The following is a 57,440-nucleotide window of genomic DNA, read 5'->3' on the forward strand; positions in this document are numbered from 1 at the left end:
AAAAAAAAATTTGTAAACACTTAAGTGAACCAAGCCTTATCCCCACCTATGGGAGAAAGGTATCAGTATGATGTATTGCAGTGCAGTAGGTGTGGCTAAGGCCTCTTTTCCACAGGCAGCTGAAGGTGGTGTATCTACTGCCTGTCAGCTGTTCCCATTTACCTGCAGGGCACTTGCTAGCAGTCATCACAGGTGGTGGACAGGATTTCCCCCGCCCCACGCAGTTGCATCTGAGCACAGCAGTTGCCATCCTCAGGCACAACCACCAGGTAACACCACTACTGCGTATAATTGCAGCCAAATGGCGCTTTGGGCCAGGAGGCCAAACTGCCTGATAAATGAGCAGATCAGCTGTTTGTGATTTTCTGTTGCTGAGAAAGTTATATTTGTCACACAGACAGATTTTAATGCAACAGTTTCATGCAATCTTTTTGAAGAGAAGTAAAAATATATACATTTTTAATGTGTTTTTTTTTTTTTGTTTAATTTTTTTTTGTAAACAATTTATCAGTGGCTTATAGCTCTTTCACACTAGAGCCTGTTTCCTGTGTTTCAACGCAAAATCAAAACTTTGCGTTAACCAAGGTAAAATGAAAGTCCATAGACTGCGATTGCGTCGCACCCTGGCATCCCGATGACACACCACAGGCTATTCAATGCGTGCAGGAGAACGGCTCCTGCATGTGTTGTTAGATGTGAAAGAGCCCTAATCAGCTACTGAGTGAGGCTGATTTTCAAGTTGAATGCTATCTATACCTCATTGATTATCACTAGTGCTGAATAGCCAAGTCCAGTAGTTTGGGTCACACCCCTTCCAGAGAAGCACTGATTGGGCACCGTGCCATGAACACACAAACAGCATTTGATAATAGAAAGTCCGGGAAAGAGGCGGTTTTCCTTGATTTTTTTTTTTCTTCTTAACAGTTACCTCCATATCCCCATCACTAAAGATTTTCTTGAAGAAAGCAAGGCTTGGGAAATGATATAGAAAATAATTCTTGATCTAAATCACAAAATCAAGATAATCGTATGGGGGTCACACATGAACCCTCATTTTCTGCTGGATTTCTGTGCAAAAAGTGGTTCAATTTTTTTTTTTTTTAAACTTGCCTATAACTAGTGATAGGCTCATGAGTAATTACCTACTCGAATTCATGATTTAAATGAGGCTTAATTGCCTCAGCTGTGTGCATGAGAGACGGAGGGGGGGGGGGGGGGGTGTTACTTACCCAGAACTCCGTCAGCTTCTATGCGTCCCAAATGCCTTGCATGTGGCCTTTGGGATGCGTTGCAAGACTCGCTGCTGCGCACTTCCTCCTTCAAGCCGGAAGGAAGAAGTGCGCGGTAGTGAGTCTTGCAATGCATCCTATAGGACGCGTGGAAGACGTTTGGGACACATAGAAGCCAACGGAATTCTGGTTAAAGTGAATGTTTACCGTTTTAAAAAAGAAAAAGTCAGCTACTCACCTAAGGAGAGGAAAGGCTCGGTCCTAATGAGCCTACCCTCTCCCGGTGCCCGGTCCCGCGCAGGATCCCCCGTGGCAGTATTCGACCAGTTTGGTCAAATACTGCCACTTCCGCATGCCGAAGGGAGCTTTCGGAAGCCTTCAGGAGCACTCGGGCTCCCGAGGACGGGGCCGCTCCATAGTACGCATGCGCGAGCGCCCTCTGACGCACTCGCGCGTACGTAGTATGGAGCGGCCCGTCTTCGGAAGCCCGAGTGCTCCCGAAGACCTCCGAAGTCCCTGCGGCGGTGGACGCGAACGGGGGAGCCAGCGCAGCACCGAGGGCACCAGGAGAGAAGAGGGAAGGCTCATTGGGACCGAGCATTCCCTTTCCTTAGGTGAGTATCTGACTTTTTTTTTTTTTTTTTTTTTTACAGCGGTACCCATTGGCTTTAAGTAAGTAACTATCATACAGGAAAATCACCAAGGAAACAGGTTTGTGCTGTGAAACGTTCTCCAATTTCTGTTGCTCCTTCACTTGCATCTGATCAGGGCTGCTCAACTCCGGATGAGATCCGTATAGTTGTTATCCGGATTTTATCCGGTTAAATCAAATCTCGTGTGTGTGTGTGTGTGTGTGTGTGTGTGTGTGTGTGTTTAATCTTACCCATCTGATGTCTTCTTAGGTCCATCCCTCATTGCCGTCCACACGCGTCACGAGACTACAAACACTTCCTTCAACCTGGAAGGAGGAAGTGTTTGTAATCACGTGACCGCCGCTTGGACCGCATCGTGTGAGTCGCCGAGGGACAGACCTAAGAAGACGTCAGATGGGTAAGATTAACACCCCCCCCCCCCACAGGTGATTTGATTTAACCGGATGAAATCTGGATAACAACTATCCAGATTTCACCTGGAAGGAGGAAGTGTTTGTAATCACGTGACCGCCGCTTGGACCGCATCGTGTGAGTCGCCGAGGGACAGACCTAAGAAGACGTCAGATGGGTAAGATTAACACCCCCCCCCACAGGTGATTTGATTTAACCGGATGAAATCTGGATAACAACTATCCAGATTTCATCTGGTTCCGGAGTTGGGCAGCCCTGCATCTGATAGAGGAGATTTGATCATTAGTCTCCATCTGCCTGGATCTAGTCTTCTGTCTTTGTGGTGTTGCTGAACAGACAGGATTCTGGGTTTTCGTTGTCCACATCATTCCAGTAGGGTAAGATGAAGGGGAGAGTGCCCACCTTCTCCTCCAGGATTGGCCACAGTTTGGACTCCACGAACTGGTTACCTTCATCAGATAAATGAAGCCCGTCTGACAGGTACACTGTATAATCCTGTGAACACATCAATCACATTGGACAGTACTGATAAATACTTTATATACAGTACATTACAAGTAAACAGGGCCAGCCATAAGGTTCAACGTGCCCTGTGTCCAGTCTTAGCAAAGTGAGCCATTTAAACCATTCTGCATTTCCTTCCATAATACTATAACAAAAACATCAGTACGTGCAGTATTGGTGCACTGAAATCTTAGTTTAGGCTCATGTGTTTTAATGCACATTGTGTAGAATATAATTTGCAAGGCACGATGTGTTGTGTGTTGCACAAAGATCATTTTTGCACTGTTCATTTATTTACTACTTAACTTTCTGGGTTTGCAAAACTGAATTCCTGTGTGAATGTCACGTTACAAAACTTTGTACTTAATGCTTTTAGACATTGGTGGTAAAGGAATAAGGACCCATTTCCAGTCGGCATCTCACAAGACGGACGCCAAGACCTTGCAGTGATGTGAGAACGTATCCAAATCCCTCTCAACATATGCATTTGGAAACCGGATGCTTTTTTTTTTTAATGCACGCCTTCCAATCTTTCTGCTGCATGAAAATCGAATGGCAGTTTATAGATTTCAATAGGCTGCGTTTCCCTGTCCAATTTCAGACACAGGAAACCCAGCAAATCGGACATTATGGAAATGGGGGGCACAAAAACGTTTGCTGGCGGAAGTAGTTTTGCACTGAAAAGCCTTTAGAAGTATGGCTATGCAACAACCTATAGATATCTGTGGCAGTCTAAGGGTTAACCCCTTGGCAGTTATAAGGATTAAGGCTCAGGGTGGAAAAAACAAGCCAGGAGCAGTAACCCCCCAGCATGACTCTTGGTAGCCGCCGGCAGGACTGTGCAGAGCATAGTGCGCAGCGGGCGTTTTAACTCCCCAGGGATCCAGATGCCGGCAGCCATTCTCCTTCCTGTTCTCGGAGTCTCTGCATCCCTCCGGTGAGATTGCAATTTGTCGTCATGAGGACAGACAGTGGTCTCACTATAGGATTACAGCGTCACCCGGAGGACGGAGGGAGAACTGCAGAGCTGGATCCCAGGGAGGTAAGTGCAGGGCTGCTGCAGATCTCTCTGCGGTTTGATTTCCCCCCCCGTTTTTGGGTCTAAAAGCTTGCAAAAAAAATTGCACCGCATTTAGACCCTAAAATCGGGAAAGAATCAGACCACCCGGGGGGGGGGGGGGGGAGGGGCTGGTTAGGGTATTTGAGGATCAGGTGTGACATGGTATTTTCACTCTTTCCTACCACATGACAGAGGTGAAGGCATGTTATGAAAATACAGGGTTAGGCAGGGAGGTATGGATGATTTGAACGGGGCGCCACGCAAAGCTGGGATAACCTTGGTGGATAAAGAATGGGGATATCTGTCCATTTCAGTAACAATGGAGACGTGGTGGATAGAGCATCGTGTGTTTGTGTATAGCACCTTTATTGAAACGGGCCGTTCTGTCATTTAAACACAGAGACGTTTTCGGAATCATTTCACCTGTCACCTTGTGACTATTTCTTATGGGACTACCTCAAAGCACGAGTATACATAGACAAACCACGTACACTTGAAGCCCTGAGTGAGACAATAAAACGAGAAATTCGAGCAGTTCCACGTGAAATGCTTCAGAGGAGCATGGTCAACTTTTCAACACGTCTACAGGAGTGTATGGACAAAAATGGACGCCATTTAACAGATGTTATTTTTCGTACTTAATGTTTTAATTTTCTTCTTTTGATTTTCTTCAATTTGTCTAATGGCAACATCCAAGCAACACATTGATAAAATTACATTTTTTTTTTTTTTTTTTTTCCACAAAACTTAAGTGTGTGTAACTGTTCTTTCAAATCATCCATACCTCCCTGTCTAACCCTTTAGTTGTGGGCACAAAAACGTGCATGTTGGTTTGAGTTGTGGGTTTCAGATTCAGGCTGGAGTACATTGACCTCATGGACCCTATCAGTGTGCACCATCACCCCAAAAAGGTTACTTTCAGCAAAAAGGATTAGACTACTACTATTGTAAATGAATTAGGCCTTCTTTAAAAAAAAAACAAAAAAAAAAACCACTACAATATTTACTCTGCAAATGCTAACATCTGCCAGCAGATGGCGCTAGTAACTACAAGATCTACAGTACATACCTAGTTCAAGCAATAAGCTATCCAAATACTTAAATGAGAAGTTTGTGTTTAATTAAAAAAAATTGAGAGGGAAAATCTCCTTACCTGACTTCCTTCTTGCATTAGATTCCACAGATCCACAACATCTGCGCCGTACTCCTGAGCAACCTGAGTGCAGGCCTTGGCATATTCCCCAGTTATATTGTTGTGACGATTCAGTTTACACCCTGGATAATAACAGCATGGACATGTAGCCACTTACATCATATTACCTCAGGCTATTTTCTTACAAGGAGAAACAGCCAAGCCTTACAGAAAAATTGCACTAGAGACATACCTGACAACATTCTATTCTATTTTAGGAAACACAAAAGGTTATGAAGAGCCTCAGTAGAAAATATATGTGTACATGTACCTCTATCTCTCTCCCTCTCTCTCCCTCTCGCCTGAACACACCTAAGACTGCACTGAATAAACAGTGACTAACACCCCAAAGAAATCCCTACTTGTTTCACACCTAAAGGGGCTTCATCAGGGAAGACCCCAGTGAGTACTAAGTTGCATAATTATTATTATTATTTAGTATTTATATAGCGCCGACATATTACGCAGCGCTGTACAGTGTATGTATATATATATATATATATATATATATCTTGTCACTAACTGTCCCTCAAAGGAGCTCACAATCTAATCCCTACCATTGCCAAATGTCTATATTATGTAGTGTAAGTACTGTAGTCTAGGGCCAATTTTTAGAGGTAGCCAATTAACTTATCTGTATGTTTTGTGTTTTTTTGGAATGTGGGAGGAAACCGGAGTGCCCGGAGGAAACCCACGCAGACACGGAGAGAACATACAAACTCTTTGCAGATAGTGCCCTGGCTGGGATTCGAACCGGGGACCCAGCACTGCAAGGCGAGAGCGCTAACCATTACGCCACCGTGCTGCCCAAGGTGCATAAGGTGCTAAAGCTACAAGGTGCTAAGGCAACATAAAGTGCAATGCATAATATCAACAATCTATGCACAAAGCCAATTATGAACCAAGAGTCTGGCAAGCTCATAATGTCTTTTTTTCCACCTGCCAAGCAAGCAGTATCTCCCTCTGTGCATATAACTCTCAGTATTGAACATTCCATACAAATCACAGATGTCTCCACTAGTGATAAATTCTGTAAGTAATGGAGAGGAAAGATTTTACAATGGGGAAACACTGACTAAATCTATAAATGAATATTGTAAAAAATAAAAAAAAATTTTACATTATGTTATTTTTACTACTTCTCTTTAAAGTGGTTTCCCGAGCCAAAGCTTGGGTCAAAAGGAAATGCCTAAAAAGAGGCAATCCTCTGGATCCTGTAGAGTCATCTCACGCCACCCTTCACTCCCCCGTTGCTGCTCACAGACCCCCCAAAGATTTCTGATAAGGGCTTTTGTTGGAAATCTGATCAGGACCGCGGTCCTTTTCAAGCACAAGGGCGGCTACAGCTGCGCCTGGATAACACTGCTGCTGGAATCACTGTTGTCAGACTTCACCACCAGGAAGTCCAGGTGTAGCTGGAGCTAAAGGTGCCCATTAACAATACAATCACTTGAATGATCGACTGTACGATTCATCTGATCATTTACAGTTAATGATGCTGATTGACGACGAACGTGTTCTATACAAATTTCAGTTTGACTTTATTAGTCTGATCAGACTGCTTATCATTTTTCCCTATGTTGGTGGGTCTGAGTGATAGTTTCCGATCGATCACAACGTTCGAATGGTTGATTGCTTGGGAGATTGTAAAGTTAATGGGCGCCTTAAGGCCTCTTGCACACTGCAAGCAATTCAGATTCCGCTTTTTAATCTGTTTTTACTTCCGATTCAGATTTGCAGTTTGCTCCTTGCACACTGCAAATCTGAATCTGAATCGGAGGTAAAAACTGATTAAAAAGCGGAATCAGAATCTGAATTGCTTGCAGTGTGCAAGAGGCCTAACACAGGACCTATCTGGGCTCTCTGCTGATGATGATTTACTCATACCCTCAAACTGCTTTGTGCAATTTTTGTCCCACAATGTCCCATTAAACTTTCAAAGTACCTTTCAAAATGCACTGTTTCTCCCAGGATGCCTCGTGAAGCGGTGGTGGAGTAATGAGGATAATTTTATCGGGTGTGATGCCCACAGATTTCAGATAGTGGATCATAGTCTTCAGATTGTCTGTGTATTCCTCCAGGGGAACATGCTGCTGTGGATTCTCATCTGTGTGTGAAAGAAAAATAACAGTCATTACCTCTCATTGTGGAGCCATCATCCCTGCTGGGAGTCCAGTCCTAACTGTCATCATTAAGCTACATACACACGTCAGATTTTTTCAAACGACCCGTCGTTTGGACGTCAAATCGGGCGTGTGTACAGTCTGTCGTTCAGCTGATAAGACTGGACTTGAGTGATCTGCTGAGCGGATCATTCAGAAACAGCCTTATCAGTCCGCCTACAGTGCGTACACATGTGCTACTGTTGGCTGAACGTCCGCCCAGCAGGAGGGTCCGGCGGACCCGTCATTGCCGGCGGTAGTGTGTGTGTACGCACCTTAAAGGGACACCGAGCAGTGCAGAAACTATGGAAAGATGCATATCATTTTAAAGCTCTCTTTTTCCTCTTTCCAATGATATATAAACCGCCGCCCTACGCCTTTTAGTTTTCACTATTTTCGTGATTGAAATTGCCGCGGCTTTGATCGTGAAAATAGAGTAAACTAAAAGGCGTAGGGCAACGATTTAGGTGTCACCAGAAAGAGGAGAAAGACAGCTTTAAAATGATATCCATCTTTCCATAGTTACATTGTATTACACAGGGCGACTTTTTCTGCGGAATGGAGCTGCTGACTTTGAGAAAAAGTCGCCCTGTGTTTTCTCTATTTTCGCGATCGAAATTGCAGCCGTGGCAATTTTGATCGCGAAAATAGCAGAAACTAAAAGGCGTAGGGCGGCGGTTTATATATCATTGGAAAGAGGAGAAAGAGAGCTTTAAAATGATATGCAGCTTTCCATAGTTTCTGCACTGCTCGGAGTCCCTTTAAGTCATGCGTTGGCGGGATGGTCAATTTACTAACTGCCCACCTTTTTTTTTTCCAATCTTTCTAATTACTCTTCAGAACAAGGCCTTCCTTTGTCTCAGTCCCCGATTCATATTGAATTCACATGAAAGCACATTCTGTATCTGTGGTTTGCAATCAGGAACTGTGTAAAGCATTTCTGAACAGTCTAGTCAGGTTATGGCAGTGGTGCCCAACTCCTGTCCTTGACGGCCCTATCCATGCCAGTGTTTGGGATGGACAGAGAAATGTGCTCTGCTTGATGAACTGCACCTTTCCTGATTCAGTCCCATCAGTTCATGTGAGCTGTGCCAAAAATGTGTGAGGACCTCTGCCCTCGAGGACTGGAGTTAGACAGCCCTGGCTTATGGTGTGAGCAGAGTTCTTCCACAGTAACACATAAAAAATTACAATAAAACTATTCTATGTTGGTTTGTAGTCAACAACTAGATGATGTAAATCAATATTTTGCTCACAGCATTGTCAAAGAACATCCTGCTCAACCCCCTTGCCATTCCAATTCTGGCGGTAAGGGGGCAGCGCAGCACTTTTAATTTTTTTTTTTTTAAATCATGTAGCGAGCCCTGCAGCCATTCTGATCGCTTCCGGCGATCGGAGTAAGCAGGAAATCCTGTTTAGAACGGGATTTCCTGCTGGGCTTCCCCGGTCGCCATGGCGACATCGTCGGGACGTCAGAGGGAATCCCGATCCACCCCTCAGCGCTTCCTGTCACTGATTGGCCAGGCTGCGCACGGGGTCTGGAGGGGGGGGGCACGGCAGATAGCAGCGGATCGGCAACGAGCGGCGGTGATCGAATGTTGCAAGCAGCTAGCAAAGTGCTAGCTGCATGTAACAAAAAAAAATTATGCAAATCAGCCCAGCGGGGCCTGAGAAATCCTCCTGCGCGGGTTACCCCGAGCTGAGCTCGGGATAACCGGCAAGGAGGTTAATGGAAGCAGACAAAGGGTTAATCTTCCTGTGTTTAAATATTTGCTGTGTCTGCTGAGGACTGACTAATTTCTGTGCTGACAGCTGAGATCAAATTACACTTGTGATTACTACTGCTCTCTAAAACATAGGTTGCATTTCTCTCTGTTTTCCTTTTGCCCTGTGCAAAAGTTCAGGTCCACTTTAAACAATATCAGTTACCTGGCAGTCTGGCTGAGTACAATTAAACCATCTGATCATTTAAATTTGACACTAGTGTTGCCCTACATAAAATACTTCCAAGTGAAAAGCCATAAAAATAAGGAAGGCGGAGTCACTTGCACTTGCCTTGTAAGGAGCAGTCATTGGCACCAAAGAAAATGGTAAGTGCAACTGTGTTTTCTGCCTGGGCGCTGGTAATCAGTTTCGGGAGAATGTATTTAGCCCATCTGGTGTTATACCCGGACAGACCGCGGTTCAGGACGTCACATTTTCTGTAGGTAGAAAGAGCATATTGCTAAAAATACAGGCCTATCGTAGCCAAAATGGAGGAAACGAACATACAATGGAACTGTCACTTCCTTCAACAGCACTAAGAAAGGTGTACACAATGTATAGCATTCTTTCCATGTAGGATACATGTTTCTTATTTTACTAGCAGAAGCCACTGACCAGATTTCAACTGCTGAATAATCCGTCAGTCATGTCATTTTTGAAAATAACTTATTCAATTAGCTTCTGCTTTCAGATATAAAGGTCCAGATCAATCTCTCTCAATGCTCTCAGTGGCTTCTCACCTGGTCATGTGACTTTTCTTCGAGGTACAGCTGTCAGCAGACTTATTAATAACAGCTTGTCATACCTCTCCTTGGCATCCTCATGGTTGCATGCATGTGTTTTAGAGCAGTCAGCCCCAGTCCTATGCTTATTGTCGAAGAGTGTGTTCATGTTAGTGCGCATTAATGCATGAGGCTGGGCATGGTGTTTGGCACATGCATGGTGAGCGCTCTTAAAATGAACCTTAACTGTAGAAAACAAAACAAGTTTAACTTACCTGGGGCCTTTACCAGCCCCCTGCAGCCGCCCTGTGCCCGCATCGTGACAATGGAATCCTCCGGTCCCCTGCAGCGACCCTCTGTCACTTGGATGCATGGCCCTGGTCCGAACACATAATCGCTTTCATGTGGATTGGAGCGCTCTGCGATTGTGCAATACAAAAAAATCTCTACTGCACATGTGCAGAACGCTCCTGGGGATGGGAGTGTGATCGAAGACGCTCGCGGCCACAGATGCGCATGCGCAGTGGCCTGTCAACTCGCTAGTTATCCGGCTGGAAGAGGATTGCTGTGGGGGACTGGAGAGACACTTGGTGACAGCGTGGGCACATCGCAGCTGCAGGGGGCTGGTAGAAGCCCCAGGTAAGTTAAAGTCTTCTTTTTTTTTTTTTTTATTCTGTTTAAGTTCCCTTTAAGCTGAATACTCACCTCACGACACAGGAAGATGGATCCCAGTGACGTCCCCCAACAACGAGCGTTCCTCGATCCATCTCCTTGCGGGTGTACGCGATGGCATATGACGGGCGCAAACGAGGGATCCGATGTTACAGTCATTGTTGCTGCACATCGCAAAATGTCAATTGCGTAACTGCACACCTGCACCCATGTTGCGAGGTTGCAAAAACAATTGCTATTCCCTTAAAAAAAAATTGCCAGTCATCGGAAACCTTGGCTGGGCTTCAACTTTAAATAAGTAGATACGTTGTAATAATGTTGAATTACAAGATTTGTATATCGCCGGTATCCATAGCAGCCCCTTTTAATGAAAATGGAATTTCTCATTTTTAAAACTAATTTTACCAGTTAACGACTAACAAACAAACAAACAAACACAGAACATTTATATCGCGCTTTTCTCCTGGCGGACTCAAAGCGCCAGAGCTGCAGCCACTAGGGCGCGCTCTATTGGCAGTAGCAGTGTTAGGGAGTCTTGCCCAAGGTCTCCTACTAAATAGGTGCTGGCTTACTGAACAGGCAGAGCCGAGATTCGAACCCAGGTCTCCTGTGTCAGAGGCAGAGCCCTTAACCATTACACTATACAGCCAGACTAAGGCCTCGTTCAGACTATGCGGGCTGCCGTGCGCATTTTGGCAGCGCGTATAGTGTGCGACACGCAAGAACGGTAGAAGGGCATAGACAGCCCTTCTACCGTTCCCATCATATGCGCTGCGTGGCACGCATTTTTGTGAATCGCAACGCAGATCCCATTCATTGTAATGAATGGGATCTGCAGCGCAGCACATAGGAGCGCAGATGGCGTGCGATTGCATTGCGTTCCGATCGCACAGCCATCTGCGCTAAATGATGTGAACGAGGCCTAAACTTTAACTGTGTGGCTGAAAGCTGCACTCACCTTACAAGTTTGCTAGAGAGGGCGGATCCCCATCCATTGGCTTCAAATGCAAACTAGATGAAAGAAAGAAAATCAGCACATTAATAGATTCTGTTGCAGAAAGAGAGGGGAATACAAACCATTTACTTATTTTGCCACCCATGGTTCAGATGTAACCTGGTGCCTCCAGATACCTCCACGGATCCTCAGTGGGGTTACATATTTTTAAAGGACAGGGGAGGTGAGGAAATAAAACTATCTTTACATGCCTGGGGCTTCTTCCAGCCCCAAAATGTTGCTGTGTGTCCCTTGCTGCAGCTCCAGTCTTCTCCCGTCTACCGCTGGCAGCCTCTGAACATCACCACCCCAGTCTTCTGCGGATGCGTCGTGCTTGTGCCGCACGTGTATCGCCCACGTCATCAGGAGCCTATTGCGTAGACAAAGTACGCTCCAGCTGACGCAGGCGCACACCGGCGCAGGTCGGCAAACTTCAAAGGCTGCCAGCGGGGGACAGGAGAAGATGCGGCGAGGGAGACGTGACTTCTAGGGGCTGGAATAAGCCCCAGGTAAGTAAAGATTTAAATTTCCTCACCTCGCTCGTTCTTTACGTGTTGAATTCCATCACAGAATTATAATTCACCGATAAAAAAAATCCTGTGATAATTTTTTAAATGACTCCTCACAGGACATGACCATGATCCGGAGACCACACAGCCGTGGCAGCAAGTGGGTTCACCATGACCATAGAAATTCAAGACCCAGAAGTCAGCAGAAAAGGTCTTACAGACAATGGTGCACACCAATATACAAAATACAGAACTGGTACAAAATAAAGTAGTGGTAATGACAGTGACAAAAGTAACATGATGAATAAAACAACAACAAATAACATTTGTAAAGCGATTTTCTTCCGTAGGACTCAAAGCGCATATCAAATTCCAAGAAACAAAAGGGGGAGAAAGCCCTGCCCTTGCGAGCTCACAATCTAAATGAATGGGGGGGGGGGAGACAAGAGATGGGATAGTATACAATAATCATCTCTAGAGGCAGTGTGTTTTTAAATTATATAGTAAGAAGTACAACTTTACCAGAGGTCAAATGGGGAATGGCCGAAGTTGAAGCTCTAAAGGTCCGTACACACGCCGGAGTGGAGGCAACGATGGGTCCGTCGTCACCTCCCGCTGGGTGGGCGTTCCAGCGACAGTCCGGCGTGTGTACAGTCTGTCTGCAGACTGATACGGCTGTTTCTGAGCGATCCGCCCGGCGGATCGCTCAGAAACAGCCGTATCAGTCCGCCGACAGACTACACACGCCAGACTGTCGCTGGAACGCCCACCCAGCGGGAGGTGACGACGGACCCGTCGTTGCCTCCAGTCCGGCGTGTGTACGGACCTTTATGCTTGTTGAAAAAAGTGAGTTTTGAGGGAGCATTTAAAGATTTCAAAGGTTGGAGCTTGACAGAGGTGTTGTGGAAGGGCATTCCAGAGGAGGGGTGAAGCATGTGCGAAATCTTGTATACGCGAATGCGAGGAGGTGATTCTGCAGGAGGACACAAGAATGTCGTGTGCAGATCTGAGATTGCGATTAGGTTGATATCTAGAAACTAGTGAGGAGATGTACAGGGGAGATTGTGGAGAGCTTTGTAGGTTAGGGTTAAAGTGATCCGAAGCCGAAGTTCAGGATCAAAATGAGATACTTACCTGTAGAGAGGGAAGCCTCAGGATCCTATTGAGGATTCCCTCCCTGCTCTGATGTCCCCCATCATTGAGCGCGGCTCTCCTCCAGATCATGGCTGCCCTCCTACTCTGTAAAGGCCCGTGCAGTAACTGCGCAAGCCCGCCCGCACATTCACAGTAACATGGAGCGGCTCCGTCTTACTGCATGGCTACACTGCAGGAGGAGCAGCTGCGTAGCCCTGATATGATTAGTGGCAATGCCTTGTCACTAATCTTCTGGGGGGCCACGTTCAGTGATGGGGACGTCAGAATACAGATGGAAGCCTTAATAGGATCCTGAGCCTTCCCTCTCTTTAGGCAAGTATCTAATTTTGTACCTGAGCTTCGGCTCCAGTACACTGTAAGGGTTTGAAATGGATCCTCTGGTTAACAGAGCTTGACAGAGGGGAGCAGTGGAGGAAGAGCGAGAAGAAAGAGGAGACGAGCAGCCGAGTTCAGTACAGATTGAGGCTTGCCAGTCTGTTAGTTGGTAGTCCACAAAAGCAGTATATTACAATAGCCTAGACGAGATATTATGAGAGCATGTACTAACATTTTAGTTGTGTCTTGAGTGAGAAAAGGTCGGATGCGAGATATGTTATTGAGTTGGAGATGACAGGAGTTGGTTACGGAGTGAATGTGAGGAATAAAAGAGAGAGAAAGGAGTCAAATATTATCCCTAAGCCCGTGCTTTGGGAACTGAAATTATAGGGGTGTTAGTAACATTTATTGTTTTAGATCCATAAATATTTGGACCCAAGATATTTCCGATTTAACCACTTTTACTGTAAATAACCCCTTCTTAAAGGGAACCTAAACCGTAGGAAGTAAAAAGTTTCACTTATCTGGGGCTTCTCCCAGCCGTCCTGTGCCGGTCCTCAACGATCTTCCATTCCCCGCCATGGCTTAGTATCATACTGATCTGATCATACTGCGCAGGCGCAGTACGAGGTTTTCTCTTACTTTGCCTGCGCAGGATACTCTCGTGGCCATGAACGCGTATGAGGATGTGCGCCACCAGGGGTGCGCAGGCGCAGTGGACCGCCTGTTTATCAGTCAGCAGAACCGAAACTAAATCGCGGCAGGGGAACGGAGGGCCATGCAGGACCGCCGCGGGACAGGATGGCTGCGGGGGTTTGGGAGAAGTCCCAGGTAATTGAAACTCTAGTTCCTACTGTTTAGGTTCCCTTTTGAATAAATGGCAAAAACCTTTATCCTCTATATGCAGATCATGCTTCCTTGTCCTTTATACAAGCCTAGAGGCAAAAAGCTCATCTGCCAAGCTTATGTATTGCCCTGTAATGCATTTATATATGTTAATAAGGTCACCTCTCAGTCGTCTTTATTCCAAGCTAAATAAGCCTAGTTTGTCCAACCTTTCTTGGTAAGTGAGACCTTCCATTCCTCTGATTAATTTGTATTTTTTTCGACTATGTCAATGTCCTTTCTATGGTGTGGTGCCCAAAACTGTATCCCATACTCCAGATGTGGCCTGACAAGTGAATTATACAGAAGGAGTAGTATACTAGCATCTAAAGATTGTATTTCCCAGTTAATGCATCTGATGAACAAGGGCAAATAGGGTCACGGTGGTCGCTTCTTCAACCGCATGCGCTCCGACCACCGCTACAGAGCTATTTCCACCAGACACAGGAACTCCTTTTTCCCCCCAAGCAGTGCGCTTTCTGAACTCTAGCCATGAACTTGAGCCATGCACACAGCAAAGCTGAATAGCAGGGCTGTCACCCAGACCTAAATAGCCTGTATGTACTTAACCTGGGGCAATTCTTCATTTCATGTGTATTTGCACCTAGTACTAATTAACTAAATAGCAGGACTAGCTAAGCACCTGTTCTACGTCTGTTCATTTTGCACATGTACTTGCACTACTTTGTTTCAATGCCTGCATCTGTTTTTCAATGCACTTCTGTATTGCTACTGGCTAGTTATGTTTTGATGTTGTTCTTGTACTATGCTCTATGCCAATGTATACCAAAAATAATTCCGGGTGTGGCAACTGCCGCACTTGGCGAAATAAATCGGATTCTACTTGCTTTAGCGTCTGCTGCTAGGAATAGTATACGATTACTTAAAGGGCAACTGTAGTGAAAAGAATATGGAGTCTGTCATATTTATTTCCTTTTAAACAACCCCAGTTGGCTGGCAGCCCTGCTGATCTATGTGGCTGCAGTAGTGTCTGATTAACACCAGAATCAAGCATGCAGCTAATCTTGTCAGATCTGACAATAATGTCAGAAACACGTGGTCTGCATATGCTTGTTCAGGGTCTATGTCTAACAGTATTAGAGGCAGGGGATCAGCAGGATAGCCAGGCAACTAGTATTGCTTAAAAGGAAATAAATATGGCAGCCTCCAAATCCCGCTTGCTTCAGTTGTCCTTTATAGGGAATTTGAAATGAAAATAAACTTATGAGATAATGAGTTGTTAGTGTAGTACAGCTAAGAAATAGAACATTAGTAGCACAGATATGAGTCTCATATTATTTCCAGTACAGGAAGAGTTAAGAAACTTCAGTTATCTATGCAAAAGAGCTTCTCTGAGCTCTCTGACTAAGGGCTGGTGCACACCGAGCGGCTTTTTGGGCGTTTTCAGATCCGCTTGCGGCTGCGGATCTGCTTGGTCAATGTATCTCAATGGGGTGGTGCACACCAGAGCGGCAGGCGTTTTGCAGAAACGAAAAATGCCTGGGTGAGGCATTTTTTGGATTTCGGATGCGTTTCTGCCTCAATGTTAAGTATAGGAAAAACGCAAACCGCTCTGAAAAACGCCTGTTCAGAGCGGTTTTGCAGGCGTTTTTGTTACAGAAGCTGTTCAGTAACAGCTTTACTGTAACAATATATGAAATCTACTATACTGAAAACCGCAGCAGCAATCCGCAAAACGCTAGCAAAACGCCTCATAAAAATAAAAAAAAGCGTTTAAAAATCTGCTAGCGTTTTGCGGATCTGCTAGCGGGTTTTGGTGTGCACCAGCCCTAATTCAGTCAGAGAGCAATGCTATTTTCTGAAGCACTTATCTCAACCAGTCTCTCGCAGTTTTTTGTTTATTTTTCTGTTTGTTTTTATTTTATGTATTATTATTTATTTATTATTTCATTTTTATTGTTTGGTTTTTCTGCCAGGAAGTTCAAAAGGTCATTAGCTCTGCACTATTTCATCATTTAAAATACAGAGTGTAATATGTAAACTGCAAATATGACAGAATGATGCAATGTTATAGAAAAATAGCTATATAACTGAAAATAAAAAATATGAGACTTTTCTTTGCTACTAATGTTCTATTAATTATACGTACTACACATACAATTCATTATATCATACGCTTTTGGGGGCTTCAGTGTCACTTGAATTTATCACCAGTAGTCCCAGTCCTTCTCCAAGTTTGATGTTCCCGGCTGTATGCCATTTATCTTATATGGTGATCTACCATTGGCACGGTCAAGGTGCATTACTTTACATTTATTAATATCACATTTCATCTGCCACATACCTACCCATAGGGCCATGTGGTCAGGAATATGTCACTATCCTGCTTAGATGATTCTGCATAATTTTGTATAATCTGCTAAAATGACAATATTACTATATATTCCATCTACTAACTCATTATAAAATTAAAATTAAAAAGACTTGGACCTAGTACTGTCCCTTGTGGCACCCCACTGATAACCCATTTTCAGTATGGTCCGTTTACCACCTCTCTTTGCCGTCTGTCCCTTCTGTTAGGTTGTCCTACTATAGCTACAACAGAATTCTTGGAGTAAAGGCAGGCATACACTGGTCGATTTGCCACCAGATCGACAAACAGATAGATCCCTCTCTGATCGAATCTGATCAGAGAGGGATCTAATGGCAGTCCATACACTGCAAACAGATTTTAAATCGATTTCAGCATGAAATCGATTCACAACCTGTGGAACTGCCAGAACTGCTCCCCTGGCCAACCACAATACATTACCTGTCCATCGGCATGATTCCCCGGGTCCCCGCAGTCTCCCACTTCTTCCAGCATACTCCATCGTCCCTTCACTTCCTGTCCCGTTCTGTCACAAGCAGAAAGTTCAAACAGTAGAGCACCCTTGTTTGAACTTCGCTTTCTCACAGGACGGGACAGGAAGTTAAGAGAAGATGCCGGAAGAAATGAGAGACTGCAGGGTCCCGGGGACTCGCGCCGGCCGGGCAGGTGATGTATTGCTGCCACAAGGCGTCGGTTGTCGCTAACGACGCGCTCCAGACCCTCCGGCAATCGAGCGAAATTTTCCGCCTGGGCAGATCGACGGAATTGATTGATTTCGGATAGAAATCGATAGATCGGTCCGTGTTTGCGTTATCTATTTCACAGCAGATTCGATCACAGTGATCGAATCTGCTGTCTATCGGCGGGAAATTGTGTTAGTGTATGGGCACCTTAAGTGTGTGCCAGCCGGCTCTAACTACAATGTGGCCCCAGGACAAAAATAACCTGGGGCCACCTCGACCCAAGTTCATTCCCCAGATCCCCCCATTAACTTCGTGTTCCCCAAGACCCCTGTAAAGTTTTTTTGCAGCATAGCAACTCACCTGTTCCTGAAGGCACGCTGCTCCACTCCTCCGTGCTCTCATCTTTATTCCCCCGGGGGCGCCTAATCTTATGTTTCATACTGGCATGTGCGAGGTCACTGAGAGGATGCGGCCAGCGAGAATCAAGCTGGGGAGCCAGGATAGGCAAGTTGCTATGCTGCCAAAAACTTTGCAGGGAGCCCAGGTTGGGAGGGGGTGGGTGGGGAGACCTGTGGGGGAGCAGCACTCTGGGCCGTGGGGGAATTGCACAGGCTGCCCCTATAGTAGTGCCAGCTCTGGAGCCAGGCAAGGGTTGTAGTCTTTACCCCCTAATAGAGGTTTGCTGAATAACTTACAGTATCCCCTCTGGTGGAGACGCCTTAGTAAATCAGCTAGAGGCATGAGCAGAAGAAGGATCCACTTACCTGAGTGATGGAATCGCCAAACAAAATGACAAGTGGCCATGAAATCATCTCAGTGTTCAGTGGAGACCTAAAACATACAGGACAAAATAATCCATCGACTTCAAAGAAGACAGTATCATGTTTTCTAACAAGGAAAAAAAGTGACACAGAAATGTATCAAGGCAAGTTATCAAGGCAGGTGCAAAGATGGCAAAACCAACCAGATTAAAGTGTGGGTGTGCTTCTACTTAAAGGGTCACTTAAGGGCCGGTTCACACGGACGCTTGGCGGCGTCTACCGTCAAGCGTTCGGGACCCATCGGCTAAACTCTCCCATTCAAGTGAATAGGAGCGTTTAGCATTGCGCGGTTACCGTCGATTACCGTCGATTGCATAAACGCAGCGTTCTGATCCCGATTTAACGCATCGTTTCGGCCGTCCCTAGAAGCCGCATGCAACGTCCAGGGACGGCTAGCCGGCGCGGCCTCATGCAGTGTTCTCCCCAGGATCAATTAAGTGGGCGCGCCGCCCGGGTGAATTAAGGCCCCGCCCGGCTGCTATTTTGCATATTAGAAAAGCCAGCGCTGTTCTCTGCACTCAGCGCTGACTCCTCTGTGCCCAGCAAGCTCAGCTCCTCTACGTACGAGATCTCCTGCTTTCCGGCTGGCTCGTACACTCATTGGCTCGGCATGGCAATAGGCGGGGCCATCTGTTATACTGCATAGTGCTCTTCTAGGAAGTTAGAACGAGGTACGTTGCAAGCAGTCTCTCACTCTGTCTGTGCTTGCACGATCGTGAAGGGACGCTGGAGCCTGTGTGACTAAAAGCAGAGCTGGGCAAACTACAGCCCGTCTGGCTTTGTAATCTTGGTATTTATTGCCTCCTTTCCTCCTCATGGCTGTCTCACTTGTCTCTCTCCCTCCCCAGTCCCCACCGTACAATTGTTGTACAATTACGTGCCGTACTAACTTTCCCATCTCTGAATTACGGCACTTTTGTCAGACTGAAGAGAGGAGTGCAGGCAATCACTCACTTCCTCCCCCGGGTGTCAGACGCATGGAGCAGATCTCCACTCGCTGCAGAGAGCGGGATGTCCTGGTTGCCCAGAGAACAGCACACAGACAGCAGCGCTGAAGGGGAAAAAAAGCAGTCTGATCTGATAGGTACAGGCAAAAAAAAAGCTGTGACCTTAGGTCAGCTTGCACACATAAAGCTCTGTCCTGAAGTGTATTCCCACCCCCTCTTTTTTAACCCTTAGGATACACTAATCTCTGGAATCTCAAGGGGCCAGCATGTCCTTTCAAACCATGCTGAGCTTTGCATTTTCTCAAAAAAAAAACCCAGTTCATACCTATGTGTGAATTTGCAGCTTCTCAGTTAAATCTGTAGGACATGCTGAGCCTTGTGGTTCCACAACAATGGGGTCCACAAATAATGAAAACCTTACCAATCAGATGATTGGTAGAGGAACCAACCCCAAAAAACATTGACGGAACAATAGTGGTTGATCGGAACCATTAATGATGCCCAATACGTATAACAATATGATGTCTGTTTCACCTGCACTGTGAACCGGATTTGTGTACTGCAAATCAAGCCTATTTTTGTTTTGTTTTTTTCAAACGCAAACAAAAGGCACTGTAATAGCACATTGAAAACAATCAAACAACCGTTTTTCCTGGTTTTGACTTGGCAGGTTCACTTTAAGACAGATGGTGCATATATAATACTGGGTACACACAGATTTTCCGGCTGATTTACTGTCAGATCCATTATTTCAAACATGACCGATCTGCGTTCTGATCGATTTTCGAGCATTTTCCGATCAATTTCCTATTGAAGTGAACGGAAATCGATCGGAAAATGCTCGGCAATTGATCAGAAAGCAGATCGGACATGTTGGAAATAATCGTTCTGACAGTAAATCGGGCAGAAAATCTCACCTAGCATCTCTGTACCTAGCAATAAAGCAAGAGTCATATGGAGGCTCAGTGTTTTCCCCAGGCCTCCATCCGGCTAATTTTGGTAAGCACCCGGCTGATATCGTCTCGTTTCCTCCTTCTGCTATGCTGTCAGCAAAGCTTACACGGCCCTGCATTCCCCCTGTTGTGCCCCACCCGGCTACTTTTTCATGCCACCCGGCTGGAAAAAATTTCTGGGGAGAACACTGCTCATGTCCCCCTGCGGCTTGAGAAACGCCGATCGCGACGATCTCTGTACCGCCGCCACCGAACGGGACGTCACAGGACGACGCGACTTCCTGGCCGCCCCAACGTCGCCTGCCGTCCGTGTGAACCGGCCCTAAGGCTAGAAAAAAAAAATTCGTTTTACTCACCTGGGGCTTCTACCAGCCCCCTGCAGCTGTCCGGTTCCCACGCAATCTTACTGGAATCCTCCTGTCTCTGCCACCAGCTACTTCCGTTTTCGGCGACAGGCCTGGGAACGCGAGTGATTCTTCATTCCTGGTCGCAATAGCGCCCTCTATACTGCTATTGCGGCCAGGAACGCACAGAATCACTCGCGTTCCCAGGCCTATCGGCGAAAATGGAAGTAGCTGCCGGCGAGCGAGACTGCGAGGGCACTGGACAGCTGCAGGGGGCTGGTAGAAGCTCCAGGTGAGTAAAACTCATTTTTTTAAGTCTTAAAGAGAACCTGAACTGAAAATAAAAAGTCAAAATAATCATACACAGGCCATACTTACCTCCTGTGTAGTCTACGCCTCAATCTTTTTCTCCTCTCCTGCATCCCATTCGTTCACTGTGATCAATGGAATTCTCTGTCCTCCATTTTAAAAATGGCCATTACCCCATAACAGCTTCCTGATCAGCACACCGTTAAACTGTAATATCATCCATTTGAGCCATAGGGAAACATGGACATTACCTTGCACATTCAGTTGTAACTGACAGCAGCTGATATACAGTATAACTGACAGCAACTGGTCTATTTCCGTTCTGACAAAATGTTGTCAGAACTGGAAGTGATCACTGTAAGAGGAAAATGGTGAGCTTCTGAGAGGAACTGACGGTGAGGTAAGTATGTAATATTCATTTGCAGCTACATTGTGTTTATTTTAAATAATTTTACTCGCTTCAGGTTCCCTTTAAGTGTCCCTTTAAAGGACAACTGTAGTGAAAAGAATATGGAGGCTGCCATATTTATTTCCTTTTAAACAATACCATTTGCCTGGCAGCTCTGCTGATCTATATAGCTGCAGTAGTGTCTGAATCACTCCAGAAACAAGCATGCGGCTAATCCAGTCAGATCTGACAATAATGTAGAAACACCTGATCTGCTGCATGCTTGTTCAGGGTCTGTGGCTAAATTTATTAGAGGCAGAGGATCAGCAGGGCAGCCAGGCAACTGGTATCACTTAAAAGGAAATAAATATGGCAGCCTCCATATCCCTCTTGCTATAGTAGTACTTTAAATGACAAGTTTAATGAGAGGGCTGCCATATTTGTTTTTAAACCATACCAGTTGCCTGGCAATTCAGCTGATCTTTGATGCATTAGTAGTGCCTGAATCACACACCTGAAACAAGCATGCATCAAAACCAGTCAAACAACTGATCTGTATGCTTGTTCAGGGCATAAGGCTAAAAGTATTAGAGGCAAAAGGAACAACAAGACAGCCAGGCAATGTGCATTGTTTAACATAAATATGGACGCCTCCACATTCCTCTCATTAGGACAATAAAATGTACGCCAGTCTACTTTAGGGAAACCAGCAGGAAACCTGATAGGGAAATTCAGCTAAAGTGATTTGGGAGTGGCACGCTCTTGAATTCAGTAGGAGACCTTGGGCAAGTCTCCCTAACACTGCTACTGCCTATAGAGCGAACACTAGTGGCTGCAGTTCTGGCACTTTGAGTCCGCCAGGAGAAAAGCGCGATATAAATGTTCTGTGTTTGTTTGACTTGCTAGGTTTCCAATGGGTTGTAGTAAACAACACCCACAATATTTGGCAAATCACAATGCTTTATGTTGTCAGAAGGTACTGTGACCGGAGAACTTTTCCCTATGAGGTTTCCTGCTGGGTCCCCTAAACTAGACTAGCGCCAAATGCTAGTTCAATTATTATCCCTTCAATTCTGATCAGCACTGTACAAAGTTCTGGTTTATTCCCCACTAATTCTACTTCGTGTAGAAGAAATAACTTGCATAAAGTCACAGATTAACCATTTCAGCCCGCAGGTGTTTTCACCTCTAGGTCAGAAGCAATTTTCCCGTCAGCACTCCTTCCATTCATTCGCCAATTATTTTATCACTACTTATCACACCTAAATGATCTATATCTTGTTTTGCTAAGGATTATTTTATTCTAAATGCATTTTAACAGGAATAATAAGAAAAATAATCATTATTTCTCAGTTTTTGGTCATTATCGTTTTAAAATAAAACGTTCTACGGTGGATAAAACCCAAACATTTTATTTGCCCATTTGTACCAGTTATTGCAACGTTTAAAATATTTCCCTAGTACAATGTATGGCGCAAATATTTTATTTGGAAATAAAGGTGCATTTTTTCAGTTTTGCTTCCATCACTAATTACAAGCTCGTATAGGCTCAAAATAATAGTAATATACCTTCACAACATACATATTATTATTATTAAGTATTTATATAGCGCCGACATCTTCCGCAGCGCTGAACAGAGTATATAGTCTAGTCACTAATATTAAAAAGTTTAGTCCCTAAGGAAACTGTATTTTTTTTAAAACTGTAATTTTTTTAATTTTTTTTTGTAAACGTGACGGGCAGGGTGGGGGGGTCAATCAGTTTTTATTCAGTGTGTATTTTTTTTTTTTTTCTATTTCTACCTTAATTTTACTTTTTGGCCACTAGGTGACGATAAGCACTCTCCTGGAAGATACCAGGAAGTGCGAGATCTTTTTTTTTTTTTTACATTTTTGACATACGTTTCCTGATTGGAGGCATCTTGATTCATTCACAGGGGATCGTTTGCTTCGGGGGAACACTCATTCCTCTTCAGCAATCAATCCCCTGTAATAGCTGCAGGGAACGAGCCGCCTGCACGCGGATATGCGTGCACAACCGCCACAACACTGCTGGATGGATATATTTGTCCAGACTGCCTTTGAGTGGCGATTTTCTTACAAATATATTAATCCAGATTGGCTTAAGTGGTTAAAGGACAACTGTAGCGAGAAGTATATGGAGGCTGCCATATTTATTCCCTTATCTCCTTAGCGGTAATCCAGAGTCAGGCTCGGGACGGAAATCCGCAGCTCAGAGCAGTAATCCCATGCCTGAATGCAATTATATGCAGGATCTGCTGCAGATTCAAGATTCAAGCTCTCTGCGGTATGTTTTTTTTGCTGTTTTTTGGGGTCTAAAAGCTTGTAAATAAATTTCACGGCTTTTAGACCCTAAATCTGGAAATAATCATAATGCCAGGGAGGCCCTGCTGGTCTATTTGGCTGCAGTAGTGTCCAGCCAAGGCAGAGGCGAGAAAGGTTCCAGCCTCAGGGCGCAGTGTAGGAGGTGGCGCACAATTCACTCAGCTATCCTTCCCCTATTGTGTTTAAAGAGAGCCCGAGGTGGGCTCACAAAAAACCTGTCAGAGGTGTGATCGGATCAGGTAGCCGCTCCTGTGGGCCGCACTGACCCACTTCCACTTTCGTGACCTATAGGTCACGACGCTCTAAGGAGAGACTGTGTGTCTCTCGCAGCATGCAGGGAGGCGGGGGAGCGGCCAGGGAGAGAGAGCCGTCCAATGGCAGCTGTGGAAGCCCTGCAGGAACGCCCCTGGCTGGCGTTTTCAATAGGGAATCCCTCTCCCTGTGTTTACCTCCGAGATAGCGACAAATATTGTCGCTAATCTCGGGGGGCTATAACGTGGCGTGGGGGGGCAGAGAGCTGCGGTGTGGAAACACAGAGGCATGTCATGAGGCGGAGAACATGCCTCGGTGTCCCATCTGCCCACCTCGGGTTCTCTTTAACTTGTTGCCGACCAGCTAACGCCAGTGGGCGTGGCCGCAGCGGCAGCCTCAGGACCGCCTAACGCCAATTGGCGTCAAGTCCTGGGGCTCTGTTTTGCAGTAGATTGCCGCTCGGGAGACTGTTAGAAGGCGAAACTGCCGTCTTCACACATAGTACAGTGCTGCGATCAGCAGCAGCGCTGTACTGGGGACAGCCGTGTGACGCGACTGTCCCCCTGGGGGACAAGAGAGCAATCGGCTCTCATATGACAGCCGATCGCAGGATTGGCTGACTGCAGGGAGGGAGGGAGGAGAATATGAGGGGGGGGGAAAGTACAGTTTGTTTAAAAAAGTGACAGATAAATATTTATAAAAAAACCATACACCTGGGGGGGGGGGGGGGGGGGGGCGATCAGACCCCACCAACAGAGTGCTCTGTTAGTGGGGGGAAAGGGGGGGGGAATCACTTGTGTGCTGTGTTGTGCGGCCCTGCAACTTGGCCTTAAAGCTGCAGTGGCCATTTTAGTTAAAATTGTCCTGGTCTTTAGGGGGGGGTTACCACTGTGGTCCTCAAGTGGTTAAAGCAGAGAGAAATAAAAAGGGGGATACATAGCAGTGACTGCAAGCCAGATAACCAGAGATTAAAGAGAAACTGTAACCAAGATTTGAACTTCATCCCAATCAGTAGTTGATACCCCCTATCCCATGAGAGATGTTTACCATTTATCAAACAGATCATCAGGGGGGTCTGTTTGCCTGATATTGTGGTGAAACCAGGGCTGTGGAGTCGGAGTCGTGGAGTCGGAGTCGGGCAATTTTGGGTGCCTGGAGTCGGAGTCGGGAAAAAATGCTCCGACTCCTAATGAATTTGCAACTGTAATTAAAATAGAAAATATGATAAAATGTTCTATTTCTCAGATAATAGTCATTAAAAATAATGTATATCTACAGTAATAGCTGTGCTTAGTCCACAAAAATAAAATAAACCAATCAACATTAGTTACTTGTGCTGCTTCAATAAAGCAGTCCCCGTATTTTTAAGGTCAGATATACATATCTGATTGTGACTGTATATATGATGTGTACACAGGAATCTCTTATATATACTAAATAACAACATCTGTGCTGTAAGAATAAAGCCTGATGTGTAGCCGTGTCACTAATAGAGATGGTCAACGAGATGGAAATAATTCTGCATTGATGCTGATTTATGCAAATGTATGCACTCCCTTTGCTGATGAAATCAAATAATTTGATATGTTGTTAAAATTTGGTTTGGTGACTACAAATTAAAGGGTAACTGAGATGGATGAAAAGTAAAGTTTTATACATACCTGGGGCTTCCTCCAGCCCCCTTCAGGCTAATCAGTCCCTCGCTGTCCTCCACCACCCGGATCTTCTGCTATGAGTCCTGGTAATTCAGTCAGTCAGCGCTGTCCGGCCGCATGCCGCTCTCACAGCCAGGAGCGTTCTGCACCTGCACAATAGTGCTGCACAGGTGTAGTACGCTCCTGGTGGCGGAGTGTGTGCATGCGCACTACGCCCGACTGGCTCAAGTACCTGGACTCATAGCAGAAGATCCAGGTGGTGGAGGAGGACAACGAGGGACTGATTATCCTGAAGGCGGCTGGAGGAAGCCCCAGGTATGTATAAAACTTTAATTTCATCTGTCACAGGTTTACTTTGTTACACAGTAGTACTATACTCTACATATGCACTCCCCACAGAGCTGCAGGGAATCCACTGAGAATGCTGTGCACATTGAACGCAGAGGTGTTGTCTGTTTACAATTTCCTCATTCCCCTGCAGAGTACCTGCACATCATTCTTACATGCACCCACACTTACATTGCCTAGGGCCTGATAGATGTTCTTTGTTCCGGTTTGTACCTTTTACAAGTACTCTTACCAAGGACTAGTTTTAGTCTAAAGGGAATAAATATAGTAGTCTACATATCCTTCTCACTTCAGTTGTCTTGTAAAATTCCTAAGCGTTGGCAGTTAAGAGACGAATTTCATGTTACATACTTTTAATCAACAAAATTGTAATATGCAAATTAGAGGAGTCGGAGTCGAGGAGTCGGAGTCGGTGGAATCCTAAACTGAGGAGTCGGAGTCGGTGGATTTTTGGACCGACTCCACAGTCCTGGGTGAAACCCCTCCCACAGTGTGATGTCAGGACCATGGTTCTGACATCACACTGTGGAAGCTTTGTTGCATTGTGGGAAATAACTGTACTGTATACAGCTGTTTCCAACTGCCAAAAAAGAAAGCCACATCTCCTTCCACTGACATCACCTGCTAGTAGTAAAAATTTCACCATGTGATAAATGTCAGAATGTAAATCAGGGAGAGGAAAGATTTTACAATGGGCAAACACTGACTAAATAATTTATACATAATTATTGTTAAAATGAAGCACTTTTTTTATTATTACATTATTTTAACTGGAGTTCCACTTTAAGGAGTTGGGGGCCCAGGGGCGCCTCTTATGCTGGGCATACACGGGTCGATCCGGTGGCCGATTAGCCGCCGGATCGACTCCCACCGCATGCCCGCTCGTCCACCCAGATCGATTCCCGCTCATCCCCGCCGGCGCTTCTTATCTCCCGCTCGATTCGCCGCTATTGTCCGGCCGTGGGTATCGAGCGCGGAATCGATCCCCGCGGTGATCGGACACGTCGGATATCATCAATCGAGCATTCCGGCCGCGGGTATCGAGCGCAGAATCGATCCCCGCGGTGATCGGACACGTTGGATATTATCAATCGAGCCATCAGCGGCTCGATTGATAAGGGGGCATCGAGCCGTGTATGCCCAGCATAAGTCTAATAGCAATCAGTGTGTGACAGCTGGAGTTGGAGAGGTGCACTTTGGTGTGTCAGCCTTGAGAGCTGGAGGACCTTGTCCCGGCTCTGGTAGTGTCAGAATCACACCAGAAACAAGCATGCAGCTAATCTTGTCAGATCTGACAATAATATCAGAAACATCTGATCTGCTGCATGCTTGTTCAGTGGCTATGGCTAAAAGTATTAGAGGCAGAGGATCAGCAGGGCTGCCAGGCAACTGGTATTGCTTATAAGGAAACAAATATGGCAGCCTCCATATCCCTCTCTGCTTGCTATATTCAAGTACTGTAATAATCAAATTGTGAACCCTTCATTTATGAAGGGCATCAGATATTCCGTGTCCTCGTATTAAATGTTAACTATGCAGTAAAATCAGAGTGTGGAACTAATCAAATGTTCTTCAATCTCACACTGTAAATCACACCTGCTTTAGCCCCACAGCTCCTGTAACACCCACACTGCCTGGATTACAGCTGGGAAAGGGATGTATTATCATAAAAGAGCGTGTTAGTGCAGTTCTGTGTATTGGACATTGAGAACAAGGGAAAGACACTTTTGGAAATACTCACAGAGCTGCCGCTGGATCCAGACAATAGTGTTGTCCGGATCATGAACGATTCGGATCTTTGATCCGAATCTATTTTATGAGTCGATCATCCGAATCATCAAAATGAACGATTCGGATCGCAAAAGGGGCGGGGCCAGGCGCGACACGCCCCCTCTCAGCGGGCAGCGGGGTCCTGGAAGCATAGCAGAGATGGATCGCTCTGTTGGATGGGAGGCAGCCTTGCAGGGAGACAGGTAGATGAGAGAGAGGGGACATGGGTGCCACTGCCAGATGTGTAGAGCACACATACTGGTTATAACGTGCTGCTCGTTATAGGCTGTCTGTTCTGTAGTTGTGCACAGTGATCACATTGGAAGCTTTTGGCTCAGCACAGCTCAGTAACTTTGCAGACAGTGTGATTGAAAGGCAATATAATCCTCCTGCACTGGGCACTAAACAGCTGCACTTATCTTCTGGGAATGCTTTCTTTCACTGTGCGACCTTTTCTTTCAAAGTGTACAGATGAGCATATAGGTGAAATATATGTAAAGCATATGACTTCAGCATGTGGGTATTACGTGCAAACATTTCTGCTCTCTGCTCGTCCCTCCTCCCTTCTCTGTCCACTCCCTGCCCTCTGTCCATCTTCTCCCCTTCTCTGTGTGTCCAATCCCTCCCCGTCTCCTGTCCACAGACCTGTCCTGCTGTTCATTTCACCCCCGAATGCTTCCAGTAGTAAAATGATCCGAGATTCGGATCAAAGATCCGGATCTCTTCAATGATCCGATTCGAATCATCCGGATCATTGAAAAGATCCGAACTTCCCATCTCTACCAGACAAGGAACTGACAGGAGGGAGGAGGAAATCGTCACCAGGTCCTGTTCCCGGCTTCCCGCCTCTGTACTCGGCTCCTCCCCAGTCCCCACACATACTGTACTGCACTAGCCACATTCCTGACATACACCCTGCGGCCATGCGGTGCAATGGCGCCATCTGGCGGCGCTATTATACTGTAGAGATGGGAAGTTCGGATCTTTTCAATGATCCGGATGAATCGAATCGGATTATTGAAAAGATCCGGATCTTTGATCCGAATCTCGGATCATTTTACTACGGAAGCATTTCGGGGAAGAAATGACTAGCAGGACAGGAGAAGGGGAGGGGGGTGGACACGCAGAGAAGGGGAGAAGATGGACAGAGGGCAGGGAGTGGACAGAGAAGGGAGGAGGGACGAGCAGAGAGCAGAAATGTTTGCACACAATACCCACATGCTGCAATCATGCTTTACATATATTTCACCTATAATTCAGGGGTCTCAAACTCGCGGCCCGCGGGCCATTTGCGGCCCTCGATACAATATTTTGTGGCCCTCGCCGGTAAAAGCTTCCTTATAGTTCGCTTCAGTGCTCCCAAGTAATCCGCCGCTAAACGAGGGCTGAAGAGCCCCCAAATCGCCCGGGGGGTAATCTGCCGGCATTTCCTGGAAGGGGCAGAGCTTTCAGCTTCAGCTCTGCCCCTCCTGACGTCAATCGCCACACGGATCGCCGCCTCTCCCCGCCCCTCTCTGTGAAGGAAGAGTGAGAGGGGCGGGCTGAGGCGGCGATGCGCCCCGATTGTGAAATTCGTTATGCGGCCCAGCCTCATCCTGACTGCCTCCTGCGGCCCACAGGTAAATTGAGTTTGAGACCCCTGACCTATATGTTCATCTGTATACTCTGAATGCAAACGTCGCACAGTGAAAGAAAGCATTCCCAGAAGATAAGTGCAGCTGTTTAGAGCGAGTGCAGGAGGATCATATTGCCCTGCAATCACAGTGCCTGCAAAGTTACTGAGCTGTGCTGAGCTGAGCCAAAAGCTTCCAATGTGTTCACTGCACAACTGCGGAACAGAGACAGCCTATAATGAGCAGCACACTATAGCCAGTATGTGTGCTCTACACATATCTGGCAGTGGCACCCATGTCACCTCTCTCTCATCTACCTGTCCCTGGCTCCCCTTTAACAGAGCGATCCATCTCTGCTCTGCTTCCAGGACCACGCTGCCCGCTGAGAGGGGGCGTGTCGCTCCTGCCCCCGCCCCCTTTGCGATCCGAATCACTCATTTTGATGATTCGGATGATTCGACTCACAAAATAGATTCGGATCAAAGATCCGAATCGTTCATGATCCGGACATCACTATTATACTGTTTTATGTAATAAGTGAATATAAATAGCCAGCATCTAATCTGTATCTAGAGATGGAAGAAGCAAAAAATTTTGGCTACATTTCAAAGATTAAAGGAAATCTTTGAGATCTACTTACTCGGAGCTTCCTTCAGCCACTGGCAGCTGTCCGAGTCCAGTAAAATGGTGCAGGAAAAATAATAGCGCATGGAGAAGCCGATAGTTAGCTGCGGCTTAAGGTGGCCATACACTGGTCGTACATTTGCCATCAGATTCGACCAACAGATAGATCCCTCTCTGATCGAATCTGATCAAAGAGAGATCGTATGGCCACCTTTACTGCAAACAGATTGCGAATTGATTTCAGCCTGAAACCGATCACAATCTGTGGAGCTGCCGCTGCTGCCCCCCCCCCCCCGCATACATTACCTGTTCCAGCCGGCACGAGTCCCCTGGTCCCCGCTGTGTTCTTCTCTGCTCCGGGCTCCAAAACGTTCCTGCAGCTACTGAACTTCCTGTCCAGGGGAAGTTTAAACAGTAGAGGGCACTCTACTGTTTAAACTTCCAGCCGGGACAGGAAGTTCTGTTTAGCTGCAGCCGGTCCGGAACCCAGCGCGGAAAGAAGACAGCGAGGACCAGGGGAATCACGGCGGCCAGAACAGGTAATGTATACCCGCTGTATTGTGTCGGTCGTCGTGCATTCGAACAGCGCTATCGACGCACTCCCGACCCACCGGCGATCAAGAAAAATCTTCCGCACGGACGGATCGACGGGAGCGATCGACTTCGGACGGAAATCGATCGTTCTGTCAGTGGTGTGCACGGCGATTTCACAGCCGATTCAATCACTGTGTTCAAATCGGCCGTATATCGGCGGGAAAATCGTTAGGTGTATGGGCCCCTTAGCCCTCCTGAAGGCTCCTGCGTGTAGTGAAGTCCCAGCATAGAGCCAATGGATTTATGGTGGCCACTAATGATCTAAATCTTTTTCATCCAATATTACCAAATCTATGTAGTATAAGGGTAAATTGAGTGAATATTCTGACGGATACTTCAGGAAGTTACCTTATATTACATAAAAATGGTAAGATTGGTTGAAAAAGGTTGGATCATTAGTGGCCACCATAAGGGCCCTTTTACACTTAATCAGTTGCTCTCAAATATAACTGAAAGAAAACTGATTTTCAAAGTAATGCCCATGTCTTTCTATGGCACAGTTCACACTTAATGCGTTTAACTGAAATCTTTTTCACAATACACTGCTATGAAAAAAACGCATACCAATGCACACTACTAACGCACACCAACTGATTAAGTGTAAATGGGCCCTGCTCCTTTTACACCTGATCTGCTGCGATTGGCATGCGTATGTGTTAGTACGCATTGGTACGCGTTAGTGCGCATTAGTATGCGTTTTTCCCCAAATGTAATAGAAAACCTATTTGTTACAATCCCCACACATCTGGCATCCGCAAAAAAAAGTACAGTACTCTTTTTTGCAGATGCCAGCGTGTGGGGATTGTATCAAATAGGTTTTTGTTACATTTCAGGGAAAACTGCGCACTAACGCGTACTAACGCAAATGCATGCCAAACGCAGCGGATCAGGTGTAAAAGGAGCCTTTTGAAGGGCAGTTCTATCAACAGCTGCGGGGAACTTCAATGGGGGCGTCGTGTGCACCGGCCTATGCTTGTTTACATTTAGGACTCTGGGAACGGGAACAGGTATATCCCAGCCCTGAGTTCGGTGCACACGTCGCCCTCTGGATAAGATTCATTGACGACGTGATGGTTAGAGTTGGGCCGAACGGTTCGCCGGCGAACGTGGTTCGCGCGAACTTAGGTGGTTCGCGTGCGGGTGCCGCACGCGAACGTTTTGCGGAAGTTCGGTTCGCCCCATAATGCACCTGAGGGTCAACTTTGACCCTCTACATCACAGTCAGCAGGCCCAGTGTAGCCAATTAGGCTACACTAGCCCCTGGAGCCCCACCCCCCCTTATATAAGGCAGGCAGCGGCGGCCATTACGGCCACTCGTGTGCCTGCATTAGAGAGAGTAGGGCGAGCTGCTGTCTGTCTCTAGGGAAAGATTAGTTAGGCTTAGCTTTTCCTGGCTGCATACCTGTTCTGTTCAGTGAGCCCTCAGCCCACTGCATACCTGTACTGTGATCCTGCCACTGCATACCTGTTCAGTGATCCTGCCAGTGCATACCTGTTCAGTCATCCTGCCACTGCATACCTGTTCAGTGATCCTGCCAGTGCATACCTGTTCAGTGATCCTGCCACTGCATACCTGTTCAGTGATCCTGCCACTGCATACCTGTTCAGTGATCCTGCCACTGCATACCTGTTCAGTGATCCTGCCACTGCATACCTGTTCAGTGATCCTGCCACTGCATACCTGTTCAGTGATCCTGCCACTGCATACCTGTTCAGTGATCCTGCCACTGTATACCTGTTCTGTGAACCCGCCACTGTATACCTGTTCTGTTCAGTGGACCCGCCACTGTATACCTGTTCTGTGAACCCACCACTGTATACCTGTTCTGTTCAGTGGACCCGCCACTGTATACCTGTTCAGTGATCCTGCCACTGCATACCTGTTCAGTGATCCTGCCACTGTATACCTGTTCTGTGAACCCGCCACTGTATACCTGTTCTGTTCAGTGGACCCGCCACTGTATACCTGTTTAGTGAACACGCCACTGCATACCTGTTGTGTTCAGTGAACCTGCCACTGCATACCTGTTCTGTGAACCCGCCACTGTATACCTGTTCTGTTTAGTGGACCCGCCACTGTATACCTGTTCTGTGAACCCGCCACTGTATACCTGTTCTGTTCAGTGGACCCGCCACTGTATACCTGTTCTGTGAACCCGCCACTGTATACCTGTTCTGTTCAGTGGACCCGCCACTGTATACCTGTTCAGTGATCCTGCCACTGTATACCTGTTCTGTGAACCCGCCACTGTATACCTGTTCTGTTCAGTGGACCCGCCACTGTATACCTGTTTAGTGAACACGCCACTGCATACCTGTTGTGTTCAGTCAACCTGCCACTGCATACCTGTTCTGTCAACCCGCCACTGTATACCTGTTCTGTTCAGTGGACCCGCCACTGTATACCTGTTCTGTGAACCCGCCACTGTATACCTGTTCTGTTCAGTGGACCCGCCACTGTATACCTGTTTAGTGAACACGCCACTGCATACCTGTTCTGTGAACCCGCCACTGTATACCTGTTCTGTTCAGTGGACCCGCCACTGTATACCTGTTTAGTGAACACGCCACTGCATACCTGTTGTGTTCAGTGAACCTGCCACTGCATACCTGTTCTGTGAACCCGCCACTGTATACCTGTTCTGTTCAGTGGACCCGCCACTGTATACCTGTTCTGTGAACCCGCCACTGTATACCTGTTCTGTTCAGTGGACCCGCCACTGTATACCTGTTTAGTGAACACGCCACTGCATACCTGTTCTGTGAACCCGCCACTGTATACCTGTTCTGTTCAGTGGACCCGCCACTGTATACCTGTTTAGTGAACACGCCACTGCATACCTGTTCTGTTCAGTGGACCCGCCACTGTATACCTGTTGTGTGAACCCGCCACTGTATACCTGTTCTGTTCAGTGGACCCGCCACTGTATACCTGTTCAGTGAACCCGCCACTGCATACCTGTTCTGTGAACCCGCCACTGTATACCTGTTCTGTTCAGTGGACCCGCCACTGTATACCTGTTCAGTGAACCCGCCACTGCATACCTGTTCTGTGAACCCGCCACTGTATACCTGTTCTGTTCAGTGGACCCGCCACTGTATACCTGTTCAGTGAACCCGCCACTGCATACCTGTTCTGTGAACCCGCCACTGTATACCTGTTCTGTTCAGTGGACCCGCCACTGTATACCTGTTTAGTGAACACGCCACTGCATACCTGTTGTGTTCAGTGAACCTGCCACTGCATACCTGTTCTGTGAACCCGCCACTGTATACCTGTTCTGTTCAGTGGACCCGCCACTGTATACCTGTTCAGTGAACCCGCCACTGCATACCTGTTCTGTTAACCCGCCACTGTATACCTGTTCTGTTCAGTGAACCCGCCACTGTATACCTGTACTGTTCAGTGAACCCACCGCATCAGTGCGCATACCTGTGCAGTTAAGTGAACCCACCTACCTACGTGAGTGCACGCAGTGTGATATACCACTCCGTGCATACCCGATATGGACAAAACAGGTAGAGGAAGAGGTAGTGCCAGAGGCAGAGGAAGGCCACCCGGCAGGTCTGCGCGAGGTCGTGTAAATGTAATTTCGTGTGGACCTGGCCCACAGTACAGTGCTCGGAAGAAGGCACGTCCCATCACCTCCCAAGATTGTCAGGACGTGGTTGAGTATTTAGCGACACAGAACACCTCATCTTGCTCAGCCACCAGCGCTACTACTAGCACCACTTCCGCTGCATTTGACACTTCGCAAGAATTATTTAGTGGTGGTGAAATCACTGATGCACAGCCATTGTTGTTACAGCCAGATGAATTTTCGCCAGCTCATATGTCTGCGTTACGCGGCAACACTATGGATGTAACGTGTAAGGAGGATGAAGGACCTACACGTTTGGATTTTTCTGAGGCAAGCGAAGCTGGGCAAGATGATTACGATGATGACGATGATAGGGATCCTCTGTATGTTCCCAATAGAGGAGATGAAGAGGGGGACAGTTCAGAGGGGGAGTCAGAGAGTAGTAGGAGGAGAGAAGTTGCTGAAAGAAGCTGGGGCAGCTCTTCATTAGTGTTGGGCAAACAGTGTTCGCCACTGTTCGGGTTCTGCAGAACATCACCCTGTTCGGGTGATGTTCGAGTTCGGCCGAACACCTGACGGTGCTCGGCCAAACCGTTCGGCCACATGGCCGAACTAAGAGCGCATGGCCGAACGTTCCCCGAACGTTCGGCTAGCGCTGTGATTGGCCGAACGGGTCACGTGGTTCGGGCCCGAACGCGCTCTGATTGGCCGAACTGTCACGTGGTTCGGGTAAATAAATACCCGAACCACGTCATATCTCCGCCATTTGTCTGTGGGTTTAGCTTTGGGTAGGCAGGCAGGGTAGTTCGCTCTCCAGCCACGCTAGCCAGGGTCCCCCCAGTCATTGTGTGTCGCTGCTGGGAACAGTAGTACACCGCTCGCTCAGCCACACTATATATAGCATTGTTTACTGCCACTGTGTACCTCGCTCAGCCACGCTATATATATAGCATTGTGTTTTCTGACACTCTGTGTACACGGCTTAGCCTGACTAATATAGCATTGTGTGTACTGCCACTGTGCACCTCGCTCAGCCACGCTATATATAGCATTGTGTGTACTGCCACTGTGCACCTCGCTTAGCCACGCTATATATATAGCATTGTGTTTTCTGACACTCTGTGTACACGGCTTAGCCTGACTAATATAGCATTGTGTGTACTGCCACTGTGCACCTCGCTCAGCCACGCTATATATAGCATTGTGTGTACTGCCACTGTGCACCTCGCTCAGCCACGCTATATATAGCATTGTGTGTACTGCCACTGTGCACCTCGCTTAGCCACGCTATATATATAGCATTGTGTTTTCTGACACTCTGTGTACACGGCTTAGCCTGACTAATATAGCATTGTGTGTACTGCCACTGTGCACCTCGCTCAGCCACGCTATATATAGCATTGTGTGTACTGCCACTGTGCACCTCGCTCAGCCACGCTATATATAGCATTGTGTGTACTGCCACTGTGCACCTCGCTCAGCCACGCTATATATAGCATTGTGTGTACTGCCACTGTGCACCTCGCTCAGCCACGCTATATATATAGCATTGTGTTTTCTGACACTCTGTGTACACGGCTTAGCCTGACTAATATAGCATTGTGTGTACTGCCACTGTGCACCTCGCTCAGCCACGCTATATATAGCATTGTGTGTACTGCCACTGTGCACCTCGCTCAGCCACGCTATATATAGCATTGTGTGTACTGCCACTGTGCACCTCGCTCAGCCACGCTATATATAGCATTGTGTGTACTGCCACTGTGCACCTCGCTCAGCCACGCTATATATATAGCATTGTGTTTTCTGACACTCTGTGTACACGGCTTAGCCTGACTAATATAGCATTGTGTGTACTGCCACTGTGCACCTCGCTCAGCCACGCTATATATAGCATTGTGTGTACTGCCACGGTGCACCTCGCTCAGCCACGCTATATATAGCATTGTGTGTACTGCCACTGTGCACCTCGCTCAGCCACGCTATATATATAGCATTGTGTGTACTGCCACTGTGCACCTCGCTCAGCCACGCTATATATATAGCATTGTGTTTTCTGACACTCTGTGTACACGGCTTAGCCTGACTAATATAGCATTGTGTGTACTGCCACTGTGCACCTCGCTCAGCCACGCTATATATAGCATTGTGTGTACTGCCACTGTGCACCTCGCTCAGCCACGCTGTATATAGCATTGTGTGTACTGCCACTGTGCACCTCGCTCAGCCACGCTATATATAGCATTGTGCTTTCTGACACTCTGTGTACATGGCTTAGCCTGACTAATATAGCATTGTGTGTACTGCCACTGTGCACCTCGCTCAGCCACGCTATATATATAGCATTGTGTTTTCTGACACTCTGTGTACACGGCTTAGCCAGACTATATAGCATTGTGTGTACTGCCACTCTGTGTACACCGCTCAGCCAGACTATATAGCATTGTGTTTACTTCCACTCTGTGTCTGCTGGGCCTGGGAACAGTAGTACACCGCTCACCCGCCACTGTATAGCATTGTGCTCTGTGTTGCTGCTGGGAATAGTGGTACTGTATAGCATTTCTGTACTGCCACTGTACTGCTGCCAGTCAGCGTGTACTGTAAGGATAAGTGAAATGAGGAAGAAATCCGGTGAAAGAGGAAGGGGCAAGGGAAGAGGTGTTTCCCCTGACGGTTCACGTACAGGCCACAGGGGAGCACCCAAGAAAACCCACTCAATACCGCCCATGTTGTCCAGGACAACAACCCTCACAAATCCAAAAGAACAGGACCAGATAATTACTTGGATGACCTCTCAAGCGTCCAGCAGTGGGTTAAGCAGCACCAGCACATCACGCACGAGGTCCGAGTCCTCAGCCAGTTACAAGGAGCCAGTGGGCACAAAGCTGACACAACCGGCAGCGACACCACGCACACAACTGCCAGATAACCAGTCCTATGAATTACCTCAGGACACAATGGGGTATTCGCAGGAGCTATTCCCAGCCCAACAAACTTCCACCTATGAAAGGTCAATGGAGGAACAGCCAGAAATGTTGTGCCCGGATTCACAACCATTAACTGTGGGAAATGCACCGCGCACTGAAATACAAGGCGAGTCCGAGGAGGACTCGGAAACCCAAATCCCAGAGCAAGTTGGGCAGGAGGGGTTGCAATTGCAGGAGGTCGGCCGACAAGATCTGGAAGACGACGTTGGAGTGAGCTGCGCAGAGGTTGTTCTGGGGAGCTCTACTCCACGGCGGCGGCGGCCCCCCACAATGACATATGACGAGTTTGAGGAGATGGAAGAGGAGGGTATGGACAATGTGGACAGAGACCCAGATTTTATTTGTGAACGAGAACATCGCCGTCGTAGCAGCAGCACAGATGAGTCTGTTGAAGAACCCACTGCTGCACGAGTTCGCCTTGTGCCACAAGGTAGGCGGCGCGCAATTTCAGGCACCACAAGCGTGGAAGTTAGAGTGAGAGGCAAAAGAGGAGGAAACAGAAATCGCCAGCAAGGAGGCAGGTGCTCCAAAGTCTGGGCTTTCTTTGAAGACTGCACTGAGGATGTTACCATGGCGATTTGCAAGGTGTGCAAGACTCGCCTGAGCAGGGGGAAAAGTATTAACAACCTCTCCACCACCAGCATGAGCCGCCACATGCTATCCAAACATCCCACTCTGTGGGCAAACGCGGCAGGTCAGGGTACCAGCAACACTGCCTCCCTTGGGTTCACCAGACTCACCACCAGACCCGCCTCAGCAGCAGCAGTAGCACAGCCATTGCGTGGTTCACAACATTCACAAACATCAGACGACGCTGACACTGTCACTTTCCGGAGTAGTGCTCTTGAGGTCTCCCAGTGTTCATCAAACACAACAACCAACAGCCCTTCCGTGTGCAGCGCTACGGTTCAGTTGTCTGTGTCGGAGATGTTTGAGCGCAAGAGGAAATTGCCAGCAAATGACCCCCGGGCCGTGGCAGTAACAGCCAGCATAGCCAAGCTTCTGGCCTGCGAAATGCTGCCATATCGAGTGGTGGAGACAAACAGCTTCAAGGGCATGATGTCAGTGGCCATCCCACGTTACGTGGTTCCCAGCCGCTACCACTTTGCGCGCTCTGCAGTGCCTGAGTTGCATGAGCACGTGGTCAGCAAAATAACCCGAAGCTTGAAGAATGCCGTTGCCTGCAAGGTTCACCTCACCACTGACACCTGGACGAGTGCGTTCGGCCAGGGTCGATACATCTCCCTTACCGCGCACTGGGTGAACTTTGTGGAGCCTGGCAGCGATTCCTCACCTGCTACGGCGCGGGTGTTGCCCACGCCGCAAACAGCTGCACCGCCGTCCCTCCCACTGGATAACAACAGCAGCACCTACCTCTCTGACTCCTTCTCCTCCAACGCATCTCAAAGCTGTACCTCATCCGGAAACGCTAACCCAGCAGCAGTAGGATCGTGGAAGCAGTGCAGCACAGCTGTTGGCATGCGTCAGCAAGCGTTGCTGAAGCTGATCTGCCTTGGGGATAAGCAGCACACAGGGGAGGAAATTTGGAGGGGAATAAAGGAACAGACGGATTTGTGGCTGGCACCGCTGGACCTGAAACCGGGCATGGTTGTGTGTGATAATGGGAGTAATCTCATTCGCGCTTTAAGGTTGGCTAAGCTGACACACATCCCTTGCCTGGCGCACGTGATGAACCTAGTAGTTCAGCGGTTCCTGAGGACATACCCAGGCGTGGCCGATCTTCTGTTGAAGGTGCGTCGAGTGGCCAAACATTGTAGAAATTCCAGTACTGCTTCGGGGGCACTCGCCAAGATGCAGGAGCGCTTCAATCTCCCCCACCATCGCTTGCTGTGTGATGTCCCTACGCGCTGGAATTCTACGCTGCACATGCTAGCACGCTTTTGTGAGCAGAAGAGTGCAGTGGTCCAGTACATGACGGCGCAGTACCGAGGCGCATCCGGACAGCTGCCAAGCTTCTGTGGATCCGATTGGGCCAACATGTTGGACCTCTGCCAAGTCCTCCAAAATTTTGAGCAATCCACGTTGCTTGTGAGCAGTGACAACTCTTCAGTCAGCATTACCATACCACTGCTGTGTTTACTGAAGAGGTCGATGTTAAAAATCAAGGAAACAGCTGTCATGATGCAACTGGGGGAATCTGAAGGAGAAAACGATCAGCGTGATGGTACCAACATCAGGCCATCCGCCTCAGGGAACGCTGGCCCCAGCAGCTATGACGAAGAAGAGGAGGAGGAACAGCTGGAGTTGGAGCAGGAATTTCATGCCACCACTGACGAGGGCCAGAGCGGTGCACGTTGGACTTCCACAATTCAACGCGAATGGTCAGCAGAAGCAGACCAGGAGGAAGGTGACGACTATGATGCATCACAACAACTATCACAACGCTCACAAGAGGATGATGAGGATTCTGGTAGGACTCTGGCACACATGGCTCAATTCATGCTAGACTGCATTGAACGTGACCCACGCATTGTGCGCATTCTGGACAACACCAATTACTGGGTTTATACCCTTCTGGATCCACGGTACAAACACAATGTTCCAAAACTGCTTGAAGAAAGAGTCAGACAGGTCAAAATGGAAGAATACCAGCAGGCCCTTGTGGAGACTTTAGAGAGGAGATTGACATCCTCCCCCTCCTCTAGCCAGTTGTACGCAGACAGACTGACTTCCGCAAACCCAGGACGACCAGGAGGGCAGCAAACAACGCAAGCCGCAGCTAGTACCCAAAAGGGAACGGTATCGGCAGTGTCCTTGGAGTGGGAAAATTTTCTGACACCCATGCAGCAGCAGCCCACTGAACAGCAAGCGTGCAGATCCACCTCCAACACCGATCGCCTGGAGAAGATGGTCAAGGACTACATGTCAGATGACGTAGCTGTGTCGAACAATCCATCTGCACCCTTCAACTATTGGGTATCGAAGCTAGACACCTGGCACGAACTGGCAATGTACGCAATAGAGGTGCTGGCTTGCCCGGCAGCCAGCGTTATGTCGGAACGCTGTTTCAGTGCTGCCGGAGGCATCGTCACAGATCGGCGTATCCGCCTCTCTACAGAAAATGCAGACCGTCTGACTCAAATTAAAATGAATCAATCCTGGATTGGAAATGACTACGCAACACTCCAGGACCCCAACCAAGTAACATGACCAATGAACATCTGGGATGGTGTAGCGTTTCCGGTCCCTGTTTATTGAACCTCTCATCTGTATTACATTTATGACTGCATGGCGGCAAAAAGCATTGCTGCTATATCCGCACGCTTTTTGTCCTCATGCAAGGCCTGGGTTGTTGTGTCTCAAAAACCGTGGCCTTCTCCTCCTGCGCCTGCTCCTGTTCCATCACGTGTGCTGCTGCTGGGTTAGCGTTGCCGCGTGGTCCCTGTTTATTGAACCACTTATCTTTATTACATTTATGACTGCATGGCGGTACAAAGCATGCTATCCGCACGCTTCTTGCCCTCATGCAAGGCCTGGGTTGTTGTGTCTCACAAAGCGTGGCCTTCTCCTCCTGCGCCTCCTCCTGTTCCATCACGTGTGCTGCTGCTGGGTTAGCGTTGCCGCGTGGTCCCTGTTTATTGAACCACTTATCTTTATTACATTTATGACTGCATGGCGGTACAAAGCATGCTATCCGCACGCTTCTTGCCCTCATGCAAGGCCTGGGTTGTTGTGTCTCACAAAGCGTGGCCTTCTCCTCCTGCGCCTCCTCCTGTTCCATCACGTGTGCTGCTGCTGGGTTAGCGTTACCGGTCCCTTTTCCTGGAACCTCTTATATGTATTACATTTATGACTGCATGCCGACAAAAAACATGTTACCTGTGCAAAGAAAACAGACATTTCCCGCATTTAAAAGACAGTTTTCCCTTTGAAACTTTAAAATCGATTTTCTCAAAAACTATAAGCTCTTTTTGCTAAATTTTTTTCCCTCTTGTACCCACTCCCAAGGTGCACATACCCTGTAAATTTGGGGTATGTAGCATGTAAGGAGGCTTTACAAACCACAAAAGTTCGGGTCCCCATTGACTTCCATTATGTTCGGAGTTCGGGTCGAACACCCGAACATCGCGGCCATGTTCGGCCTGTTCGGCCCGAACCCGAACATCTAGATGTTCGCCCAACACTACTCTTCATCAGAAACAGCTGGTGGCAGTGTCCGGCACCATGTATCGCCACCTATGTACAGCCAGCCAACTTGCCCTTCAGCATCAGCTGCTGAGGTCCCCATAGTGCCCACATCCCAGGGTGGCTCAGCGGTGTGGACATTTTTTTATGTGTGTGCCTCAGATCGGACCAAAGCCATCTGTTCGCTCTGCCAACAAAAATTGAGCCGTGGAAAGGCCAACACTCACGTAGGGACAAGTGCCTTACGAAGGCACCTGCAGAAAAGGCACAAACAGCAATGGGATGGCCACCTGAGCAAAAGCAGCAGCAGCACACAAAAGAAAAGTCACCCTCCTTCTCCTCTTCCTCCTTCAGGTGCATCATCTGCTTATGCCGCTTTCTCCCTTGCACCTTCACAGGCACCCTCCTCCACTCCGCCTCTGCCCTTGAGCGGTTCCTGCTCCTCTGCCCACAGCAGCAGTCAGGTGTCCGTGAAGGAAATGTTTGAGCGGAAGAAGCCACTTTTGGCCAGTCACCCCCTTGCCCGGCGTCTGACAGCTGGCATGGCGGAACTGTTAGCTCGGCAGCTGTTACCATACCGGCTGGTGGACTCTGAGGCCTTCCGTAAATTTGTGGCCATCGGAACACCGCAGTGGAAGATGCCAGGCCGCACTTATTTTTCGAGAAAGGCCATACCCCAACTGCACCGTGAAGTTGAGAGGCAAGTGGTGTCATCTCTTGCGAAGAGCGTTGGGTCAAGGGTACACCTGACCACGGATGCCTGGTCTGCCAAGCACGGGCAGGGCCGCTACATTACCTACACAGCCCATTGGGTGAACCTGGTGGTGAACGATGGCAAGCAGGGCGCAGCGGACCAAATTGTGACACCTCCACGGCTTGCAGGCAGGCCTCCTGCCACCTCCTCTCCTCCTGCTACATGCTCTTCGCTGTCCTCCTCCTCCTTGGCTGAGTGGCAGTTCTCCTCTCCAGCTACACAGCCCCAGCTCCGCAGGGCCTATGCTGCATGCCAGGTACGACGGTGTCACGCCATCTTAGACATGGCTTGTCTCAAAGCGGAGAGTCACACTGGAGCAGCTCTCCTGGCTGCTCTTAAGAAACAGGTGGATGAGTGGCTGACCCCGCACCACCTGGAGATAGGCAACGTGGTGTGCGACAACGGCAGCAATCTGCTTGCCGCTTTGCATATGGGGAAGCTGACACACATACCCTGCATGGCACATGTCATGAATCTAGTGGTTCAAAGATTTGTGGCAAAGTACCCTGGCTTAGCGGATGTCCTGAAGCAGGCCAGGAAGTTCTGTGGGCATTTGAGGCGGTCTTACACAGCCATGGCACGATTTGCAGAAATTCAGCGGAAAAACAACATGCCGGTGAGACGCCTCATTTGTGATAGCCCCACTCGCTGGAATTCGACCCTGCTCATGTTCTCCCGCCTGCTAGAACAGAAGAAAGCCGTCACCCAGTACCTCTACAACTGGAGTAGAACGAAACAGTCTGGGAAGATGGGGATGTTCTGGCCCGACAACTGGACACTGATGAAAAATGCATGCAGGCTCATGCGGCCGTTTGAGGAGGTGACCAACCTGGTGAGCCGCAGTGAGGGCACCATCAGCGACTTAATTCCCTACGCTTACTTCTTGGAGCGTGCTGTGCGTAGAGTGGCGGATGAAGCTGTGAATGAGCGTGACCAGGAACCGTTACGGCAGGAACAGGCATGGGACCAATTTTCATCAGACCCAGCTGTTTCCTCAACACCTGCGGCAGCACAGAGGGGGGAGGAGGAGGAAGAAGAGAGGTCGTGTGCAGAAGACGAGTCAGACTCAGAGGATGATGAGCAAGGTGTTTCTTTGGGGGAGGAGGAGGAGGAGGAGGGGACGGCGGCAGGAGAACAACCGCAGCAGGCGTCGCAGGGGGCTTGTGCTGCTCAACCTTCCCGTGGTATTGTTCGCGGCTGGGGGGAGGAGGTTGACTTACGTGACGTCACTGAGGAAGAGCAAGAGGAGATGGAGGGTACTGGATCCGACTTTTTGCAGATGTCGTCTTTTATGCTGTCCTGCCTGTTGAGGGACCCCGTATAAAAAACATCAAGGGGAATGAGCTGTACTGGGTGGCCACACTACTAGACCCTCGGTACAGGCACAAAGTGGCGGACCTGTTACCAACTCACCGGAAGGTGGAAAGGATGCAGCACATGCAGAACCAGCTGTCAACTATGCTTTACAATGCCTTTAAGGGTGATGTGACAGCACAACGCCAGCAAGGTACCACTGCCACTAATCCTCCTCCCGTGTCCACGCAGTCAAAGACAGGACGCTCCAGCGATCTCATGGTGATGTCGGACATGCGGACGTTCTTTAGTCCAACGCCTCGCCGTAGCCCTTCCGGATCCACCCTCCACCAACGCCTCGACCGGCAGGTAGCTGACTACCTGGCCTTAAGTGTGGATGTAGACACTGCTGTGAACAGCGATGAGGAACCCTTGAACTACTGGGTGCGCAGGCTTGACCTGTGGCCAGAGCTGTCCCAATTTGCCATCCAACTTCTCTCCTGCCCTGCCGCAAGCGTCCTCTCAGAAAGGACCTTCAGCGCAGCTGGAGGCATTGTCACAGAGAAGAGAAGTCGCCTAAGTCACAAAAGTGTTAAGTACCTCACCTTTATCAAAATGAATGAGGCATGGATCCCGGAGGGCTGCTGCCCGCCCCAAGACTAAGTCAGTCCCCACACACACAGCATCTCTGCCTGCACGCCGTGTGACTGGCTGCCTGGCCTGCCCCAAGAAGACTAAGTCGCTCCCAGTCCCTCCACACAGCATGTCTGCCTGCAGGCCGCTTCACTACCTTCTCCGCCACCACCAACAGGGTCCGGGACTCCAGGCGGATTGCTGAATTTTTTAGGCCGATGCTAGCAGCGGCCGCTGTAATAATTTTTCGGGTGCGTGTACATGACTGCCTAATTTTTCTGGCTGCACTGCGGGCAGCTGCAACAACAAAAGAAAAGGCATGTACATGCGCCCATTCCCCTTCGTGATCATTACCTTGCCGTGGTGAAGGGGCTTGCGTATCACAATGAAGCAATGACCGGCGCCGAGATGAGTGTCTCAGGGGGCACACAAAAGATAATAAGGTCGTTGCTTCATTGTGGTCAGACCAAATTTGATCAGCTGGACAGTCACTGTTCTGTCATTCAGCTACATCAGCCAGGCCGACCATATGGGCTGTAAAGCCACCAAAACCTGCACTCTCGCCATGGTGCGCACCAGTCCAGCACGGCCGTCACTACACAAACAGCTGTTTGCGGTGCGTTACACGGTGAGTTTGGTGTGTCAGTGTGAAGCAGTACCTTAATTACACTACCTGATTGATGTATACACATGCAAGATGTTTTAAAGCACTTTAGGCCTGTCATTTAGCATTCAATGTGATTTCTGCCCTTAAAACGCTGCTTTGCGTCAAATCCAGATTTTTCCCGGGGACTTTTGGCATCTATCCCACTCCGCCATGCCCCACTCCAGGTGTTAGACCCCTTGAAACATCTTTTCCATCACTTTTGTGGCCAGCATAATTATTTTTTTTTTCAAAGTTCGCATCCCCATTGAAGTCTATTGCGGTTCGCGAACTTTAACGCGAACCGAACGTTCCGCGAAAGTTCGCGAACCCGGTTCGCGAACCTAAAATCGGAGGTTCGGCCCAACTCTAGTGATGGTGGTATGGACGGGCACTGCTGCTGAATTGGCACAATTTATGTTCAAATTGAACAATAATACTAAAAACATTTGTCTGACCTTTTCATCCGGCATAGAGATTTCCTTTTTGGATCTCTTGCTGAAAATTGAGGGCGAGACAATTGTCACAACGACATTTCGCAAACCCACGGCCGGCAACACTGTCCTACATGCAACCAGCCACCATCCGTCGTCTCTGAAGAAAGGAATCCCATATGGGCAGTTCCTCCGTCTTCGGAGGAATTGTTGTAGAGACGAGGACTTCAGAAAGGAAGCACGCAGTATGTACCAACGCTTCCGCGAACGCGGTTACGCGCATTCACTGCTTCGAAATGCCCTGCGGCGAGCTTAAAAGACAGAATAGTACATAGTGAGCTAATGAAAGGTCCCTCAACATGGCTTGATAGTAGGAAACCAATGGGGATGTTTAAATGCTCCAAGTGTAAACTGTGCCCACATGTGGATCGAGCCAATGTGTTCGAGACTAGCAATGGTGACAAGGAGTACTCTATTAATTCTTTTATTAATTGTGACACCACAAAGGTGGTATACATGATACAATGTCCCTGCGGGCTCAAATACATCGGTAAGACCAAAAGGGCCCTAAAGGAGCGGGTGCTCGAACATTTTGCAAAGATAACCAAAGGTAAATCAATTGGGGTTATTTATGATCATTATAAGGAGCATCATCAAAATAGTCTAAGTGGCACCACGGTCAAGGGGATCTATAAACTAAAAATATCTAACAGACGGGGTGACTTTGACGAAATACTCTATTGCAAGGAGGCAATGTGGATCTTTAAACTTAACACTGTGGTGCCCAGCGGGCTAAATGCTGAATTGGATCTTTCCCCCTTTCTGAGAGCCAATAAATATAACTGATGAGTAGAGGTATTAACCTACTAAAACCTTTCCATCTATGATATAGTACTCCATGCAGTGTAGAACCTATATGTTTTTATGTATTTTGTGGAAGGAATTATCCTTTCATAATAAATATATTTCTTCCCCTATCTTGAGTGATCCATATGGATGGGTAAAGCATGGCGTCTAAATGGATCCGCAGTGAGTGATTATGGTGCCATCAGAGACATTATGTGCCTGCTGTCGATACCCCTGTGTCTATGCATATGAATATGCATGGATATATATGTAAAATGATAAGAGTAAGTCTGATGGGACTGGTGCTCTGTATATATGATGAAACAAAACTGCTCGCTTTGATGGGATAGGAATAATGGTGATCAAATGGAAACATCATGGAAATGAACTTCTACTTATATATGTGATCATGAACAGTACTGTTGGACTGTAATCAGTGTGAATCAAATGAGATGATGGACGCTCCTGAATGATGCTGATATGGGCGTTAATGGACGGGTAGTGCTCACCTTCAACCCACATTCACACTGCCATAATGCGAAATGTAACTAAAATAGTCCGCGTTGCATGCACCATGCCGTTTTTAAAATCTGAATGGCTGTCATGGCAATGTGATGCTGAAGGCGGAGTCTCAGTTCCATATAAGAGGTGACGTCTATGTTGCAAGACCACACCCTGATGAAACGTCCAATGCGGACGTGAAACGCGTCGGTGGGCGGAGCTGACGCAGCTGCGTGTCCTGCAGCACTCATTCACACACGTGAGTCACGGAACTCCGGCTTGGGGTCCTCCGCGGCGGAGTGAGCGGACAGTTGGAGCCGGCAGCACAACGTTTCTAAGTCCTCCAAGCGATTTGGACCACATTGCAGGTGGCAGCGGAGTTCCAGTGACTGGATGCCTACGTGAGCAAATTTTGGTGAGAGCTAATCCCTCATGTTGTACAACTAACGGCAGGCATTGCAAGTCCCTATGTCATTTTTTGCGGACTGAACTGCTGGAGATATTGATTCCTTAAAGGGGGCCCCCCACCATTAGACACATGGCACATGTATGTGTGTTGAGTGAGTGCGCGGACGGAAGTTGAGTGTGGCAGCTTTCTACTATCTGGCCAGATACAATCTGCCTCTACATCCACTGAATCAAATCCCTATGGTATGATATAGTTTGATAACGCAGTCTGCGTCAATATGCAATCCGATCATTGTTTTTAAATGTGTGTTTTTTCTACTGTGATGAATTACTATGTGGTATTTACATCTATGTGAGGCCTGGTGTCTCTTATGAAATTTTGATATAATAAATTGCAACTTGGTATACTTTGTGAGGCTGTGTGACCATTGAACAATCTATTTGATATAAGCTTACTGTATTGGTTAGCCTTCTCTCCATGGTGGGATATTAGTTCCAAGGAAGAGACGCTGCTTATTCTTAATTTAATTGTAAAAGGAGCCTTTGCAGGATGATCGGCTCAGGCAAGTGCCTGCAGCCGCGATGATTACAGAGGTAGGACTGTCCACTGAGAGCCCCATAGTTCCGGGGGTGTTACCGCTCCTCTGCCAGACCAGCTTGCACTGTGCTCCATATGATTTATGGTCAGGCGGGTGAGCGGTTACAGCACTGGAACTATGGGCTCTCAACACACAGTCCTGCCTCTGTAATCATTGCGGCTGCAGGCACTTGCCTGAGCCGATCATCCTGCAAAGTCTTCTGGCTCTATGCTGGGACAGGCAGGAGGGGTGAGCTGTAGCGCGGTTTGAATAAAATGCTAAATAGCGTTTTAAATAACTTACAATGTAAGTAAATGTGCGATGCCATTTTTTAACAGTTAAAACGTTAAATAGCATTTTTCAATCAAACGTATGCGGCGCCATTATTATACCCGCGGCGCCGTGCGCCATTTTTACCTGCTTCACAGCTGTCCTGTACCCCTCGCTGCAGCTCCGGTGTCCCAGGATCCCCTCCGTTGGAGATGCCGAAATCCTCAGACATTTCCTTTAAGGCAAGGGATCCCACGTGGGGGAATCACATGCAGTTTTCCCGCATGCAGAGTCACACCAGCTGCCACAGCCTATGTTATGCACGTGACGTACACACACCGGAATAAATTCGGTCATGGCAGACGATAAAGATTGCCTAGGCCGAGAATCGTGAGCGACTCCAGTGTGTGCACAGCGGCTGCTCAACATCTTATAAAGATCCAGCATGCTGGGCTTTTAGTGATACCTGACAGTCAAGCACTGTGCGCTGAATGCGTGCATGTTTGCCCTATGCATGTTACAGGGCCAGCCAGAGTTAGGACACATACGACACTCTACGCCAGGGGTCAGGAACCTTTTTGGCTGAAAGAGCCATAAACGCCACATATTTTAAAATGTAATTCGGTGAGAGCCATACAATATGTTTCAAACTGGCACAGTGTGCTTTGCGCAGCAAAGAGCTCACATCCCTGTTGCCATGGTGATGTGTATACAGTTGATCCGCCGGGCATTGGAAGTGTCAGACACATCTTCAGCTTCTCTTGGGTTTCAGCAACATCAGCAATTTCCCCAAAAGGGAAACAGCAGAAATACTGACTAACAGCTTGTACAATTAGCTAGCTGAGTTGGGGGTTGATTCACTTTCTAGGAGGAGATCCCTGCACTTTAGCTCAATAGGCTGCCTGTCAAGTGAAGGTGCAGGGATCTCGTCCTACAAAGTCACTGGACCTGACAGGATCCAGGGTGGGACAATTGGAGCGGCCGTTAGTTTTGGGGTAGCACGAGTAAGTTAGTAGTGCATGCTACAGCAGTAGCGTGCCTACTTTGAAAATTTTAATTGCTCTGCCACACTAAGCTGCGTTGCTTGAGCAGTGTAGCTTAGTGAATCAACCCCTACTGATTTGTCTGTGAGCCAGATGTAGCCATCAAAACATAGGTTCCCTACCCCTGCTCTACGCGGTGTATGTGACTACGCAAGAGACTTTATTCTTTTAATGAATATCCCAGCTTTTAACTTAACTGTAGGGACAGCATTGATTGCTGCATGATTTTTGTAAATGGATTTGCATGAAGATTTGCATGAGTGTGCGGAAGTTCATTTTGATGTTTGACTGTGTACCAATCCCTGCCAGGTGACATAAATCTCTTGGTGTGTACAGGAATTTAATCAATAGACTCGTTCACGTTAGCGCGGCTCCTGCATGTGGGGAAAAACGTTGCTGCCTGCACTGCCTTTTTGCCCACACCCTGCGATTCCCATTGCCGACAGGTACTTTGGGCATAACAAGAAGTATTTGGGTCGGTAGTGAATGGTATATTGGCCTGAGTGTCCTGAACTGGGCACCTGCTGTGTGAATAGGCTGCTTTTTAACTTTTGCGTCATTTAGCTACTGAATTCTGGGGTTATGCACTTTCCAGATTGCAAAAAAAAAAAAAAAAAATGCAACGGAATGGGAGCGTTTGTAACCACAAGCATGTCAGCAGCTGACACACAATGCAATTACTGCCCAGTAAAAAACAAAAAGGCACATGGGGCTTCCAGGTCCAGCTGCCTCCCCCACTCAGATGCACATGCAGAGATTTCCATAAGTGCAGGATGCTTACAGCTGGGTGCAAATAAACAGCAGCTGATAAACAGTTAAAAGTGTACCCGTAGCGGAAAAAAAGTGCTCCTATGGGATACTTAACTCGGGAGGGGGGAAGCCTAAAGAGATGTTCCACTGCACTGGCCTGTTGAAGAAATTGTATATTTGTCAGGATGGAAATTTCAGGGAATATGCTTCTTCAGTGGTGGACATGGGCCTGTATAACCACTCAATGACCTCTGAGGCCCATGTGGTTTACCCCCAATCTCCTCCAGCCCATGTGTTTTCTGTGTAATCTATGTGTGCCTGTGTGCGTGCTTATGTGTTTTGTATGTGCACTTGTATGCTCTGTGTGCTCTGTGGGCTTGATTCACAAAGGCGTGCAAACTGTTTAGCACGGGCGTGCTAAACAGTTAGCACGTAAAGTGCCGTTCGCGGACTTTTGCGCGCGCAAAGTGCCGCGATTTGCGCGATCGCGGACTTTTGCGCGCGCAATTTTCCGCAAATTGCGCGAGCAAAAGTCAGCGATCACGCGAATCGCGGCACTTTGCGCCCGCAGAAGTCCGCAAACGGCACTTCACGTGCTAACTGTTTAGCACACCCGTGCTAAACAGTTTGCGTGGCTTTGTGAATCAAGCCCTTTATGTGAGCTTGTGTGATCTGTATGTCACTCCCTGTTTGACTGTCACTAGCATCTACCTACCACTGCTTGCCTAATACTAAAATCAATGTATCACTGGCAACCTGTTAGAATCTACCAATCAGGGCTATTTTGAGCCAAAGACATTCATGTCTGTCGCCTAGAGCACCATTGGTGCTCGTGGGCGCTGCTGCAGTGCTTGCTGATAGTGATCAGTAAGATCGCTTCAGCAGTTCTCCACTCCCCTTTCTTCCCAGTTTGGCCAATGAAAGAAAAAATGTAAGGACTGCTCCACTTCCCCCCACGCAGGGGTGTAACTACAGGGGAGCAGCCCAGAGCGGAAAGGGTCCCCAACTACTACTTCATTCCCTCCCATAAAGGGGTCCATTCTTCAGATCAGATGTTTTTAATGCTACACTTGTTATGGGTGTGAGGATTATGATGTCCACACTTGTTTTATAATCCTTGCAAGATGGGCCACCCGGCTGTGAGTGTAACCAGGGGTAGTCAAGGGAAGAGTGTGAATATAGCCCCATGAGGCCAGTTTTGCTGGGGGGGGACCATGATTTGTAGTTATGCCACTATCCTCACGTCCACCCCCTGAACAAAGGACCCCCCCTCCCACCACCCATGGATGCACGCTCACCTGCTTCTTTATCATGCCGACTGTGTGCATAAGGAAGTTCCTCAGCCTGAAGAGAGCTGGAGAGGTCAGGTACAATTTGCAGCAACATCAGCCCTCCAAAGAGTGGAGACGTCACAAAGTCCAAATTGTGTCAGTTGCAGAAAATTCGATGGGGAAGCAGCAGGAGCAACAGCTGGACAGCAGGGTGAACAGTCAGTCACACACAGCGGCACATATGCTATAAACTTTTCTCTGGAGTTTTCTCCAATTAGACATTTTTTCAAACCTAACCACTAAAGTACCTTCAATGTTGCCACCATGAAAGAAATTCCTCAAAAGAAGTTTGATGTTACTTTTTACCCAATTTTTCAGTACTTTTTCAATTGCTGAAAAGCTATTTTTTAGAGACTATGAAAATATTCTCCTGGGAGAAAACGCAAGAGAAAAAAAATTATTGAATAAGGGCCTTTGAGTTCTGTTTCATCGGTACATCACAGGAACATTGTGAGTGCATCAGTCCATGTGCTCCCATCCCCTGAGGGTACTTACCTCGGGAGGAGGAAGCCTCTGGATCCTAATGAGGCTTCCCCCGCCTTCCTCCATCCTTCCGTTCTATCGCTGCCAGCTGCCAAAACTCTTACCAATCCTGTGTGATCCTCATACAGGTGCAGCAGCGGCTTTCATTCAGGCCTAGGTAGAAAAAGCCTAGCCCAGTTGGATCTGCTCTACTGCTCAGGCACCGTGCAAGCTTGTCGAAGGATTTTCAGCAGCTGACAGCACTGGGACGGGGAAACCTCATTGGGATCCAGTGGTTTCCCCCTCCCGAGGTAAGTACCCCATTGGGGCACTTTTTTGCTTACACATTCTCTTTAAAGACGCTTTGGTTGTTTTATTAAGTTTGAATAACGTGAATTGATCAGAACTTACCAGTTTATTTATTTACAGTTGATGTGAAATCCCTTTACAAAAGTATAGATAGAGCAACTGAAACCTTCGGAGACAAAAGGGAGATGTGTTTGAGGAACAGGTGGTATTCATTGGTAAATGTTTCGACTTTTCCACGTCCAGGAACTATTTTTGGTCTCAGAAGGTATTATTATGCCCAAAAAAGGAGCGTGTACCAAATCTGGCTAATGTCTATATGGCAGGGTGGGAGAGGTTGTTCTTGTCTATTGAGTGGACACTCATCTATTGGAAGTAACACATAAATGACTCATTTATTATAAGTGCGTGTGTGTGTGTTTTTTTTTTCAAGAAAATGGGTGGAGCCTACAACAGCCAATCAAAATTCACCTATTGATTTTCAAGGGGAATATTTGAACTGCTGCTATTCTTACACTTTTAATGGCAGAGGCTTCAAAGTTGCTACAGTCGGTCATTGGGTGACTGGGGTCCAAATTCTCTAAAGGGGCGGGGCCACATACAGCCAATCAGATTTCCTTGGTGGATAAACTGCTTCCATTCACACATTTTTTAATGCCAGGAACCTGAAAGCCAGTGGCGTTCCTACCACAGGGCGCAGGGGGGCGTGGCGCACCGGGTGCCAGACAGCCAGGGGGGTGTCGCCACGACCCCCCATAGATCTGGACTGACAGGAGCCAGGAGGGGAAGAGCAGCGCTAGGAGGAGGGGTGACGGCAGGGATAGCAGCGGGGAGGGGGGACATATCCCCCCCCTCCCTCACCTGGGTCCCCTCCTTCTGCCTCTCTTCTCCCCCCCAAAATGCGGGCAGCGGCAGTGGGCAGCGAGCAGGCGGGCGCGGAGAATACTCACGTCACTTCTGCGTATAAGCCTGGAACGCTGCGTCGCCATCACGTGCCTCTTCTGCGCCTCCAATCATTGGAGGCGCAGTAGAGGCACGTGACGGCGACGCAGCGTTCCAGGTTGATACGCGGAAGTAACGTGAGTATTCTCCGTGCCTGCCTGCTCGCCCTGTTTGCTGTCCGCTGCCCGAATTTTGGGGGAAGGGGGGGAGATAGGCAGAAGGAGGGGACCCAGGTGAGGGGGGGGGATATGTCCCCCCCCCTCCCCACTGCTATCCCTGCTGTCACCCCTCCTTCTAGCTACACTACGGGGGGGGGGCACTATACTACCTACACTGAGGGGGGCCACTATACTACCTAAACTGGGGGCCACTATACTTCCTAAACTGGGGGCCACTATACTTCCTAAACTGGGGGCTACTATACTACCTAAATTGGGGGCCACTATACTACCTAAACTGGGGGCCACTATACTACCTAAACTGGGGGCCACTATATGGAGGCAGCTATACGGGGGGCCACTATACTAGCTACACTGGGCCTGGGGTCTCTATACTAGCTATACTGGGGGCCACTATATGGAGGCAGCTATACGGGGGCCACTGTACTAGCTACGCTGGGCCTGGGGGGGGTCACTATACTAGCTATACTGGGGGCAACTATGCTGTACGGGGGCCACTATATTAGCTACACTGGGGGCAGCAACACTACCTACATTGGGGGCAGCAGCTATGCTGTCTATCCTGGGGGCAACTATACTACCTTCACTGGGGGCAACTAGCTACTACCTATACTGGGGGCAACTGCTAGCTACCTATACTGGGGGCAGTGGCGGCACCGGGGGGGGGTGCTTTGGGTGCTGAAACACCCCCTAAAATTCTCCAAGCACCCCCAGCGTGAATTGACTTTCGGCAACTAATAGATGCCGTGTCAGTTCACCGCAGCGGCAGAGCAGGGCTATAGTAAAATGTCCGAAGCCCTGCTCTGGAGACTTTGGGAGTTGCTGGGAGTTGCTGGCTGCAGAGGATCGTGGGAGCTACGCACTGGACGGAGGCCGGAGCAGGAGCTCTGCTGCAGGTGAGTAAATGTTTTTTTTGTTTTTTTTTTAATTTATATTAGCAGCCAGGTGTATCGTTTATGTTCTGACCAGGTCTGCTACACGATTGAAGTGTTTTCTGGACAGGTCTGCCACACGATTGCATGTATTTTCTGGGCAAATCTGCCGACATGATTGCATGTATTTTCTGGGCAAATCTGCTGACATGATTGAACGTATTTTCTGGGCAAATCTGCCGACACGATTGAACGTATTTTCTGGGCAAATCTGCCGACATGATTGAACGTATTCTCTGGGCAAATCTGCCGACATGATTGAATGTATTCTCTGGGCAAATCTGCACACATTACGTGTATTTTCTTGAGAAAACCTGCACAAGTATGTGAATTTTCTGGGGAAAGGGTCACCAAAGCTTGGGTCCACTGTCTTTGCCTTGCACTTTTAAAGGGTGTGATGATCCGCTCAGCTGGCTGCACAGGCAGACATCTGTTTGTCCATTCCTCTAGTCTGTGGGCTGCAGGTCTCTGGAACAGAGACCTGTCTTTCCATTGCAAGTTTCTGGTCTGTTCTCTTGCTGGGGAATTTGCATACATTCTTTATGCAAATCCCCTACCTGCCTTCTTTGATGACTGGCACTATAAGAGCTTTATGTTTCCCAGAAGGCTTTGCTGGTCATTTCCCTTCCATGGTCTGTTCCTGATGGACACTGCTGGAGTGTCAGCCGTTGCTATCTAGTATAGTTAATTCCTGGGGGTTGCTTTAGGCTCCCCTTCTAGCCCAGTCAGGTTGTATTATCTGTTTTGTTTGTCTGTTGCGATTGTCCTGTCCCAGCGGTGGTCGACAAGGAAATCGTTCTGATCTCTGTTCTTGGAGTATAGCTGGTGCAGCGGTTGCTACCAGCTATCTCTTCTGATCTGTCTCCTGGGATCGCGCTAGCCACTTTTCGCTAGCGCTGTGGATCCTTCTGTTCTGTCTCCTTGGATCGCGCTAGCCACTTTTCGCTAGCGCTGTGGATCCTTCTGTTCTGCTACTCTGTACCTGGATCGCGCTAGCCACTTTTCGCTAGTGCTGTGGATCCTATCTCTCGCTTGTCCCTGTTTTCATGTGTCTGTCTTGTCTGCTACGACCGCTTGCTGAAGGATCGGTGAGGTAACCGTTAAGCAAGCGTTCGCGTCCTCGGTTTCATGTTTGTCTGTCGATGGTTAGTTAGGCATGCTTGTCTCTATTGTGCTTATCACGTGGAGACCGCGCATAACCGCGTGCACTGTTGCGAATGAGTGCGGTGTTCGCGGTTAGCTAGCGTTTGTTATTTTCCATATCTCCTCATTGTATTATTTGCTGTGCCTTTGCTACCCTCGTGCCCTGTTTTGCTCAGTCTTGTGTCTCTGTCGGCAATCGCCATTCTTGCGATTGCATTCCCACTTCGTTTCCGCCGTTGTGTGTTCACCGTCGCTGGGTGGCGACTAGTTTGGTGGACACACATTGGTTCTGTCCCTTTGCTCTGTTTCTTGTGGGCTATCCAGCCCTGCCTGATCGTACCTTGTCCTGGATCTGTACAATTCCCGTCTGGCATCTGTGGCTGTGCTGCGACTGTGTTCGCCTGCACTCCACAGCGCCATCTGCCGGAGGGAATTGCCCTCTGCGGGTGCATAGCACCTAGCCTGGGTGTCCTCAAATATACGCTTGTGGAGGAAATCCGCCGCGTCAGCGCACGTCTGGTGCGCTGACCGCGAATACGATTCCACATTCGTTACAGAATGACCAGCCAAACCAAAATTCCCAGGCCAGAGGGAACCTTTGATTTGCTTCAGATGTCATTGCCTGAGACAAAAGCGTATGTGGATCCTATTATAGGAAGGATCGCACACTATATTAAAGCAGTTAAAAAATCTGTACTCATTCCTGATCCCCACCCATATGGAGATTATTTAGATACTGGGTTGTTCGAACCGCCATTTGCCTCATGGGAAATTGGGGCCTTGGTGGAGGAATTTGATTTTGATTGGAAAGCCTTTTGCGATTTTTACATCGCAAAAAGCGCGGATGTGCTGAACGATTGTCTTTACTCTGTGTGCCTTTTGATTGATTCTGATGAATGTGACGAGTGTGGTGATGTATGTGTGGCAGATCATTTTGGATGAATTACACACACACCAATCAATTAATCCCAATAAAGAGGTAAAAGATTCCCGTTCTGTTCCTGCTCCAGTTCCATCTGTAGACTATGCGCACTATGATTGTTCATCCTTTGTTAAGTGTGCATGGGAGCCCCGTTTGAGAAATGGGAGATCGAGCTCCTGGTCTATGAATTGGAATGTGATTGGAGATCGTTTTGCAATCATTACCTTTCTAAAACGAAGCAGTTTTGTATGCGTGCATTGAGTCTGCATGCACTTTAATCAAGACTGGTGAATGTATCCCTGACTTTGTGACTCCGCTGTTTGACGTGTGGAGAATGATTTTAGATGAACTACATGCGCTTCAATCTGCTAAAAACACATTGTCTGCGGACGATTGTTCCAATCCTCTGGATTTAAAGAAAGTGAGTTTTGAATGCATTCCCTTTCCCAAAGCAACTGAGTGTTTGAAGTCTGAGTGCAAGTCGTTCAGAGCAGTTGCTTGTGTGGAAGTTGAACCAGTGCGGTCTGATGTCGCCACCGCACGTATGGCAGCAAAAGGTCTGTGTGGTCCTGTGTCTAAGGAAGACAGATTTTTTCCCTCGGGTTCTCTAAGATCGTCCGTTTGTGAGCCTGCCATGGGGAAAATTCCTAAGTTATGCAACTTTAAGAAAATTATTGATGTGTCTAATAAAGTTTCTCCTGTTGTTGTCGCCACTTCTTTTGCAAATGAATCTATGTCTTATTCTGTTCGCACGTGTGCAGGCCTGTTGCCTGATGACAGTTGCTCCAGTGTATCTGTCCTAGATGCCTTGCAGTCTGCTCCGCAGATCGCGGAGGATTGCGCTATGGAAGCATCAGTTTCGCAACCTAAAGCGATCTTGGATCTGCAAATTTTGCGTTCTGACTCCTCGGATTCGACATTGTTAGCCGAATCTAAGAGTGAGACATCGCTTCGGTTTTGCGAATCTGATGCTGAAGCTTCTTTGCCTTGTCCAGAGAAGCTTTCTCTGAACCTGCTCTGTACCATGAATGAAGGCATGATGTCCACTCGCATTGACATTTGCGAGTCTGATTCTGAAGAAAGTATTGACTCTCCACCAAGTACTGTGGATGAGTCAATATTACCTTGTTTAAAATCTCCTGCAGTGACCCTAGAGGCTCGTCTAGGTATTGCAACCATTGTTACCTGTTTCTCTGCTATTTTGGAATTGCAGTCTGGTTTGACTGCTATGGAGGAATCTGCCTGTAGTGAGGCAAAACTCAGAAAGTCAGAGCTAGTTTCACTAGATATTCCTGTGTATCCCTGTCCTGATGATAAAATTCAGTCTCAGTTTATGGTGGAACATTCCCTGGGACATCTGCCCTGCACACAAAATAAAGTTCAAGTTTTGCCCTGTAACATGGATAGTTCAGAATCCTTCTTAGAAAACTTGGGAAATGGTGTTCCTGAGGTATTGTCTGATGTCCTGGAGATCTCCGAGTTCCTCCCAAAGGGTGCAGAACTTGTAGGAGATGTCTTCTGCCCCCCAGGTCCTTCTGAGGTGTTGCCCACTTCAGTAGGCATTGCTGCCTTGCTGACTACTTTTGCAGCTCTTGTGGAGCTTCATTCATGTGTAGTCAATGATGATATTACAGTTACAGAAAATTCTGAATTTGAGTCCTAGTCTTCTTTTGAAAGACCAGTACCTGTGACCTTTACTCGTGATGATTTTCTGCCCGGTACTGGTTTTGGTCTTGTCGTGTTGGACTCTGAGGTTGGCAGTTCCCCGACATGTCCTGAGGTTTCTCCTGTACTAGTGTACCCCGATGTGCTCTGTGACCCAGAAAGCCCAAGTGTGCCTCGGTTACCAGCGTACTCAGATGCTTCCTCAGTGGAGACATGTTCTGATATAGCCTGCCTGCTTGCATGCCCAGAAATGGTCCCTGAAAGTCCTGATCTTGATGGATGTCCTGCTAATTTTGAGTCTGGAGTGATCATAGGTTCCATAGGGGTTCTTGGTGGTTCTCCATGTGAGCCTGGTGAGCGTTCTGGCTTCTTGGGATCTCTGCGGAGCTTCAAGGCGTTCTGGGAGATTCCGGGAAAGGTTTTGCTTGGTGCCCTGAATACGATCAGCAATGGCTTTGGTGTTGTAAGGGACACTTCGAACAGGT

The 57,440-nt window shown here is 47.9% G+C and overlaps 1 protein-coding gene across 2 annotated transcripts; it reads right to left on the reverse strand.

Annotated features, from left to right (window-relative positions):
• Positions 1-2,341: 2,341 nt before the first annotated feature.
• IAH1 (isoamyl acetate hydrolyzing esterase 1 (putative)) lies at positions 2,342-28,221 on the reverse strand. Of its 2 annotated transcripts, XM_068280320.1 has the most exons (8): positions 28,158-28,221; positions 27,347-27,362; positions 18,007-18,073; positions 11,328-11,380; positions 9,267-9,412; positions 6,995-7,156; positions 5,011-5,132; positions 2,342-2,788 (listed from the first exon to the last, which is right to left on the reverse strand). In XM_068280320.1, exons 3-8 carry the CDS (start codon positions 18,052-18,054, stop codon positions 2,597-2,599), a joined length of 723 nt encoding a protein of 240 aa, XP_068136421.1. In that variant the 5' UTR covers positions 18,055-18,073; positions 27,347-27,362; positions 28,158-28,221; the 3' UTR covers positions 2,342-2,596. The 2 variants fall into 2 exon arrangements, with proteins under 2 accessions (XP_068136421.1, XP_068136420.1); XM_068280319.1 differs by lacking the exons at positions 27,347-27,362; positions 28,158-28,221 and adding an exon at positions 24,650-24,782.
• Between the last annotated feature and the right edge of the window lie 29,219 nt (positions 28,222-57,440).

This window comes from Hyperolius riggenbachi, chromosome 4 (genome assembly GCF_040937935.1).
Source record: "Hyperolius riggenbachi isolate aHypRig1 chromosome 4, aHypRig1.pri, whole genome shotgun sequence".
In the NCBI taxonomy this organism is placed as follows: domain Eukaryota; kingdom Metazoa; phylum Chordata; class Amphibia; order Anura; family Hyperoliidae; genus Hyperolius; species Hyperolius riggenbachi.

What these genes read in the sequence shown, in the direction of transcription:
- IAH1 (XM_068280320.1), bottom strand. Translation starts at nt 18,054, where the DNA reads ATGATTTCATGGCCACTTGTCATTTTGTTTGGCGATTCCATCACTCAG. An exon ending in CTCTCTAGCAAACTTGTAAG is followed by an intron (nt 9,413 to 11,327) that starts GTGAGTGCAGCT and finishes TTCTACCTACAG; the next exon opens with AAAATGTGACGTCCTGAACC. An exon ending in CAATGACTGCTCCTTACAAG is followed by an intron (nt 7,157 to 9,266) that starts GCAAGTGCAAGT and finishes TTTCACACACAG; the next exon opens with ATGAGAATCCACAGCAGCAT.